Source organism: Cannabis sativa, chromosome 8 (genome assembly GCF_029168945.1).
Source record: "Cannabis sativa cultivar Pink pepper isolate KNU-18-1 chromosome 8, ASM2916894v1, whole genome shotgun sequence".
NCBI lineage: Eukaryota > Viridiplantae > Streptophyta > Magnoliopsida > Rosales > Cannabaceae > Cannabis > Cannabis sativa.
The window spans coordinates 43,715,408-43,780,447 of NC_083608.1; the positions used below are offsets into that span (position 1 = coordinate 43,715,408).

General features: G+C 33.9%; 6 protein-coding genes across 14 annotated transcripts; 2 read left to right on the plus strand and 4 right to left on the minus strand.

The window, feature by feature from the left end:
• Positions 1–10,921: 10,921 nt before the first annotated feature.
• Positions 10,922–12,516, minus strand: LOC115700509 (E3 ubiquitin ligase BIG BROTHER-related). The gene has a single exon (XM_030628056.2). The coding sequence runs from the start codon at positions 12,319–12,321 to the stop codon at positions 11,095–11,097; it is 1,227 nt and encodes a 408-aa protein (XP_030483916.2). The 5' UTR covers positions 12,322–12,516; the 3' UTR covers positions 10,922–11,094.
• A 903-nt stretch (positions 12,517–13,419) lies between these two features.
• Positions 13,420–17,696, plus strand: LOC115701501 (pentatricopeptide repeat-containing protein At3g02330, mitochondrial). Its single transcript, XM_030629314.2, has 2 exons — positions 13,420–13,674; positions 14,708–17,696. The coding sequence occupies exon 2, from the start codon at positions 14,854–14,856 to the stop codon at positions 17,503–17,505; it is 2,652 nt and encodes an 883-aa protein (XP_030485174.2). The 5' UTR covers positions 13,420–13,674; positions 14,708–14,853; the 3' UTR covers positions 17,506–17,696.
• Positions 17,697–18,118: 422 nt separating this feature from the next.
• LOC115699507 (WPP domain-interacting tail-anchored protein 1) lies at positions 18,119–23,215 on the minus strand. Its single transcript, XM_030626959.2, has 5 exons — positions 22,987–23,215; positions 21,892–22,469; positions 20,152–21,362; positions 19,053–19,226; positions 18,119–18,586 (listed from the first exon to the last, which is right to left on the minus strand). The coding sequence occupies exons 2-5, from the start codon at positions 22,442–22,444 to the stop codon at positions 18,401–18,403; spliced, it is 2,124 nt and encodes a 707-aa protein (XP_030482819.2). The 5' UTR covers positions 22,445–22,469; positions 22,987–23,215; the 3' UTR covers positions 18,119–18,400.
• An 8,528-nt stretch (positions 23,216–31,743) lies between these two features.
• Positions 31,744–35,278, plus strand: LOC115701353 (amino acid transporter AVT6A). Its single transcript, XM_030629130.2, has 6 exons — positions 31,744–32,362; positions 32,682–33,117; positions 33,247–33,399; positions 33,525–33,728; positions 34,094–34,559; positions 34,781–35,278. Exons 2-6 carry the CDS (start codon positions 32,691–32,693, stop codon positions 34,911–34,913), a joined length of 1,383 nt encoding a protein of 460 aa, XP_030484990.1. The 5' UTR covers positions 31,744–32,362; positions 32,682–32,690; the 3' UTR covers positions 34,914–35,278.
• A 175-nt stretch (positions 35,279–35,453) lies between these two features.
• LOC115701351 (pentatricopeptide repeat-containing protein At3g29290) lies at positions 35,454–40,967 on the minus strand. Of its 9 annotated transcripts, none has more exons than XM_061101995.1 (6): positions 39,088–40,967; positions 38,653–38,882; positions 37,860–38,141; positions 37,587–37,700; positions 36,409–37,036; positions 35,454–36,282 (listed from the first exon to the last, which is right to left on the minus strand). In XM_061101995.1, exons 1-3 carry the CDS (start codon positions 40,690–40,692, stop codon positions 38,093–38,095), a joined length of 1,884 nt encoding a protein of 627 aa, XP_060957978.1. In that variant the 5' UTR covers positions 40,693–40,967; the 3' UTR covers positions 35,454–36,282; positions 36,409–37,036; positions 37,587–37,700; positions 37,860–38,092. The 9 variants fall into 9 exon arrangements, with proteins under 9 accessions (XP_060957978.1, XP_060957982.1, XP_060957976.1 ...); XM_061101999.1 differs by having other exon boundaries at positions 37,860–38,180; positions 38,557–38,882; positions 39,088–40,966; XM_061101993.1 differs by having other exon boundaries at positions 36,409–36,886; positions 38,653–38,885; positions 39,088–40,965.
• Positions 40,968–44,805: 3,838 nt separating this feature from the next.
• Positions 44,806–60,657, minus strand: LOC115701350 (uncharacterized). Its single transcript, XM_030629119.2, has 18 exons — positions 60,373–60,657; positions 60,061–60,271; positions 59,084–59,202; positions 57,267–57,312; positions 56,620–56,692; positions 56,463–56,520; positions 56,274–56,369; positions 55,211–55,328; positions 54,872–55,138; positions 53,647–53,748; positions 53,103–53,460; positions 52,906–53,019; positions 51,731–52,362; positions 51,430–51,626; positions 50,682–50,907; positions 50,220–50,339; positions 48,960–49,730; positions 44,806–48,103 (listed from the first exon to the last, which is right to left on the minus strand). The coding sequence occupies exons 2-18, from the start codon at positions 60,154–60,156 to the stop codon at positions 45,041–45,043; spliced, it is 6,456 nt and encodes a 2,151-aa protein (XP_030484979.2). The 5' UTR covers positions 60,157–60,271; positions 60,373–60,657; the 3' UTR covers positions 44,806–45,040.
• Positions 60,658–65,040: the final 4,383 nt, after the last annotated feature.

Consider the following 65,040-nt stretch of genomic DNA (forward strand, 5'->3'; position numbering starts at 1 on the left):
ATAGTGTATTATATATATATATTATATTCTATAAAGTAATATTTTTTAATTTTTTTTTTTTAAAAAAAAAAAGTGGTTAGTTAATTTTATTTTTAAAATATAGTTAAATGATTATTTTTTGTTTCAAAAATTATTATAAGCTTATAATTATATTTATTATATATATAATATTAGTTATTTTATAATTATTATTTTAAAACTAATTAATTTTCAAAAGTTAATGTATAATTATAGGTGGTTATATTTAATTTTATTTTTAGTTGGATTATTTCTCTCTCTCTCAGTTAAAAAACATACACTTTCTCTCTTCTTGCTCCAAAGCTTTTGGCGTTTAAATTTGAGCTTTCATGTCGTTTGTCAATGGCTGTTTGATCTCTCAAAAAAAAAAAAAATTCTTTAACTTCCTTTCTTTAGCTATATTAGTGCCATAATATTGGGTTGTATATGTCATAGAGATATCATGTATCTTTTGTATATATATTGATTGAAAATGAATAAAGCACACTGTAACAATTTCCTTCATGGTATCAGAGCTATCGCAGAGACTGGTGGTAATTGGATATAGATCACCCAAGCTATTACATCTTCGTTGAATGGCTTGACTCTCAATCCCAAAACCAGTCCACTAAAGTTCTCTTTTGCTGAACTCATCAGCAAACCGATTCGATTGCAGTTCTTCCCAGGGTGTTCTGTTACTCACAGAGTCATTGGATCAAAATTGCCTGGAAAAGACCTAATTGTTGGATTCGATCTTTATACAAAGAAGAAGGGTTTGCGTATTCTCCCTAGTGGACTTGGTTACAAACGACATTTTGCTCCATGGGAAACAATACCAAACTATTTCTTAATACCCCATGACCCATTTCATCAGATAAGGAAAGATCTCATCGAAGTCTCATGTGCCAATAATCATGCAGAATTCCTGAAGAAATGTGACCATCCTCTTTGGAAAAATCAACAGTTCTTCATAAGCCTTCCTTTTAAGCTTAATGAAGATATCAACCCTACAAAGGCTAGTCACCCAGGCATGAATCCAGAACACCAACATATGGCGTCCAATGAGTGCAAAGAGCTAGAGCAGCAGGGTTTAATAGAGTCAACTTCCTCTCCATGGGCATGTCATGCATTTTATGTCAATAATCGATCAGAGCAAGCTCGAGGAAAGCAAAGGTTGGTCATAAATTACAAGCCCCTGAATGAGTTCTTAGCAGATGATAAATTCCCAATACCAAATAAGAATTCATTGTTTGCCAGTTTATCCAAAGCCCATATTTTTTCAAAATTTGACCTAAAAGCAGGATTTTGGCAATTAGGCATCAAACCAGATGATCGACCCAAAACAGCCTTTTGCATTCCAAATAATCATTTCCAGTGGACCGTCCTACCCTTCGGGCTCAAAACTGCCCCTTCCCTATTCCAAAAGGCTATGACCAAAATATATGGCCCAATATTGGAAAAGGCTCTCATTTATATTGACGATAGTTTGCTCTTTTCTCCTGATGCAAAAGCCCATCAAGCGTTATTGGCCCAGTTTGCTTCTATCACTAGAGCCCATGGTATCATGTTGTCTGAAAAGAAAATGATTATTGGACAGACGCAAATAGAATTCCTTAGGATGAAATTATCCAAAGGACAATATGAAGCCCAACCACATATAGCCCATGAACTACTCAAATTCCCAGATGAAAATCTCACAAAAGTTTAGGTGCAACAATTCTTGGGCATCATCAATTACTTACGAGACTTTGTTCCCCGACTATCTGTACTGACAAGGCCACTCAGCAATATGCTCAAAAAGAATAGTCCAGAATGGTCACATGACCAAACGGTGGCAGTCAAAAAACTGAAAGAAATCATGCAAAATTTACCACCTCTACAGATTCCTTCTGACGGAAAACGTGTTCTTCAAACAGACGCTAGTGACCGACATTGGGGTGCTGTCCTTCTAGAGCAAGATGAACAAGGAAAAAGACGAATATGTGGATACAAGAGTGGACACTTCAAAGATTCCCAACTCCATTATCATTCAACGCTCAAAGAACTGATTGCAATCAAGATGGGAATAACAAAATTTGAGTTCCACCTCATCGGCCATCATTTTTTAGTGGAAACCGATTTTGCTGCATCAAAGGGAATGATAGGCCTAAAAAAGAATAAGACAACCAATACTCAACTTTTGAGATTGGCAACATGGTTTGATCATTACTCTTTTGAAATAAAACACCTTCCCGGAAAAGAAAATATCTTGGCCGACCTCTTATCTAGACCTAAGTCTATAAATATGGTCTCCTCACACCCACTCAAAACCAGCCCTTTAATCAGCCACAACTCGTCCCATACCATTCCATACATATATATCATGGCATCATCATCATCATCGCAAAAGAATTGCTCATTTCCCCGAGATGCAAAGCTCATCCTTTCTAAATCCAAAAGGTCAGCAAAGGAAAAAGCCTCTCACAGGGCTATTTATACTCACGAACAGATTCTCTCCAAACTGGGACCCTATTTTCAATACGATTTTTTGATTCACCCAAAGTATCCTTTTGCCCATCTCGTCCCCTTTCGGACTGCACTTTTCACTCCAAAGTCCATAGCCCATCTTTTTTTGGTACCTAACATGCCTCTGTACAATGGCTATCGAAGTCCAAACTATGGCTCTTCACACTGCTATACAGTCGTTCCTCGAACAAGAAAAAAATAAACCAGCCTACGAAATCCAAATGGACATTTTGTCTTGGTACGCTCCTCTAGAGGAGTGGCAAAAAATACTCTGGGATGAATGGGAAAAGGTTCGCAACAATCGACACATCTTTGTTTATCCATCAGGACCACATGTAGCCAACATGATGGATTCCTATACGGTCTTCTTTATCAGTCTTAATGCAAAATTGGACGAGAACAAGAAAATAGTTTGCAATCCCACTTTTGAACTATACGGATCCCAGGAAGCACCTTTCAGAGAGCAAGATGCAGAGTACAGAGATCTCCAAAAGATTATCTTTGAGAAAAATCAGACTATTCCACCAGAAATTTGGCCAAGAATAGAAGATGATGCCCCATGGGAAAAGTTCCCCTCAGATTATTCACGACGCATAGCAAGGGCTCTAGAAAAGTTCCAAATCTCCGAGAATAGTCACAATCAGGTCCAAGCCCCTAAAGCAAAAAAGACAAACTCATCACTATTCAAAGAAACAGACACTGTGGGGGTCCTACTCCGTAAGACAAGCATTTTTGAAGATTCACAAGATCCATACATGGACCAAGAAATCAACCAGGATCCCTATCTCTTTCAGTACAATGGATTGGAATGGGAGATCGTCTATTCTGATTATGATGCATGTCCACCAGCTGGAAGTGATGAAGAAGATGAACCATCAGGTTGGCACCCACTTCAAGAAGACCCCAATTATGACTCAGACTACAATGCTGATCACGAGCCAATTATCGATCGCTAATAAGAAGAACGAAAGAATTCCATATCTCCTATTTGTGTAAGATAGCAATAAGTGAAAAAATTCCTTATAGTCATGATGTTTGTAGGAATTTTTCTTATCGTTTGGCATTTTCTATGTTTGTCAGTTAGTCAGTTTGTCCATTTGTTGTCAGACTGTCTTTTTCTCCGCTTGTCATTTTGTTGGTTTGTCCTTTTGTTGTCAGAGTGTCCTTTTGTGTGTTTGTTTGCTTGTAGGAAATTTCTAGGAAGTTTCCTATTTTGTATTGTACTTCATGTAAATGGCTATATATAGAGCCATCCTTTTCATTGTAAGGACATCAGAAAACTTTCTACTAAATAAATTTCTAGTGTTCTTCTCTCAAAATGTTCTTTTAAATTTTCTTTAAGAGATTTCTGAGATAGTGATAGTGTGCATTATGGGTCATACTTAATAGATATTACTGTTATGAGTTAGGTATCACTCAAGTATAAAGATACTAAGCAATCTATCCTTCATAATCGTAAGTCACGCTGCAGAGTCGTAAGTCGTACTGATTCTTGTGAGAACATTCTCAAGTTATCTTTGATCTTGATGATGCTTAGCTTATAAGAGGGACCGACCATACAATAGGACATATAAAAAAAATGTTCAAAACAATATAAATAAAAAAAGTTTCATATCACAGTAAAATAAAATAGTTTGTAGAAAATAATATATTGTGTAAATATCAAAATAAAAAAAAATAATAATAATAAATAAAGACTCTTTAACTTTTAGTCTTATGTTAATTAGGTTGAATAAAACAACTTTTTATGGTACTATAGTATACTATTAATTAACATGAGACAACATAACAAAACTAATTTTTTTTTCTTCATTATAAATTTAAACAAACAAATAAAAAGTGGTTACTGTGCAAGTGATCAAAACAAATAAAAAGTCCAAATCTATCTAATCTGTATAATGAGACTAATTATCTACTGTGCAAGTGATAATTATTTCAAAAGGACCATGATAATTTAAATATTTTTCATTTTGGCACATCATTAAAATACTATAATCATGTGGAAAAGAAAAAGAAGAAATTGTTAAAAAAGAAAAATAATAAGAGACCTTTATTATGATGTAATATGTTTTGATATGTACCCCTACTTCATAGACACTCTTGCTTAAATTGTCTTAATTATTTTCTTTTATTGTATTGGTATTTGGTTCTATGCTTTTTATTAATTAATTTTCATTCAAATTACCAAGTTGTTGCTTATGATCGAATAGAGATTGACCAATATTTCTCATCAGACAACAAACATAATCTTACACCTTACAAAAGAATGTCGGAAGAATCTAAGAGAAAAAAACAAATTAAGATATATTGTTCTTCTTTTACCTTAGATTTTCAATATATTTATGAAATCCTTTAAATGGTTTTGTTTGGAGTCTTTTACAATTTCTATTCTTGGCTCTAAAAGACATCAGAAATCTAATACATATTATATTTACTTTTTTTCAATATATATTTTATAACTTTTTACCTTTAGCTTTTAATTATATGGAGACCTTTAAATGGTTTTGTTGGGAGTATTCTTTTACAATTTCTATTCATGGCCGTAAAATACATCATGAATCTAATACATATATTTATTTACCTTTGTAGTGGAGTGAGACCTTTTCATAACATGAAAAAAAAAAACTTAAAGGTTGGGTAGAAAATTTGTGTTATTGTATTATGTTCGTAATAATACAATTAAGATAATATCAACACGATATGATTATTAAATGTTTCAAAATTATTAATTAAATACTATACGACGCCATGACACAATTAATATTTCACAATGTACAATACAAACACAAACACTTATGAAACCTATGATAATTAATTTGTATTACAAGATCATATCATTAGACAGTTATTAAACATGTCAATATGATTATAACACTAAATAAATATAAATACAACATGATTATTAAACATGTCCAAAAAAACTCAAACACTACATATACGATAATTATTAAACACATATTATCCAAACTCATTTATTTATTTCGTATCATGTTATCGTATTGTGACTATATCTGGAGGTTTGGAGAAGAGTAGCATAAAGTTGAGCACTACAACATCTCATGGAATTAATTATGTATGGCTTATTAAGATTGGATCAAACTATATTAATAGTGGGTAGGTTTATTAATTATTAGCAAAAACAAATGTCAAAGAGTGAAAGAGAGGAATTTCTTTTTCAATTTATTTGAAAAGCATTATCCATTTTTTTTTAAAAAAAAAAAAAAAAGTTAGCACTGCAATTTATATGATCATCACCCAAAATAAAAAGAAAATATTACCATCATTTTCAAACCCAAAATCATTGGTGTAATTATTCACAAGTCCCCACCCCTTACAAAATATCCTCCAAGATCAAAAGGGGTGTTTGAAAGAAAAGAAAAGAGAAAATATATATATATATATATATATATATATATATATTTGCTGAAGTAATAAGGCCACTCCAAAGGGCCACAAACAACCATAATAATATTAAAGTTTCTAGAGGAATTAAGTGCTTTTTCTTCAATATTTGCCTCTGTGGACACCATAACAGCCATATAGAGCTATATAGCTTCAACCCCATTACTGAAATTGACAAATTTGTTTCTTCTCTCTTTTGTTCTCTTCTCTTTTTTTTTTTTAAAGGGTCATTTAAATTCAATAGTTAAAATAAATCAGAAAGTGGAGATTGGACTTCTTTTTTTATTAATTTCTCAATAGAGTAAATTCACTAGTGCTAAGAATCAAACAATATGATGTGAGCACAATACAAAGCTGTAAAAAATTTATAATTATTATTATTAGTATCATTATTATTATTATTTAACACAATATTATTTTATTGCTACAAATACGTGTGTTATATATATAAAATATTCATAACTTTTTTAATAATGTTGTATATAGTCCAACAGAGATTATAATATTCAAGATCTCAATTATAATGTTATGATCCCAACCCAAGCCCCACTTTATCTGTTAAATCTTTCACCAAATCTAAAAGAAAATTGTGAGAGCAAGTGAGATAGATCATTATTAATAATATTTGTTGAATATTGTTGGTACCGTCATATTAATAAAAGCCCACTTATATTAAATGCATAAATATGTATATATATATATATATACACATATTATACTTGAGATATTTGCTAGTGATTGAAATGTGAATTGGTTTTTTTTTTTTTTTTGCTTGAAAGTTGAATGTTTCAATTTTTTATTGAACAAATGTCTAGATATGTATTAATTAGAAGAAATGTGTTTGTTTCAATTTTAAATGGAAATGAAAAAAAAAAAATAAAGTAACATAAATACTAGTAAAATTATTAAGACAAAAAAAAGAAAAGAAAGAAGCTTACAATTCTATCAGTATTTAATTTTCTTTCAACAAGAATGGAATTCATGCCATTGTGTAAGAATCAATAGGGATTGTATTTCATTCGAAAAAAAGGAAAAATATGGGTGGTAACATTCTAAAATAACAAAAATTATCGATCTCAAATTGTATATTTTTTTTTTCTTTTTGTCGCTGTAATGAAAAGATAAAAAATATTATGTAGTAGTCTAAGAAATAAGAAACATTTTAAATTAACAAAAAATAGTTTAATTTACAAACTAATTAAATTGAATTCAAAATATAACATGATTAGATTATTAGTTGAAGAGTATTATTATTAAGCATCACAACTACTTTAAAAATAGATAGCAATATTTTATAAAAATTATTATATTATTTTATAAGAACAATAATAACACCTTAAGTAATGTTGGACATAATTGGTAGCTTTTAACATTTCTTTATTTAAACAGCCTACAATGTACCGAACAATTTGATAATAACATTGACATGTAGTCTATTAGGATTGATGATTAGCCACATTATTATCTAATTAATCATTAATGTAAAGTTTATTTTAATTATTATATACACATGCTCTCCATCCATTATTATCATTTATTATTATTTCAATAAGTATGGAATGGACACGTTTATGTACATATTAATTGTTTAAGTAACTAGCGATCAATTATTTTATATTTTAAATTTTCTACACTTGATTCTCTCTTTTTTTTTTTGGCAATATTTCTTTAATTTTATTTTTATTTATAAATTTGATGTGTTAGTTAAATTTTACCGTTAAATCCCAATTAAATTGTCACCGTGTATAAATGTGTATACGTGGTATGTTTTTATTGAATTTGAAGTTTTAGTGTCACCTGTATACAAGTATAAACAGTGGCAATCACAATTGACAATTTGCAAATAAAAATAAAATTAAGGGGTATTGTCCAAAAAAAAGATAGAGAAAAATAAAAATATAGGACTCGTTTGGTACGCCGTATTGTATTATATTGTGTTGGATTGTATTGTATTGTATTAGTATTATTTAATACAATACTATGTTTGGCATTGACTTGTATTAATAGATTGTGTAAAATTATAATATATGTTCAATACACTCGATCCCAAAACCGATTACGAGTCGAGTCCGAGTCCAAGTCCCAATCCGCGTCCGAATCCAAGTCTCGAGTCCAGGTTTGGGTTTGGGGTTTGAGTCTGGATTTGGGTCTGGGTCCGAGTCCTGCTTAGGGTCCCGAGTCAAGTTCTAGGTCCAGGGTCCGAGGTCTAGGTTCGGGTCCCGAGTCTCGGTCCGGTCTCAGGTTCGGGTTCAGGTCTGGGTCCAGGTCCAGATTTAAGTCCGGGTCTGGGTTTGGGACCAAGTCCCGTGTCCAAGTCCGGGTCCTGGTTCGGGATCGGGTTCGGGGTCTGGGTTCAAGGTGAAGGTCTAGGTTCGAGTCCGGGTTCGGGTCCAGGTCCCGGGTTTGGGTCCAGGTCTGAGTCCCAAGTCCTAGGGTCCCAGTCCAAGTCCCAAGTCCTAGGGTCCCAGTCCCGGGTTCGGGGTCCATGGTCCAAGTCCGGGTTTGGGGTCAAGGTCTAGGTCCGACACCCGAGTCCAGGTCCGGCACTCGGGTCCGGGTCCGGCACACAAGTCCGAGTCCAGAGTTTGAGGTCCGAGGTTTGAGTTCGGGTCCGAGTCTTGGGTCTGGTTCAAAGTTCGAGTCCGTATCCTGGGTTTGGGTCTGGGTTCAGGTCCCGAGTCTGGGTTCGGATCCGAGTCTGGGTCCAGGTCCAGATCTGGGTCCCGAGTCTAGGTCCGATTCCGAGTCTAGGTCCAGTTCCGGGTCCGGGTTTGGGTCTCGGGTTTGGGTCCAGGTCCGGTCCTAGATCCGAGTTTGGGTTTAGGACCAGGTTCAGGTTCCGAGTTCGGGTTCGGGTCCATGTTCAAGACCATGTCCCGAGTCCGGATCGGAGATTGGAATTGACCCTGAATTCTTTGTAAATATTACATAATACAAACTATAATATGGACCATTTGTTATGTATTAAATAATACAACTTATATTGTATAAAAAATTTGGTCGTAATAATTAATACAATAAATTGTTTTATCCAAACATATGACATTTATACAGCGTACCAAACAAACCCATAAAAATTAAAACATAACAGGTTACACGTTCCTAGTGACACGTTCTATACTTGGAAACATCTGAGGTGAGGGTGGACTAGTGTCAATCTCTCTCACTGTCTCAAACATCAAAAGCTGCTCCCAAAACTAACCAAACCAAATATGCTTCCCCAAAATAACCAAACCAATGTGGATATAGCTTTCCTCTGTCGACTTCTAAATGGCCAACTAAATTATAATGCAAAACGAAAAGAGAAGATGACAAATCACAAATCTATAACTAGTGGAGTAAAATAATTATATTAAAGGGAAAATTTCTCTCTCCAAGAGAGGGGAGACAAACTGAATGAGGGGCACCTACAGCTTCCACTTGCTCTGTGTTTTTGAGTTTTGAAATAGCAAAGTTTCGATCTTTGCTAGAGTGATTGATTTTGTATATAGCCAATAGTATATAGTAGCCACAGACATTGGTACTATACTATCTTCTATGATTCTATCCAGCCAAACCAACCAAATCATAAAATATATATATCCCAAATTCACGACTCCAAAACCAACCAAAACACAGAATATTTCCCTAACTTGGGGATGGAAACTTTAATTTCACATTTTTAATCCTCAGTCTCAGGAGAGAGTTATAATCTTCCATAATTAAATGGATTCTCTCATACTTTTAACAAACAACTCTCATTCCTCACTTTTGTTATCAAACACAACCCAAAAGCTAATATGCAGTTATTCAGCAAAAAAAAAAAGAACTAATATGCATTATGCAGTTGTTAGCTCAATATTGGTTTCTTCTTGAGAGCACCACATTATTCATTAACCAAAAAAACTAATTTTGACAATAGCAAGTTTTATCAGCACAAGCTAAGGAATAACTCACAGTTATATAAAGATTATTTTTCAATGATACTTAGATAGCGTTTTGGTTAGAAGGAATGAAAACATAGAAATGAGATATGAAAATGGGAATAGGAATAGGAATAGAATCAAATTTATAACGCATAAAAAAATTATTAATTTTTTTTTCATTTTGTATTGGAATAGTCTTTCTTTTAATTTTAAAATAGAATAATCATTCTACCAAAATCATGTAAAATCATTCTATTGGAATAACATTCCAATACTTTAAAATGCAAGCAAACAAAAATTTCATTACCTCCAACCAAACGCTAACTTATATCGTGCAAATGAGTTTTTTTTTCCTAAATGTGCAAATGAGTTAAAAAATTTATACAAGTCCTTTACCTCTTGCAGTACTCATTTAGTTTTACAGGCACCAAAGCCAAGCATATACTTGAATGGTCTTTAATCGGCCCAATATCTAACCTCTCACCTTAATTTAGCATTCACCCAGAAAACAAAGCACAACTAACCTCTAATTTTTACTATCTTTAAGGAGTCGTAATTTAAACTTTTCTCAAGAGAATAAGGTGGCGTTTGGTTGAGAGGAATAAAAATATGGGAATGAGAATAGGAATGGAATAAAATTTAAAATGCATAAAAACAATTGATAAAAAAATCATTAAATTTTTTCTTTTGTTACATTGGAATGGTCTTTCTTTCTTTTTTTTAAAATAGAATAGTCATTCCACCAAAATAGTGGAAAGAGCATTCCATTAGAATGGCATTCTAATACTTTAAAATGCAAGGAATGAAATGAAAATTGTTTCCATTCCATTTCATTACCTCCAACCAAATGCCACCTAAAAGTCCAATTAGTCAGGGAGAGCAAATGATTGGGTCATCATAGACAGTTACAAACAATGCAGCTTAACGACTTATCAGCAATACAACTCCATAACAGCGTTAAAATTAATTCAATAACTTCTAGTAAATCCTTGAATTACTTATCCTAAGACTAGTATAATAAGTACTAAAAGAAAATTTACTTCAGAATAAGTGAATGACAAACTATTGCTCTTCATTCAAACAAAGGATCACTGGTATCAGCAAGAACTCAATTTGATATCAAAAGCAAATTATTCAAATGACATTGCATGGATTGCACGTAGCAGCCAATATTAAAAACTATACACTATTACAACAATCCATAAAACTCTTTGACATGGTTCATACACAATTTTCACCTACGGGAGCTATATACAAGGAGTGAGTATATACACATGGAAAACATTTAAGCAAATAACTCGAAATTGAATGTGACCTGGGAATCTGTTGGCGAGACACGGCGAGCCCTTTGGCTCTTCCTCAGCTCATAATCTGCATCGTCTGTTGGCAACTCGTACCTACAAACAGGGCATGTATTACGAATGCCCAACCAGGGCACAATGCAATCCCCATGGTAGTAGTGGCAACATGGTAGCCTCTTCACCTTCTCCTCCACTAAAATCTTATCTTTGCAAACAGCACAAACCACATCATTTTTCTGCAACTCCTCCATTGTTAACTCGACAGAAGGAAGATTCTCCACAACGCTTTTTGCAGCTGGAGGACTACCTTTCAAAGCAGTCTCACTTTCAATGAATTGCTCGAAAAGGGTTTCGTACTCACCACCAACAGCATAAATGTAATCATCCTGAACAGAGAAATAGGATTCGGTACCAGAATCTACATTGCGTTCCAAACTCGAATTCATAGCTAGATTATTGATCGCCAACAGAATTTCCCACTCAATGTTTCTTGCTGCCTGTTCTGCAGGCTCGTATTCCTCCATTGTTTGTACCTCTTCTTCAAATTCGTCATCAATCACAATGCTTAGATTTTCTCTCTCATTGACTCTTTCCTCCACTTCTTCCCAATCAAACTCTTCATAGAGAGACCTTTGATCCTCCTGACAAGGGCCATTTAAAGGACTTCGAATATCCCAATCGTTGACTCCATTATTCCTGCCTTCATTATCGTCCAACGAATTGAAACCCAAAACCCCAAAATTACCATCTTCAGAATCCGACTCAGAATCGAATCGAACAACTCTAAGTCCTTCCACGAGCGATTCGACCCTTCGTGGACTTGAACGTTCACCTAATTCAAAGTCAACCCCTACAGAACAACCCCCAATTTCAAACTCGTTCAAAGACAAACCTGAATTTCGATCGCTATAACCATCACGTTGCTCTGAGCTGCCACGCTCGAAGAGATCGGTGACAAAACAGCTGATGTCGCGGTCGGAGTCTGATGCAGAGCCGGAACGGGAGAACCAATCGGAGTCACAGCTTACGGGATTGAAGGCATCAACTAGGGCCACCTGAGAACAAGGGAATGAGGTTGAGGCAAAGGGGTTGCAATTGTGGTTTTCGGAAGCGTCGGTGATGGAGGCGCACCATTGAGAGATGGAATCTAGGTCTTGAGAGTATGGTTCTTCAAGCGGAAACTTGACATCGGGAATATCACCTTGAGCCATGGCTGTGGCGAATGTAAAATACAGAATCTGAAGATTTGGATTTACATGGATTGGAGATCTATGGTGGTTCTATGAATGAACTGAAATTCTTGGATTCTGCTCAGTCAGGTTATGTTTTGTTTTGTGTAAGTTTCCTTGAATCTGAACAAAAAAGTTACGAAAACGACATGTTGCTTTAGCTTACGAAAGTTCATGTCGTTGCAAACAAACGACGATTTACTTTATTTGTCGTTTTCCGTAAATACGACACGTCGTTTATTCGGTTTGCTGCTCCTTGAAAAATAAAAAAAGGATTGGACCTAATTTAGAAAAGTTAATTAGGATTTTTGTCTCTTCAACTTAAACATGTAATAAATCATGTTCCTAAACTTTTTTACTCGTTAAAAATTCTCTATGAATTATTGAAATTGTTGTATTTAAGGACTTTTTTTCAATTTTACTAATGATTATAGGCACTGGCAAACCTAATTAAGGACCAGTGTGGGTTTAAGCCCATGCTGAAAAAGAAATATTTCATTTACTTCTTAACTAAAAAAAAATTTATTATTTTAATTGCCCACAATAAATACGCAACAAAATGGGAGACCAATAGTTGAATGATAGTTTGACAGTATATCTCAAAAAGGATGTATTCAATGCTATTGACAACGAACTTATCATTCATCGTTTCAAAACATGAAAACTCGTCGATGACAACTCTAATAATATTGAGTATGTTATATATTTTGAACATTAGATTGTTTTTTTTAGTACTTGATATTTAATATCTTTTTAGTTGAGAATTGAAATATTTAATTGTGTTTTTCTTTATATTTATTTATTTTTTTTGGAATATTTTTATGTATGAAAAAAATTTACGCCCACTCTCCAATTAAATTTTGGGTCTGCCACTGATTGTATGTGTACTTTTTCGGATTTTAATATCTATCAAATCATGTCTCTCCAACTTTGACATGTGATAAATCATGTCCGTGAATTTTCATCCATATTAGATTTTTCTTACTAAAATTATATAAAAATCTTTAAATCCAACAATTTTAATAGTTTATGAAAAAAAATTACGATGTTCAAAATTTAAGAGGCATAATTTAAAACATGTCAAAATTCGAGAGGCGAAAATTCTCTCATTTAGAAAATTGATTTTAGGAATTAAACAAGTTTTAAAAAACTGTGTTAAAATAAACTTCCCTCCCAGTTCTCTCATCTCTGAGCTCCTTCTCCTCCGATTCTCTCTGCCTTTTATTTGTGTACTTTTTCCACTCTTGTACTTGGAGAGAAGCAAATTTCATCTCTTGCTTGTCTTATGCCCTTGATTTTTCGCCCTTGTCGAAGCTCATCCCTGAAAGAAATCAGGTTGGTCATGGATTTTTATTCCTCTATCAATTTATTCTAACATAAATATATATATATATATGGAAAAATACATACGCCCTCTCTATAATGTGGAAAAGAAAAGTGATCATATTCATATTGTATACATAAAAAGATGTGTGTAAATATGAATGTATGTGAGTGTATTGTATATAATTGGTGTAGGGAATAGGTGGTACTCTATTTTTCATGTCTTGGGGTCTCTTGTTTGGTCCCCTGTTTTTGAGTCAAATGTACTTGTTTTTTAATGCCTTCATTGTGTTTGATAAATTTCCTGAGTGAAGTTGAAGCTAGCTCATCATAATGATCAATGTGTAAAATATTATGTGTGTCAACTAAAAGTGATTTTGTTGATAATTGCTTGAGTGAGTTTGATTAGCTTAGTCAAATTCTTTTCATAAAAAATAATTTTATTTAATGAAATTTACCCAAAAAAAACTATTAAAAATATTTTTTCTTTTATTTTATTTTAAATGAAAAATGTGTGATATATGGTTAAATATAAAGTATATTAATATAATGTAAAATAAAATTATTATTAATCAATTTAAAGTATATTTAAGTAAATTTATCACTTCATTTGGAATTTAATTTTAAATTTAGTGAAAAATACTTTCCCACTTTTTCATAAATTGAAAATCTAAATAATAGATTTAAAAAAAAATCAAATATAATAAATGAAAAATTAAGTTTTTTTATATTTATTTTTTAGATAAAAATAACAAAAACCCCATTTCAATTAAAAGAAAAAAAACTCAATTTTGCAACAACTTGTTTGAATTTTGTTCTTTTACACAGGAAACATTAAAATCTCTCAAAAACCTACAAGAAGTAAACTATAACAAAAACGAAAATAAATAAATAAATGAATCCTAATTAAAACGCATAAATTATTAAATTGTAACAATACAAAACACTTGTACCTAAACAACTACATGTTATATTATGCCAGTTTTTTGTCGTTCAATTTTATTATTACTCCATCACTGAAGATTGAAAACGACATGTTATTAAGGTGAAACGACCTAGGAAGAACTAAATCAATACCGGAAAAGAGAGTTTGCATATACGACAGAGGAGAAGCTCAGAGAATTCTTTCCATTTATTTGAAATTCTGTTGCAACGGTCAAAAAGCCCGCCAACCAATAACTATGAAAGTTGATGGGTCATCTTCACTTAACTCCTCACCATTTAGCAAAACCATTACTGTTGTCTTTCTCATCCAAACTTTTCTCAACTTTGACACCAGACCAGCCTATACCTGCCAAGACTTTCAAAACCTTTTCCCGCATTTACCAACAATGCTCCATTGGAAGAGCCTTGAATCAGGGCAAACAAGCCCACTCTCAGATGATCGTATCTGGGTTCAAGCCCACGGTCTTTGTAGTGAACTGTTTGATTCAGATGTATGTCAAGTGTTGCAATTTGGATTATGCTACCAAGGTGTTTGATGGACTAACTGACAAAGACACAGTGTCTTGGAACACCATGATTTTTGCGTATGCTTGGTGTGGCAAGATGGAGTTTGCGCAGAAATTTTTTGATGTTATGCCGACAAGGGATGTGGTCTCTTGGAATTCTTTGGTTTCAGGGTACTTGCAGAATGGCAACTATATGAAGTCTATTGGTGTTTGCGTGCAAATGAGGAGTTCCGGCATGGCTTTTGACCCTACTTCATTAGCTGTCTTTTCAAAAGCTTGCTCTGCAATAGAAGATTATGATTTGGGAATTCAGATTCATTGTGTTGCAGTGAAGATGGGTTTTGATGTTGATGTTGTGACAGGAAGCTCTTTGTTAGATATGTATGCTAAGTGTAACAAACTAAAGTTTTCTCTTCAGGTTTTTCATGAATTACCTGAAAAAAACTGGGTTTCGTGGAGTGCTGTTATTGCCGGTTGTGTTCAAAATAATCATTTACTCAAGGCCTTAGAAATGTTCAAGAAGATGCAGATTGCTGGAATTGGAGTTAGCCAATCTACCTATGCTAGTGTTTTCAGGTCCTGTGCTGGATTGTCTGCCTACGGTTTTGGGAGTCAGTTGCATGGACATGTAATAAAGGCACGTTTTAGTTCTGATGTGATAGTAGGAACTGCCACTTTGGACATGTATGCAAAATGTGGCAGTATGTCTGATGCTAGGAAACTGTTTAACTCAATGCCGAACCATAATTTGCAATCTTATAATGCCATTATTATAGGATATGCTCGAAGTGGGCAAGGCAATGAGGCTTTGTACTTATTCTTGCTGTTGTTGAAGTCTGGTCTTGGATATGATGAAATATCTTTATCCGGTGCACTTGGTGCTTGTGCGGTGATGAAAGGGCATGTAGAAGGACTTCAACTACATGGGTTGGCAGTTAAGAGTCGTTTAAGGTCCAATATATGTGTTTCAAATGCCATTTTAGACATGTATGGAAAATGTGGATATCTGATTGATGCTTCTTGCATGTTTTCTGAGATGGTTATAAGAGATGCTGTCTCTTGGAATGCAATAATTTCGGCTCATGAACAGAATGATAACAGAGATGAAACCCTTCAAATTTTTGTTTGCATGCTCCGTTCGAGAATGGAACCTGATCAGTTTACATATGGTAGTGTTCTCAAAGCTTGTGCAGCTCAACAAGTTTTAAATCATGGGACAGAGATCCATGGAAGAATTATCAAATCTGGATTGGGATGGGACTCATTTGTAGGAGGTGCCCTTGTTGATATGTACTGTAAGTGTGGAACAATAGAAGAAGCAGAAAAGCTACATCATAGAACTGATGAACAAACTATGGTTTCGTGGAACGCAATTCTTTCCGGATTCTCTCAGCAAAATCAAAATGAAGATGCTCAAAGATTTTTTGTTCTGATGCTGGAGACAGGCATCAAGCCTGATAATTTCACATTTGCAACGATTCTAGATGCTTGTGCTAATTTGGCTACTGTTGGACTAGGGATGCAATTACATGCTCAAATTATCAAGCAAGAATTGCACTCAGATTCATATATTTCCAGCACACTTGTTGATATGTACTCAAAATGTGGAAACATGCAAGATTCTCGGCTGATGTTTGAGAAAGCACGAAAGCGAGATCCTGTGACATGGAATGCCATGATATGTGGCTACGCCCACCATGGTCTAGGAGAAGAAGCCCTTAAAGTTTTTGAGGATATGCAACTTGAGAATGTGAAGCCAAACCGTTCAACTTTTGTCTCTGTTCTTCGCGCTTGTGCACATATTGGAAACGTCGAAAAAGGGCTACATTATTTCCATTCAATGCAAACCGACTATAACTTGGCTCCTCAGTTGGAGCATTACTCGTGCATGGTGGACATAATAGGCAGATCAGGTCAACTTAGAGAAGCGTTGAGGCTTATTGAGGAGATGCCTTTCGAAGCTGATGCTATTATATGGAGAACTTTGCTTAGTATTTGTAAGCTTCATGGAGACATAGAAGTAGCTGAAAAGGCAGCTACCTCTTTATTACAATTGGATTCTCAAGACTCTGCTGCTTATGTTTTGTTATCAAATATTTATGCTGATTCTGGGATGTGGGATGAGATGTCAAAGATGAGGAGAGCTATGAGGTCTCACAGAGTGAAGAAGGAGCCTGGTTGTAGCTGGATTGAGGTCAAAGATGAGGTAAATGCCTTTTTTGTTGGGGACATGGCTCATCCAAGATGCAATGAGATCTATGAGAAGCTTCATTTGCTAGTTAGTGAAATGAAGGTGGCTGGTTATATGCCATTTATTCATTTCGATGAGGAGGTAGCTGAAGAAGAAATACATGAACAAGATGAGCTTGGAAATTTCATGTACAATGCTTAGTTTTGCAACTATTTTTAAAGATATGTTAAGTTTCTCTGAAACATTGAGATTTTTGAGTAAACAAAATTGAACCTTTTGTCCAACTAATCACAGAAGGATTTAAATTATATCTATTTTCTACTCACAATGAAAAGATACATCATCTTATAACTAGAGAAAATATACTAAATGATCCAAATTTAGTATCAGAATATTTTTTGTGATTTTGAACATATGATGTTTTTTTTGTTTTTTTGTTTTTTTTTTTAAATCAGAAATCTGGTGAGCTTGTATGCTCGATTATTCAAAACTTAATTATACCGTACAACAATTTAGTTAGAGTTCTTTTTTTTATTTTACTGTTCTATCACTTCCGAAGTCCCACATATTTTATTTACTATAATTATTTTTAAAATCATCCTTAAAATATGCCTCAAAACATATTAATCCTAACTTCTCACCAAAATATATTAATATAATAATAGATATATTTTAAGTATAAATATTGTGGTATTTTATGTCCAGATGCGAAATTAGTATCAAATTAGAAATAAGCATAGCTCATTATTTCAGACGTAAATAAAAATAATTTTTGTTTACATGCATCATATTTATATAGTTTGATATCAAAAAATAACTTGTGAAAAAGTAAAAGAATAATTTCACAACAAATCATGAACATAAAATGTACCGCTTAGTTTTTTTTTTCTTTTTCTTTTTGCTGTAAAATGTACCACTTAGTTAAAAGTGAGCAATTCCACAACAAATTATTGGCTAAAACAATCTTCTTTACTAAAGCAAAAAGACCTGCCTACCTTCAGGATTAGCACTATTAGCTCAGTTAACTGTTCCTTATCATGAATCATACCTAACTACCACACAATAACTAGCTAACTTCAAAACTTTGGCAGCGCCATCAGAACGGGCAATTTTGTAGTTGGAAACTATAAAAAACAGCCGCCGATATCAGCAGAACAAGCACTGCCAAGAAAACTTGCTTATAGTTTAATATTCCTGCATCTATTCTCCTCACCGTCTCTGGTCCCGGCACACTTCCGACTAATATCTTACCGGAAGAGACACCTTCGGGAGTTTTCTCCATCTGATAAAATGAATATAAAGAAGCAAATGTCAAAACAAGTTTTCAGTGACTGAAAAGCCTTTCTCAATAACAACAACCTAGCATATTTTTTTCAAAAAGTACTTGCTTAAATCCAAATTAGGTAACAAAAAACTAATATTTAGCATAAATTATACAACAAGAATGCATTGAAAAAAATTTACACAACACAACAATGAATTTCTTGTACTACCAATAGAGGTTTTCTTTGGGAAAAAACTGTGAAAAAGTACTGAAGTCAGCATGCAAAAGATTGTCCATCCTAAAAAATAAGACTTAAACATCCACAAGCCTGCCTACAACTATGCAAATAAATATGATCCACTAAAAGAAACTTAAATTTCACAAATGAAATATTCCTGTGAAAATTAAACACTGAGAATAGATTATTATGTCCAACCACCATCAGACTTTTATCAAACAAAACAATGAAGCATGAATCACCTACCTTAGAACTGATAGTAGACACCACAGTATCTTCTTTCTTAACTTCTGAGCAAGTAGCAGTACTCAAATTATCCTTTGGCTGCATAAATTCTTTATCGTGCCTCATAACTGCGTGCTTGTTGCTTTCTTGTAACTTCATCCCCAAAATCTTATTTTCAGTTGCCAATGAAGAAATCTGCATGTAACACAATAAACAACCCACCATGAAACTTTTAGTGCCATGAAGGAAATTTCACATCGCCCCTCTGTTTAGTTTAGATCTTGGATTTTTTTAAGAATTTAATTGCTCTTGTTTGGATTCAAAGAAAAGATTGAGATCAATAATAAATCATAAATATGTTATAATTTACAAAATTTAGAGCAATTATAAATAAATATATTAACAAAGGTCACAAAATAAAGAAAAATATATTCATCATTATTTTTCCTTACTCTTTTTTTCTCACAAAAATTTTCCATGGTAAAATCCATGATCCAAACAAGGCTTACACGACCAAGTACAGACTATTGATGTACAACAACCAGGTATATCCATTCCCATCTCAAGAATATAGAAAGAAAGAAAAAAAGAATAACTAGCACAACTGTGGAAGAAAATGTTAAGTTGTGGAAACAGCCATGATTGATAACTGTAATACATAGTTTATTAAATTGACTACTCCTGTTAATAATTCAAACTGGAGAACAGAATGCAATATGCAACAAAGTATCTAAAATGTTAAGAAGTATAATGAGTCATAAAGAAAAGAAAGTTCATGATGAGACCATCAATAAAAAAAATATGGATGTAACAAATTAAATTAAAAGATGAAATTTTGTGTTTGGTCAGTTGTACTACATTGAAAATTTTCTTTTATCCAAAAGTGAAGAAAATTCATCATATGTGTTTTTTACTTGCCTTATTTTGGCTCGGACGGTAATATGTAAAGTAAATCCAACTCTACAAACCCCAACTTCACACCACATATAGGTTAGAATATCTTCCTCCTATTGAACTATAATTTATTGCTACTTTCTTAATTTACTTTTGCCAGGGTGGGAGTAAGACTATCAGAATAAAAAGGCACTTTAATAAAACCAGATATGTGTTCGGTGAATACCTGCTTATGAAGGCATTCTCGTTCAAAAGCTAGTTGCATCACCAAATTTGTAATGACTTTGGTCTGGAAACTGATGCCCTCTGCAGCAGTCATCTTTGTTTCATCAGTCTGTTGTAAAACCGCTTCCAAGCTTTCCAATCGTCCCCTTAAGAAGTTCAATTCCTCATTTAGCTCTGCATGAGATTCAGATAATATGATGCACTTATCCTCTGCACTATCAGCCCGATTCTCAGATTTCAAAACCTTCAGCTTAAGATCCTCAATCAAATTCTCCATATCAGATATTGTAGAATACAGTAGGCTTTGCTTCTCTTGACTGGCTTCGGCAGATGCGATTGCACATTGTAGCTGGATATCAGACTCTCTTAACTGCCTCTCAAGGGAATCAACCCTGTCAGAAGCGCCAGCACCACTCTTAAGAAGGCCCAGCTCTTCATTAAGTTCCATATTGGTCTCTGTTAATAATTTACACTTGGTTTCAGCATTTTCAGCCCGACTTTCAGCTTTAGATATTCTCTCTTCAGAATCTGCAACAACATTTTCCATTTCATTGATTCTGGAACATAGAGCATTGAGCTCTTCCTGAGTACCATCTGCAGAAGATTTTGCATTCAGCAGCAGAAACTTAGATTCTTTCAGCTCGTTTTCAAGCGAACTGACCTTTTCACCCAAAGTGAAGGCTTCTGAATTGGCAAGAATTAACTTATCTTCAGCTACTCGCAAGTTGGTTTTTAATTCTTTTGTCTGTGCAACAAGCAAGTCATTAAATTTTGCGTTGCTGCTTTCTAGCTTGCTCAAAGAATTTTCTTTAGCCTTCAGCTCTTCCTTGGAACCTTCAAGCTTTGATCTTAGCTGAGTCTCTTGTTGAGATGAACTGTTCAAACTAAGCTGGAGTATCTGCAATCGACCCAACAGCTCTTTCGAAATTCCCATTGAAACCACAGCCGTGTTATCTGCCTCAAACAATCTTTCCCAAACATCTTCTGTTTCATCTCCCATGCAGTATACTTCTCGTTCTGAGGAGACCAGTCTCTGATTTAGCTCTTCTTCAACTTGTCTTAACTCTGTCATTTTCTTTTCAAGATCCATTTCTCTTGCCAGAGATTTCTCCAGCATCCTCAAAATATGTCTTTGTTGTTCAGCAGTTTGCATTTTTATTTCTGCATTTGCATTTAAGAACTGATCCTCCTCTAACATTTTATGGCCAGTCCCTGTCAACGTGTGCATTCGACAGTGAGAACCTAGGATAATTAATAGTTCTACTTGTTTATAAGCACACAACATTAAGTCTCCATCAAAAGAGAGAATTCATTTCTAAATGAAAATTAAAAACAGGAGAATGGGATAGAGCCAGATGCTTTTCAATACTTCTATCAAATTGTTGAGGAATTAAATTGTATGGACCTAAACCAGTATATCAAACAATAGCTCAAACTAATTGAACAAAGGCTCATCCAAAAGGTACATATCCGAGCTAAGATAGGAACTGAAGGTCCCCATCTTGAAATCCTGGGGAAAAGATATCTATGACTGGTCTGTGGCTGTGAACTTGATAATTTCAAGATAGCCCAAACAGAAATCAACTTCGTTTTAATTACCACAATTTTGTCTTAGGTCAAACACAACTAGCTCAGCTAATGATCTTACACAACCATCATATTAAGGAAGTAACAGTGACGATTATATTTCAACCATAATAACTACAAAATCAAATTATTTGATAAGTAATAAGTTGCTCACCATTCTCTTGTCGATCGAAACATGATAAAGCCCTCTGCAAGTACTTCGAGTGTGTCTGAAGTTCAGAAAACTGGTCTAATGACTGTTTAAAAGATTGTTCACAATCATGTAATTTTTCTTCCAATCCTCTAGAAGCTTCTCCCACATACGAACATGATGATAGTAACTCTCGAGCATTAACAACTCCCGATTGAAGTACAGCAATGAATCCATCCAATTCTCTCACCTCTGATTCCAAAACTCCAGATAAGAAATCAAATTCCAAAGCTTTCTCTAAAGAATCATCTGATAAATGATCTTTCTCCGAAGCCAAAGCTTCAAAGTCATTTTCCCTAGTTGACACATGCATCATAAGAACAGTTGTGTTGGCTATCTTCTCACAAGTGCATGCTAGATCAAGTTCCAGCTGTGTTAGAAACTCCCCAGCATTTCCTAACTCCCCATTCACTAAAATTCTATCAGCAAAGTCAACTTTACCCATCTCTGCTTCTAGGTCAACAGTATAGCCATGATCAGCAGAAACACTAGGTACATAAACATCATTAGAATCCATCTCAAATGCTCAGTTATTGTCCAACCTGGAATTCAAAAACAAAACAGAATCAATCCAATTCAATTTTAGATAACAACCGCAAACACAAATGGCAAAACTATAGAATTTCTGATTTTCATGTTTAAGACTTCACTCCCATAATATACATATAAACATATATATAAAAGAAAACAATATAACATATAACATAAAAAATAAAAACATTATTTCTTCACAAGGGATCAAGCACAGGCCCCCACCATGCTGATCCAATAGTGATGTATGTATATCAACCTATATTACACCATTGGAGAACAAAGACATACAAGAAACAGTCATTAGCCCGTATTATGTCTCATCCAAATATAAAAAGGCTAATTTATCGATCACCCAGTTGAAAACATATCCATAAAACCAATTTAAAAATCTTGAATACCCATTTAAGCATTTTACAACATACGACAACAAACCAACAAAACATTGGAAAACAGACTAAAAACCACGGTAGTTTTAGGCCTAAATCTTATTGGGTAATGGAGGAAAAAGAAAATGAAAGATTATACCTGTTTATGTTTTGTCCTGAGAAGCTTCTTGGGTTTTAATGTAAGTTTCAAAACGATGAAAAATCCATGGAAAACAACTATGATCGTTTACAGGCGAAAGGGAATGTGTATAAAAAACTTGGACAAACTAAGGTTAGATTCCTCCGAAAAATAAAGGTGTAATTATTAATTAATGTAAGAGAATTTGTTCATCTAAGATTAGTGCGTGTTTAGTTAACGTAAGCAGCGGTGCGCATAATACGTGGTGGCCTGTCTCTACGGCGCTTGGTTGGCTGTTGGATCGAGTATTGGGTTTGGGTTATAATGTATTTGGGCTTTTATTTTGGGCCGATGTGTCAAATGTATTGGCCTTTTATCTTGGTGTATGTTGAGAAATTACACTCCATACTTTTTTATATAAAAGGAAATTATACTCTATACTTTTTTTATAATGTTCTCTTTTATTTTTATCCTCTTTTTTAAAGTTTAGCATTTTTACCTATTTTTTTAAATATTGTACCAATTTTACTACTGTCACTTCTAGATACTCTCCATGTGACTCTCTTATGTCAGGGTATTTTAGGTATAATACATATAAAAAAGGGTATGTTTCAATTAAATATAAAATTAAACATAAATTTGATTAATTATTTAATAAAAGTGGTATTTTTCAACTTACCTCACCTCCGCATATGTTGTTGGTTGAGATGAAATTAGTTGACTGCCAAAATATGTAAAACTTTCCAGACTATTATAATTGGAGTTACAAATTTGTAGTCTTATAAGTAGGAATGCACAATTTCCCCATGGGGATGGGGCCCCGCGGGGACCCGCCCCTAATGGGGTGGGGATTCCCCGTCTAAATGGGGAACGGGGCGGGGACAGGGATTAAATTTTGTCCCCGAATATTAAACGGGGCGGGGACGGGGATGACACTCCCCGCCCCGACGGGGACCCGTTTAATTTATTAATTATTTTTTATTAATATTTTATATTTTATATATGCCTTTTGTATTTTTTTTTTTTAGTATATTAATATTATTTTTATAATTTTGAAGTTATATTTTTGTATAATAATTACTATTTTGAATAGTAAATAATATGTAATATTTTATTTTTTATGTAATTTAATAATTTTATACAATTAAATTTTTAAAATAAACTTATTTTTACAATAGGGGATTCCCCGCCCCGTCCCCGATGGGGAATAAGCGGGGATGGGGCGGGGATGGGGATTAAAATCCTTAACGGGGATGGGGACGGGGAGAGCACTCCCCGCTAATTCCCCGCCCTGTGTGCATCCCTACTTATAAGATGGTACATTCATATGAATTTGAAATTTTTTGATATTTATTAATTATTTTTAATAATTAATATATTTATTATAATATATTATCCTTTTGTTTTTAGGACAAAGATGCAGTTTGTTTATATAAAAATAAAAATATAAAATATATAATAAACCAATATAAAATACTTTTTAAAACAAAATAAAAAAAGTAAAGATTTAAATATTTATTATTTTTATTATGATCTATTTACTTTAAATATTTTTTATTTTTTGTAAAACTTCTCTATATTTTTATAAATTTACGGTTTGGGTTGCTCCGGAAGTTTGTTTCTATGTGGGATGCTATGTAGATTTTAGTTGCGATTTAGGTTGCTCTGTTAGTTGCTATGTGGTTTCTATGTAGAATTTCGTAAAATTATATAAAAAAAAATTGTTTTGAAGTGTAAAAATAAAAATAAAAAATAAAAAAACCCCAAATAAATAAGTAAATATATTTTTAGTTAAATAAACTTATTATAAAGTATTTTAATCAACACACTTTTTCTAAAAGTTGGGTTGTATCAATTTTAGCTTTTAGTTGTCTATAATTTTTATAGGGAAATTTACATGGTATACTAATTTTTGCTATTTTTTTACAAAAATACTGCCAGGCGGTATTTTTTATTTTATACTGTATTTTTTTATAAGTTTCATACTGCAGTATACTATGTTAAGTTTTCACTAATGTTCTACTGGTATTTTATAGTTATTCTACTGTTGTTTTGAGTTGTTCTGTTTTGTATTCTACTAGTGTTTTATAAAAAAACACAGTATTTTTAAAATCATTTCCGTGTGACAGTATTTTTGTAAAAGTTAACCTAAATTCTAATATTTTTGTAAGTTTCCTATTTTTTTAATAAACTCAGGCCGGTCCTGAAATTTAGCGAGTCATAGAAAAAAAAATATTTTTGAGTTCTTATTTGAAAAAAAAAAATGTGGTATTTTTTAAAATTAATAAAAAAAATGTGTAATTTTAAAAATGAACAATTTTTTTTAAATCCCTAAACTATGTAGACTCTAAGCACAAACATTGTCCCTTTATACCCAAAACAGAACCTGAATAAGCTATCTCTTTTTTATCATTTTAATTTTTCCAAAAAAAAAAAAAAATTGTTCAAGAAATAAAAAAGAGAAACAATCCTCGAATCAAAACAAAACATCTAATCTCCGCATCCTAGTTAATGTATTGATACAAATAGGGACATGAATTTTGATTGCATTGCCATTTAGCCCTTCATTCAAAATATTTATGACAAAATTACCCTTTGCTAACTCTCTATTATCACTTCACAAATCACATCATCCTTTCACATTATGCATTTTTATTGGACAAATAACATGTGGTTTAGATTCTTCATATATGATGTCACTTAATTGTTTACAATATATTTCATTTGTCACTTAGCCTTTATGTTATGTATGAATAAATTATTAATTAAAATAATATTATTTGTATATAAATATTCAACAAACAAAACAAGCTGACTAGCTAAGAGCATTAAACCAATAACTTACTTTGCGTAGATCCCTTGAGTTGTGCTCTAATAATTCTAATCTAAAACATAAAAATAAAAACAAAAAATTACTCTATAATAATCTTGATTGGTAATTTTACATAACACGTGGTGCATTCATAGCCTCATATTTATAATTTTCATATCAAATTCTTTGTTTTTATTACTTACTTTGATTCTAATCATCATTTCAGTCTTGCCCGGCAGATGCTTAGATGGAATCAATTCATTTCTATTACAATATAAGATACTTTAATTTCATCCTAAATCCTAATCACCTCCAATAATATATATATATATATAAATATATATTTATATAAATATTTATATAAGCAAGCTTGCGTGCCATTGAAAAGGAAAGCCACTTTTGTCTTTTTTTCTTAGATGTGTCATATATTTTTTGTTCTAAAATTAGAGAGCAATCTTTGCTTCTTTTCTTGTAGGAAAAAAAATAAAAATTATTCAATGCTTCAATTCAAATAATGACCACTATTTTGACCTTTTCATCAAATAGAAGGTTTGGCCTCAAACCAAAATGTTACATAATATTGAACAATCACTAGTACACCCTCTAAATAAATGTTTTGGTACACTTTATATGTATTTACAATAACTTTTTAATTTAATTATTTTTTTTTTCATGATGTGTAAATTATAATTATTTATAAGTACTTACAAATTTTCTAAAAATTATGAATAATCTACCGCATCAAAAATAAGATTCAAATAGTTATTTTTTACATGTATAAAAAAAATTACTCGTGCATTAAAATATTTGAATATTATTTTCAACGCTATTCAAAATTTTAAAAATTTATTAATAACTTTAAATAACTAAAAGGTATACGATTATAAAAAAATGAACTAAATTTTTTTCCTAAAATATCAAATTAAATAAACGTCAATTAACTATAAACTTACCCTAGATTATTATATTTACAAAGCATTGATATTGGTAAGTTTTTTTTTTCTTTTTTATTTAGGGTGTCTACACATTTGGTATCCTGTGTTTTATCTAAATACAAGTTTAGTACCATCTATTTTTAATAATGCTTATTTGGTACCCTCTATTTTAAAATCATACTTATTTGGTACCTTAAATTCAAATTTTTTTGATAAAATTTAATCAATACTATCAATAGTCTAAAATTTTATGAATTCTAAATTCAAATTTATTTATTTGATTACATATAATTAAGAATTGTTTGGTTAAATTGATAAAACTGTATTGATTAATTTTATTTAAAGGTACCAAATATGTACAATTTAGAAATATGAGGTACCAATTAAGTATTATTGAAAACATAAGGTATTAAATATATTTTTCATAAAAACACAAGATACTAAATGAGTATATTCCCTTTTATTTATTTACAAAAGGTTATTTCCGTTTGGGTTTATATATAATCATGTGTTATAAAATTGACCAAAACACTTGCTAATTTATATGTCCAACTAATCACAAATTGTTGCTTTTAGATATGAGCAGACAATATCATTCAAATAAACACACAAAATAAATAAATTATTTAATTATATTATGAAGATTAGTTCCTAACCCGAATTATATTGTATTAATTAACACTTTCCTCAATATTATTATCTAGTTTTTGTTTTTGGTCCCACCTTAAACCCCAAGAACTTGAAAATGTAGGATTTTTATTTTTAAAATAAGAAACATAATTTGTAATAGGGTGCAATTCAATTACATCATATAATATTAGCTAAGGCGCCGGTGGTGGCCACCCCTTCCCATATTTTTTTATTAAATATTTCAAAATTATATGCAAGAAAAATAATTAAAAATAAAATAAATAAATTTTTATTTTTTTTATATGTATTAGCTCTTTATAAATATTTTGGCTGGTCTGGTCAGTGTATATATTTATATAATTTATTGATATTATGATGATATGTAGTATAGTAGTAGTAGTAGTAGTAGTAGTAGTAGGGGCTGCTAATTTGTGTACACATCAACAATGGCTGTCATCTTGTTATTATCTGCTGTTGAAGCTTTCAACTTGTATTGATCTTTTGTTTATTTATTTATTTTTGGATTTAGGATGTCACAGCCAATTTATTTGAAATTTCTCTTCTGGGTAGATAAGGTACTTCCGTACACCATACAATTAGAAGAAAAAATATATATGTATATATTTTAAATAATAATTATGTTGGTATTATAACTTTAGGGTATGGTTTAGAATTTAAAATGAAATAATAAAAAAAATAGATAAAAATGACTTTATTTAAAAGGTTATTTTTAAAAATATGGGAAAAATTATTAAAATAATGATAAATATGATATAAAAAGTAAATGCCACTCAATATGACATTATTTAACCAATCAAACTAGAAATGGTTTTTTTTAGAAAAAAAACCATATAAAACATTAAAAAGAAATTTGAATTTAAAATTCATAAAAAATAAAAACTTAATTAAATTACAATAAAAAATATTAAAATTCCCTTCATATTTATTTTTTTAAGAAAAATAAAATAAATAAAACTATAGTGTTTGCCGAAGTTGTCACTCATGCTGGAAAAGTCACCGGAGTTTACTGTCAACACCGGAAGTCGTCGGAGTAGCCACTGGTGCTGGAAAAGTCACCGGAGTTGCTGCAGGCGCCGAAAAAGTCGTCAGAATTAGCATTGTCGCTGAAAAAATCACCAAGAAACTGGTTTCTTGATGAAGAAACCATCCAGAAACCGGTTTCTTGGTGATTTTTCCGGTAATTTTACCGATGACAATGCCAAGTCCAACGACTCTTCTGGAGTTTGATATCGGTGCCGAAAAAATTGCCGGAGTAGTTCCTGGTGTTGGAAGAATCGCTTGAGTTATTGCCGACATAAAAAAATCATCAAAATTGGCATTGTCGCCAGCAAAATCATGAGAAAAATCACCAATAAAGTGGTTTTTTCATCAAGAAACTGGTTTCTTCACCAAGAAAGTGGTTTCTTCATCAAGGAACTAATTTTGTTACACAACAATAATAAAGATTATGAAAACAAAACAAAAATGATATACACTAAAAATAATTGAAACCAGTTTCATCAATCAACCAAATAGAGAAAAAAATACAAAAAAAATTACCAAGAAACCGAAAAAAAAAACCAGTTTCTTGGTGATTTTTCCGATAATTTTTCCGGTGAGAATGCCAATTCTGACGAATTTCCCAGAGTTTATTGTCGGTACTGAAAAAGTCACCGGAGTAGCTGCCGGTGTATTAGTCGTCAGAGTTGCTACCAACGCTAGAAAATTCGTCAGAATTGTCATTGTTGTCAGAAAAATTACCGAAAAATTACTAAAAAACTGGTTTCTTCATCAAGAAACCAGAAACCAGTTTCTTGGTAATTTTTCCGGCGACTATGCCAATTCTGATGACTTTTCTGAAGTTTACTGTCGGTGCCTGAAAAGTCGTCGGAGTAGCTGCTAGCGTCAGAAAAGTCGTCAGAATTGGCATTGTCAACGGAAAAATCACCAAGAAACCGGTTTCTTAGACTTCAAGAAACCGGTTTCTTGGTGGTTTTTCAGTAATTTTTCCGGCGACAATGCCAATTCCAACGAATTTTTCGGCGCCGGCAGCAACTCCGACGACTTTTCCGGCGCCGGGCGCTACTCCGACGAATTTTCCGGCACCAGCAGCAAACTCCGGTGATTTTTCCGGCATCAATGACAAATAAAACTTCCTAAACAAATAAAAACATTAAATATGGGATTTAGAAACCTAATTACATATATATGGCATATCAAATACCATAAGAAAACCTAAAAATAAAAAAAATACCATATAAATTGGCCAAACTTAAATGTGTCATATTTATCATAAGAACTTTTAAAATCCCATACTAAGTGTAATTTCCTCTTATTTAAACTCTTGTGGCTGAAATACTTATGTGACCCATAAATTTCAATTTTACCATTTTAATTAAACTTATCTTTCTTTTTAAAAAATATAACTTTATAAATGTCAATTTTATCTATTTAATAATTATAATTAATTATCAAATAAAATTTTCATTTAACTTATTTATTACGTAGATTTTTCATAGTCTCTTAATTAATAAACAAGCCATAAAACCTATTTTTCTTCTTAAAATTGCCCTTCCTTAGTAAAACTTATAAATAAGACATAGTCATTATTTAGAATCCTAGCTGATTAAATAAACAATTAAATGTGTTTACAAGATAATATTATCTCAAGCAGTGTGGGGATCATGGGCCCATATAATCAAACTCCCAACAAATAGTTTTATAATTTACTGAGTAAAACTCGGGGAGTCTTTCATATCGGTATTCAACCCTTAATTCATCTCTAGTTTTTGGTAAGTGAATCATTTGTCCTTGGGGAAGTGGTTTAAGAGCAGAGAGTTTGACTCAGACACGCAAAAAAGGACTCCAACCTTCATTAGTAGAATCTTCAAAGACTTCTATGAATTTGCCAATTGTGTTACCAAGGGCCTCGACCAAGGCGGACTTGCTTAAGAAAGGCAAGCGGTAAATTTAGACCCAAAATGGGGTGTAGATCATATGCTTCTTTGTGACGATTTGCAAAACATCTAGCGCGTAAAAAATGATAAGATGATTTTGAAAGTGTCATGGTTCTTTGGTAAGAACTCGACGTTTATCACCCTCACAACCAAAAACAATGTAGAACAAATTAACCTTATAATTAGTGATTGTAACGGGAAAAAGTGCCCCTTCCAATGACCCGACATTTGTTCATAAAAAATAGGCTTGTAAACTAGTCTTTCGGAAAGGACAGGCCAACATAACATGGGCAGATTGTGGAAATGGCGAAGGATTAGGGAAATTAGGAAGTGCGATTATTGTACTCTCCTCGTCAATGAGGGAAAGGGTAGAATTCAAAGTATTCATGAGTGGTTATATTACAAACTTGGCAAAGAAAAAGCAAGAGGGATAGAAGAGAAAACAAACGCTGGGTTGTGGTGGAGAAAAAACAGGGCAAGAAGGCTTGAGGAACATATGGGCGGGAACAGTTATTAAAGGAAAAAATTTGAAAAATTGAAGAATAGAGGCGAAAGAGAAAATGAAGATTGCTGGAAAAAGAAGTTAAAACGAAAAAATAGTTAAAATGAAAAAAAAAAAAAAACGGCCACATACCCTACACGGGCACTCTATTTTTTTAACTTTAAAATATAAATTATGCATTTATCTTTATAAATGTATATAAATATGTGCGAATTTGATTGAGTACTAAATCAATATTTGATCTGCATAAGTGGGAATTTTAGATTTCTCAATTCAATTCAATCCACACAAGTACGGATATATGCACTTTACGGATTGGATTGGATCGTACAAATTTAATTGAATTGGATATTTTATGAACATAATTAATTAATTTAATAAATTGGGTATTTTAATAATAATCCAAATTTCCCTTTAATAAATATATATCTAGAAATAATTAATTAATTAATAAAGAAAGTATAACAACAAAGATAACAAACAAAATAAATATTTTTACAAAAATTCATATAAATATATAATATTTTAAGATAAATTTATTAAAATTTAATATAATATCATAAGATTTTTTTTATTGGTGATTTGTGAATGGGGAAATTGATTAAATGTAAATGAAGTATTTATATTATGTATTATAATTTTTTTCTGAGTGTAGTATAATGATATTTTACAATTAATTAATAATTTATAATTTAAAGGTCTCGAATTGGAACCTATAACTTATCTCTTTTCCAATCCCAATCTCACCATTAAACTAGCCTTACTGCTATTATATTTGGAAAGCTCTGATCAGCTATTATGGCCAAACTTGCCTGCTTTTTATTTGATTGAAATAAAACCTTGGACAATATTCATGAATAACGTGTCCATATATAAACAAATATATATATAAATATATATATATATATATATAAATAGGTAAGGTAGGTCTCACATTTTGCTACCCACACCACAGCTGTCTTTAATTTATATTTTCAATTTTTAAATTGTTATTTATTTATTTCAGCAAATGATTTTCCTATATTTTCTCAAATTTTGACCATAGCGCAGTAAATTACAGTTACTTTCTATTGGGTGAAAATGGTAAATGATAGTTTATTTTATTCACATCGATTTTAGTTAAAATATTATAAATAAAACACTAATAAGACAATTGACAACGTCCGTGGTATTGAATATTGATTCTATTTAAATTAATTAATTAATTACTAATATTTTATTGAAATTTGCTCCTCTGGTTTTCTTGTCTACAATCCCATAAATAATTGAGTAACCAAAAAAAAAATCATTTTATTAAAGAAAAAGAAAAAAGCCCCACCTTTAATGCGTGTATCAACTTCTCTTTGATGATTAGTCTATAAAAATCAAAGCTTGACCTCAACACAAGTAATTTTTCTGCTGTTCAAGAACTGGGTCACGCTTTTATCCTCAAAATCAAGCTTCATTTCTCTTACCTTATTCTATCTCGGTATTAAAGGTTGTTCTTTCTCCTGGGTCGTGTTCCAATTCGTTTGGATTGGATTATTATAATTGGGTTTCTTTTTTCTGGTTCAGTTATCAGGTAATTTGCTACTTTTTTTCTTTTGGAAAATTAACCCTCTTTGATTGTTATTAAGAATTGGGTTTGTTTAGATTTCGTTGTTGATGGTTTGTGGATTAAATTCTTCTTGGCTTGATTATTGTAAAGCTTACAATTTTATTTCATGTCTTATATTTTTTCAATGGTCGGGGGATGAAAGCTTTAGAATTCATCAAAATTTAACTTTAATTTGAAATAGCCATTTGTTTTTTAGAGATCTAATTTATGTTTTGTGCAAACAGTTTAAGCGAATTTTCATTCTGATGTTCAAAAGTTTTTTTTTGGGGGGGAATTCTTATAGGTGTAAAAGATGACGATTGGCAATATTGAACCAAAGAGGGAAAAGAGGTCACGAAAGAGTAAGCCAGTGATTGATGAAAAGGCCCCTTTGTTACCCAAAAGACATGAGGGAGAAGGTGGATTTGATGAGTTCAATGGGGCTTCATTCTCTGGAGCCGTTTTCAATTTATCCACCACAATTATTGGTGCAGGAATCATGGCTTTGCCTGCTACCATGAAAGTATTGGGTCTTATTCTTGGGGTTTCTCTCATCATATTTATGGCATTTTTGACTGAGGCTTCAATTGAAATGATGCTTCGATTCAGCAAAGCTGGGAAGTCAGTATCTTATGGAGGTCTTATGAAAGATGCCTTTGGAAAATACGGAAAGGTGTTGGTGCAAGTATGTGTTATAATAAACAACGTTGGCATGCTTACTGTGTACATGATTATTATGGGTAAGAAAGATTGTTTGGTATTTTATTATCTATCTGCTACTCTTTTGTTGTTCACATATTATATTAAGGAAGATTATTGTGAATGGAATCCTCAAAGTAGTCTAACCATGTTGGATTGTTTATCTGAAGGTGATGTACTTTCTGGAACTACTTCAAGTGGTGTTCACCACCCTGGTGTCCTCGAAAGCTGGTTTGGAGTACACTGGTGGAATGGGCGATTTTTTGTTCTACTTGTCACAACGCTTGCTATATTTTCTCCGTTGGCATCCTTTAAGCGAATCGGTTAGTCTTAATTCTTGACCGGGAAGAACCTTTTGATCAGATTATTTACTTGTCTTTGATGTCCCACGTTCATAGAGTTGCTGGTTTCTCAGAATAAATATATTGTTTCTTTTTTATGGTTGCAGATTCTTTGAGTTTCACATCTGCATTATCAGTTGGACTTGCAGTTGCATTTCTTGTTATTACTATTGGAATTTCAATTTTTAAGTTGGCTACCGGAGGAGTTAAAATGCCTCGAATGCTGCCTGATGTCACTGATTTGACATCAGTTTTCAAGCTATTCACAGCTGTCCCTGTTCTGGTGGTTGCATATATATGCCATTACAATGGTATGAACTCTTTTACATTTTGCTTATAGTTTGCAATCTGTCCCTGTATATTTTTTAGGTTGAGGAATATAAAATAAATAAACTGTATACTTCCTAGTTTGAGTTACAATCATTATCCTTGAAAAGCTTAAAGATCCTTTGGAGACAACCCTTTCACCCCAAATAAGAATAATAGGATCATTATGGCCTTTCTAGAGAAGTTTCAGCCAAACTTGATCGTGCATTAGCCATTCATGCAGCTGGATCCATCATATCAAACCAGCGTGAAGCTAATGTTTGATATTAGCATGTGGTCGCCAGTTGGAAGTTTTTAACCAATGTGAGAAGCAATGTAAAACTAATTTTCCTTTGAATCTCATTTCCAGTTCACAGCATAGACAATGAACTTGAAGATTCTAGACAGATGCAACCAGTTGTTCGATCTGCACTTGGTTTGTGCACCACTGTGTATGTGATGACGAGTGTTTTTGGCTTCCTTCTATTTGGTGATGACACTCTTGATGATGTGCTTGCCAACTTCGACACCAGTCTTGGCATGCCATACGGTTCCATTCTTAATGATGCTGTTCGTGTTAGCTACGCTGCCCATCTAATGCTTGTATTTCCAATTGTCTTTTACCCACTGCGGCTCAACTTGGATGGCCTCCTTTTCCCCTCATCAAGGCCTTTGGTGCAGGATAACAAGAGATTCACACTGGTCACTACTGTGCTCATTGCTCTTATTTTCATGGCTGCAAACTTTATACCTAGCATCTGGGATGCTTTCCAATTCAGTGGAGCAACTGCTGCTGTCTGCCTTGGATTCATCTTTCCAGCTGCTGTTACTCTCAGGTTAGTATTCTACTTAATGTCCAGCTCCTCCTTATTGTCGATGATTTAGGGAACAGAATCTAGAAGAGAATCCCCTTATGCCTGTGACTGTGAATGTGTTAAAATAAAAAACACCCTCCTATCATAACCAACTGACGATCGCTAGGTGCTTATTTCTCGTGAAAGTGAACGTTTTTAAGGCTCTTCTCTCTTGTAACTTCTGTTATTCTTTGGCGATTCAGGGATCGTTACAACATAGCAACTAAGAAGGACAAGGCGTTGTCTGTATTTATGATTGTCCTTGCGGTGTTCTCGAACCTGATGGCCATTTACAGTGATGCCTATTCCTTGTTCAAAAGAAGTTCACCTCGATAGTGATTGATTGCTAGTCTCACTCCCTCTCAAATGAAACCTGCGGGGAAATGTTGTGGAGCTTTCAATGAAGACATTTGTTGTCTAAATCAAGTTGAGTTGGACTAGAAAATTGAAGTTTTCTAAGAAGGTTGAATGAGTCGAAATAAAGATAGACTATACTATGTTGTACAATGTAAAAAGGTGTTATTTTTGTGGCAGAAGTGTAAGAAAAGGTGTGTGCACAATGCAGTGCAAATTTGTCTTACCATTTTTCAATGTTTTTAAATTATGATTGCACTGTACTCGAAATACAATGGATTTTATTGCGTGAACAATTTCATATAAGGTGAAATACAAATATGTAATATGTAATCTTAGATTTGTCACATTTTTTCTTTTTCTAGTTACCCTTTTGTACATCTGGCAAAATTTGCTTCTATTTTATCCATTTTTTTGGTCAGATCTTCTATCCTTAATTGAAGTTCAAAAAGACGTTTCAGGATATTTAATAATGTGGGATGTTTTATATTTTTGAATACCACACCCACACATATTGATTAATGAACAACAAATGGCAAGGAATTTCATAGTTAATAGAAGCTCATAGATTACAAAAGTCTAATGAAAATAAGAGATACAAGATATACAAATTCAACCTGGTTTTACCCCAAGAACACACATTTGCCAAAACTGGGTTATATTTGATCCACCAACATAAATCATTAGAAGTTGGCAATGCAGGTTTTATGGGTGACCAATATTAGTAACAAAAGGTACCAGCCTTGGGTATTCCCTTCTTCTCCCTAAAGCACAGGTATCAAGCACACGCCGGAGGGTAAGACGAATGTTCTGCAGAGCCACTTCTCGGGCGGGTATTCAAGATTCATTTGATCCGAGGGGTGCAGGTGTTACAGCTGTCCCAAACGCTTTTAATTTTGTTTTTTCAACAAAACGCTCAGCATTGGACTAAACATGCCTAGGATGAAACCAAACACCTTTATAATAACCATGCTCTGCACTTTTAGTGCAGTTTTATACTAATCATCCCAGAAGTTTCAATTGTTAGGAATAAGGAAGCTATGGCAAGCTAAAAAAATCTCTGACAGAAAGCCACTGTTTTTCAGCATCCCCAGATATGAAGAGCAAAGATAACAAGCCAAGCTTGTGTGCAAACTTTATAAATATATACTTACTTTGCCTCCTGAACAGAACTTGGGCAAAGCTCTGCAGCATATTTGACAAGCTCACAAAGACAACGAACCCACCTATTCTTAGCAGGGCTCTCAAATATTATAGACTGAAATGTCGCATCAGGAGGGATTGCATCAGATCCTCATCTTAAATCAAATGGACACCCAGAATCCCAATAACAGCTCTGAACAATGTCATCCTGTAAATCAGAGATTCAAGTTTACATTTAACCAGAAAAACTACAAGGACAAAATGTTGGTTTCATTTACAAATCAATACAAAGTTTTTGCTTGAAAGAACATGTAAAGATGAACAATGTCCCTACCCCATGCTCCTCAAGGACATATTTTATAAAGATTGGTCTGGCTCCATATTTTAAAGTATAGTCTGCCAGCCCACGAGATGAAAGTTCACGCACATCATTCCTTAAAGCACGAACACATCGTAGTAGTTCCAAATTCCAATGCCGAATCTCTAATTTGACTTTCCACAGAACCAAGGAAGATGGGACCAACAGCATCTATCTCAGATGCACGAAATTCAATAGGTTCCCCCGATCGATGGAAAGAAGATCTTTTGAATCCCTTGTTAACCTGTCCCACGCACTTTGCATTTTGAGTGTCATAGTCTAACATATCATCAATTACACGGGCTCTCCAAAAACGCATTAGTTCCAACAACCGCCCAAGTGACATTTGAATTAGATGAGGGAACTCATCAGGTAGCCGCAGAATAAAGTTCGCCATCCCTCTCTGCAAATCGACGGTGAGGAAGATATCTTAAAATCCAGGTAAGTACTTGCACTGCTTCCTCACGAACAATGGGATCGATACTTATGCCATGTTGAGGAATTATTTCTGCAATTTTATCACTTCGGCCAACCTCTTCAATAAGATATGATATGCACTTTAGCGCAGACTGGAAGAGATGAGATTATATTTTTGTAACAGCATCTGGAAAAGCATATAATTGATCTTAGTCTAGCTCAGTATGCCTTCTCACAGTAAGAGTCAAAACAAATAAATAAATTAACAAATCTAAAAAGCATATAATTGATTTTAGCCTATCTCAGTATGCCTTCTCACAGCAGCTTAAAAGGCAAAACAAATAAAAATAAATTAACAGCTTCATGATGTATGTGTGTCATTATTCTACAAGTTTTCAACAACCCAAGCCTCCCATTAGAAAATAAGAAAGCAATTACTGAGAAAACAAAAAGTGGGTTGGTGGAAGAACAAAACAAAGCAGAAGTATTGCTATTTTATTTTAGATTCAAAATTAATGTCAACTGATTGAAGTATACAACAACTAAACTTTGCAGCGATAAGCTTAAAAGGACATCCATTCTTAATGGTCGTAAAGAATAATGGTGAACCAATAGCAGCCAGTTTGCTGGACAGCATCTACATAGGTTAAATCATGCAATAAATATTAATATCTAAATTGTAAAACTAAACTTTCCTTAAAATTTCTATACTTGCCCTACATTAGCAGAGAAATTACCTATAGCAGTCTTTGAAGAAGTTAGAAGTGCCTGACTATAGGATTTATGGCAAGACCGCGAAATTGACTCAATGGCGGCCTTCACCTTTGGAATATAGTGACCAATATCGTGACCTGCTTAAACAATAGAGATAAGACGAAGACAACAAAACAATAAATGACAAGCAACTAGAATTAATGACAGAATATGTTAATGCCTTTAAATATTTCCAAGCCAATATATTGGCTTCATGGTGACATGACAATTGCAAGCAAAGCACGAAGACCAATAACCTTTGCTTCACTAAGACTATCTTGCTTAAGCGGTTCTAAAATCATATGATTGATGGCATAATCAAGATTGTATTCTGCTATGGTCACACAGAACTCCACAAGTTTATCATGTTGGACATCCTGGGTAAGCATTCCTTTTCGCAGAACAGTCAATAGTTTGGGAGTTACACTGTCTAAGTGGTCCCATATACGATTCGAAGCCTGATTTGTGGCATGGACACTCAGGTAAAACCTCAAAACTCGATGAAGACAGTCCAATGCCATAAAGCGGTGGGTCTTGTCCTGTATGATTAAACCACATCATGTCATACAACTTAGCACCTGAAATGGAAATCCATAAGGGTATATCACCAAGACAGAGAAGAAGAGTTACCAAGGGATAATCAACCTAATAAAAAGAACAATCCAAATGAGCACATAAGAAAATACATGACGCCAGAGAAGGGGTGTGAGAGTTAAGCACATTATTATTTAATAGAACTATCATTAAAACTAATATTCAAAATATACACATATAGATTAAAACTAGTGTGTGTACTCATCATTAGGTACCTATGTTTTATCAAAATACAAATTTGGTAACATTGTTGTCAGTAATGTGTACCCTGTATTTGTATATATATTAAGTAACCAAAACTCAAATTTGATAAATATAATTTTATCAATATGATCAAATTATCTTTAATTATATGCGTACTCGATTCAAATCCCAACGACGAGATTATATGATGCAGTTGAAACTGAGACTCCATTAATTTGCTTTCTCTGCTTTGTGATGTTTGGTTACACTCACAATGACATCAAAGAAAATTTCGCCTTCTTTCGGTGAGGAAAAGCTCGTCTAGATTTGTATCTAACTGAGCTTTTTTTCCTCAAATTTTGAAGCATCAAATTCCTTGTTTTCCCATCTGGTTGAAGGTTGCAGCTGCGCATATTTGCATAAAGCTTTTTCGCTAAATTGATCTCGCCTCTTAAACACATTCCTTGAATGGCTGCATTGTAGAGGGATGCGTTTGGTGCAGCCTGCTGCAAAGACAAGAAAATATTTGAAAGGGGTCAACATTTTGAGTCATTGAGAGTCTAAATCATGCTCAAGCTCAACAGGTTGATTTATGCTTAGTAGCTTATGTCTGAAATCTGGTTACAATTTAACTAAGCAAAACGATAGGCTTAAATTTGATTGGAAAACTGCAAAACAAATAGACAACAAAAACTCTTTTATACTTACTTTCAGGATATCCTCTACCTCATCCCAGAGAGAACCCCAAATGCAAACTCTAACTATGGAAAGTTGAGTTAATGTGTCTGGGATGCACTTCTGGTGAACCATGTGATCGTACACTTGCACTGCAATATCAGCCTTCCTTGCTGTCTCACAAGCACTAATAACAAGATTATATGATGCAGTTGAAACTGAGACTCCATTAGTTTCCATTTGCCACAAAAGCTGCAAAGCTCTCTCCCATAAACCAAGCTTCGAGCAAGACATCAAAGCCACATCATACAAATGCGAATTCAACTGAGAATCTTTCTCTTGCTTGATGTTCTCGAAGAGCTGAAGAGCATCATCATGTCGATTCACCCTGTAGAGTGCACTAAGTAATGCATTCCATGTATATGCATCCGGTGAATGGCCTAAAGATTTCATAATATCATACACCCCAAATGCTAGTTTGACCTCCCCAGCTTTCCCAAGTGAATTAATGAGTGCATTGCATGAAATGGGATTTGGCTTGACATTTCTCTTCAACATGTTTTGGAAAACATTCAATGCAAAATCCCATTTTCCTTCTTTTGCACAAGCACCAATTATAGCTTGCATTGTGTCACTACCTGGTTCAAATTTTCTTTGAAGCATCTCACAGTAAGCATCAAAGGCTAGTTCATTCTGATTACATCGAACAAAAATGGTAACTAAGAGACTGTAAGTTACCCTTGTTTCACTATGATGATTTTCTTTCATACTTCTCCATAATCTCAGTGTTTCAAACCAGTTGTTCACTCTACCACAAACTGATATCATTGTATTGTAAACAATTGTATCAAAACTATTCATAGCTTGGCAATCTCCTTCTATTTCACTAAACATTTGAAGGGCAGCATCAGATCCTCTAGCACCAGCAACAGCTTTTAGTATCAAGCTATAAGTATGTCCTGTGGTCATATTCTTTGTCTTCATGAACTCAAACACTCTAAGGCCATCATCTAGTAACCCATTCCTCAAGAGACAAGATAAAACTGAATTGCAGGCATGTAAGTTCGGACACAGGCTCGATAATTCCATGGACCTGAGCAATTCCAATGCACTTCTGATCTTGTTGGTCCTACTAAGCACCAAAATTCGCTTTGACAAAGTTTCTTCATCAGTTTCCTCCAAAAAATGAACTCTTTTTACATTCAACATAACCTTTCCTTCAGAAACTGACCTGGGCTCCTTTAAATCACCAGGTTCTGAATCTAAATCTTTGAAAGTCCCTAACTTTCCCCAAGGAGGTAATTTCTGTTCAACTTCAAATCCCAATTTCTCACTTGGGTTCAATTCATCACTGTCCTCTTCTTCACTCTCAATAGTAGAAACTCTATTCCGAACAAGAAGTGAATTATTCACCCTTATGCACCCGGTTATGAAACTTGTCCTAGGAATCTTGGACTTGGGTACCCACATAGAAACCATGTAAACCTCACAAGGGGGATACTTTTGGCTAAAATTCAGAGCTGAATGAGGATGTAAAGAATGGTGAAAATGCTGGAAACCACGCATACAACTAAGTGGAGTATATAATTGGTGGAAGCAAGTAAGGCCATTCCCTGAAGCCATAATTTGTCCCCCCATAACTATAAATCAATAAAATGTTCACAAGCGTAAGGTGTTTGAGAAAAGAGCAACCTTGAGGAAGGTTTGAGAAGATGATTTGGTAGGAGTTAGGAGGGAGAAGTGGTGTGGAGTGGACTGCGGTGGAAAAGGGGGAGAGTGTGAAGATTACCCTGAATTCTTGTTCATTCCTCGGATTGATCCAACATTGATTTCGTACTTAATAATAATAATAAGCAAATTATGTCATAAAACCTCAACCACATTCTCAGGGATTTAACACCTCCACCGCCGTTGAATTTAGGAAGGAAGTTTATTTTTGTTATTTAATATTATTAGCCTTTCAATTACATTTTTCCATTAGTTTAGTCCCACGTTTATTACATTAATATTAAGAATTTGAATAAATTAAGAGTTAAGATTTCTAATTAAGTGCATGTTTGACATTATAATTAAAAAAACTGTTTTTTATTTTTAAAAACAGAAAACAATTTGGCTTGTTTGGTCTTATTTTTTAAAAACAGTTTTTAGAAAATAAAGTTACAAAAAACAAGAATTTTGAAAACAACAAAATGTTATTTTCTGTTTTAAAAATCAATTCACTTTTGGTCAATATTGTTTTTAAAAATCACTAACCAAACGTGACTTGTATTTTAAAAACTTCAAAAACTATTTTTTGTTCTCATTTCTAAAAATAATTTTTTAAAAACAAAAAACAGAAAATAATACCAAACATGCTCTAAATAACTCCAGATTTCTCTCTACAAGTATTTTGTGATGCTGATTGAGCCTCAAATCCATATGATAGGAGGTTTACTATGTTAGAATTTATTTTATTACTATCTTAATTTATAGGGTAAATACCATTTTAGACCCTGTGTTTTGCAAAAGTTACAGATTGGACCCTGTGTTTTGTTAAATGACAAAATGAACCCTGTATTTTCTAAAATAGTAAAAATAGGACCCTGAACTTAATTTTTGACAACTTTTTTTTTAATACAACCAACTTGAAGACAATGCTTAATACGAATAGATACAAAAAATGTAAACAGTTTTGTCATAGCACTTTTAGATCGGTTTATAATTAAACTTTATTTTGACAAAAAAATCAATTCAGGGTCCTATTTGTACTATTTTAGAAAATACAGGGTCCATTTTGTCATTTAACAAAACACAGGGTCCAATTGGTAACTTTTGCAAAACAGAGGGTCCAAAATGGTATTTACCCTAATTTATATTTGATTATAAATTTATAATCTAACATCTTAAATTTGAATAATTCTAAAAAAATAAATAAACATGTAAAAGTACTAATAACTAAACCTTATTAAAATCACAGCTAATTTAGGATGAAATTGAAATTATTTACAATTGCTTTTATCTATTTATTGTCAACTTCAATTTGTTATTCTCGTTCTTTCTATTCTCTTTCAATTGTCTAATATCATTCGAAATCGATTGTTTAGATAAAATTAAGTTTTAATATTCATTATAATTAATTACTTTAATTACTTTTAATTTCTATAGGACAATATTAATCTTTTGACCACTATTATTACTTGTCAATTTGTGCACCTACAAACATATGTATACATAAAATTCGTATGCAAGCTCAATAAAGCTTTGTATGGCTTGAAGCAAGCTCTAAGGCTTGGTTTGAGAAGTTATCAACAATCTTGTCGCACCGTGGCTTTCACTTCTCCAAAGATATCAATCCTCACTTTTCAGGGTTACTTCATCGAGTTGCATCTTAGATGACATTCTAATCATGGGAAGTGATGACACACTTGTGAATTAGCTCATTGCAGAACTCAATTTTACTTTGCTCTAAGGGATCTTGGTTTAGTAGATTACTTAGGTATTCAAGTTATAAGGACCCCAGATGGAATTTTACTTTCACAAACATGGTACCTTCAAGATCTTCTCTACAAAGCTGATATGCAGAATGTTAACACACAAAATACACCAATGAATAGTGGTCTCAAACTCTCCACTTGACAGTGAACATTTCAAAGATGTTACTCTCTATAGATCAATTGTTGGAATCTTACAATATGCCACTATCACAAAACCTTAGCTTGAATTTTGTGTTAACAAAGTGTACTTTTGGTAAATTTTTATAGGTTCGCCGTGAAACATAAGTTAAAAATAAATTTTAAAATATAATGTACTTTTGTAGTTTATAAAAAATAAATATTATTATTTAAGTATTTTCAATTGTTCTTTTTCTTATTAAAATTATAATACCACATATTCATAAATCAACAATAAAATATACTATAAATGCTAAAATATAAAAATGTGAGGGGCTAAATTTTCTCTAACTATTATATGTATCTGCTAGTATTTATCTTTTTTTTTTTCTTATTATTAATGTATATGAATATAATAAATTAAAGTATTAAAATCTATATATCTATATAAAAAAGAAAAAATATTAATGTAATTATTTTTCTCAAAGTATTAAAATTAAAAAAAAAAATCATTTGAATTTAACACAAAAACATAAATTACAATAAGTAAAATAAATAATAAAAATGTTAATATTTAAGTGGAAACTTAATGTTGCTAAAGAAATAAAAGTTTAGGGATTAATTTACCAAAATATAAAGTTTCGAGACCAACTTGCCAAAACTTATATAGTTTGGAGACTAATTTGTCAAAAAATAAAGTTTGAGGACCAACTTGCCAAAATACGTATAGTTTAGAAACTTGCGGTACAAATAAACCATATAAATATTATATTTGTTTCATTTGACTTTCACACACATCGAAATAGGGAGAGAGACTTTATAAGGCCTCGTAATAATAACAAATAAATTACCTTCTTCTCTTTTTTTTTTTTGGAAGAATGTTTTTTTTTTACGTAGTGATTAGAATCACTCATGAATTTACGATGCAGATATTTGCAAACCGTGCAGGAACCTCTTCTAACAAGGATAGTTCATCGTCTAACTGAAGGACATGCTTGTCAAACCATGAACTGCTAAAGTAAGCGAGCAACATGAGACAAACTGCTCCCGAAAATTTAAACAATAAAGCTATAACGTCCTTAAACAACACACCAAAATAGTTAGAGCTTCAACTTGTAACATCGAAAACTACACACCAACTCATTTACATATCAAAATGCTCCACAAACTATCTACTAAACAAAAAAAATAAAGAAAAGTGGATTAACCCCTAACGATGATATTAAAAACTAATAAAAGAAAATCTCAATAGTAGAAAGATGATAACTCTCAAATAAATTATATTTAAAAACTTATCAGTAAAGTCTTTATAACAATAGGCCTTCCACAAAATTAAACTACAAAATAACAATAAAACTATATTGCCACACAATTTAATGAAAAAAATATGTAATGTGAATAAAGATTATAAAACAATTCATATAATAATATCAAAATTTGAAACACTTATCTGTCAAATCTCAAAAGTCATTTGCAGAAATTATGAATACTAAATATGAAACTTCTCTTACTCATTGATCATACTACAGATCTACCTTAAACAATTAGGGACAAGCCATAAAGATGGCACAAAAGTCATAAAAGGCATCCAAACTATAAAAAATAGTGCAAAAATAAAGCTAATAAAGTACTAACAAAAATATAAAAAACAAAATAAATATTTGAAGTAAACATAAATAATCTCAAAATTTATGTCTTTTAACTATTTAAATTACAAAAATTTAAAATATAATTTTTAAAAACTCTACAATGCACCCCCTAATACTTTTTTCTATAACTATTTACTATTTAAGTTTTTCTTTACCCACAAAGTGTTATTTGGGCGTTATTGTGCTGTATCTTTCTTTTTTCTTCCATTTTTCTTCAATTTTCAATAATCACCATTTTCCTCACCAAACTCATATTTCTTGCCATTTTTCATTGTTCTCTAGTAGTCCTTTTATACTACCCATCCCATCGATTCACTTGAATATTCCATGAACTTCTCCTCATTTATGGGGAAAACTTTATTTTTGTACTGACAGTTCAGAAAGTACAAGTTCTATCAATCCCTTGGAAGCTGCTTGTGATCTGATGACACTAACATAGCCTCTGGGTCCATTTCAATTGGATGAAAACAACCTGAGATGGAGCTATATACAACATATGGGGATGTCAGATATTGATTAAATGAACAATTCCATAGTTAATAGAAGCTCATAAATTACAAAAGTCTAATAAAAATAAGAGATACAAGATATGCTGCTGCAACTGTACAATAAATTACTCTATTAGCTACACACTACAATATATATACAAATTCAACCTCAAAACTTTTTTACCCAACAACACACGTGCCAAAACTGGGTTATATTTAATCCACCAACATAAATAATTAGAAGTTGGCATTGCAGGTTTTATGGGTGACCAATATTAGTAACGAAAGGTACCAGCCTTCGGTATTCCCTTCTCCTCCCTAAAGCACAGGTATCAAGCACACGCCCGAGGATAAGACGAGTGTTCTGCAGAGCCACTTCTCTGGGCGGTATTCCAGATTCATTTGATCCGAGGGGTGCAGGTGTTGAAGCTGTCCCAAACCCTGATCCCATGCTATAATGCAGGGGACCACTGCGAGCCTTGAATGAGGCCTGAGGAGCAAGCATCTTTTCCTCAACTCCGCTGATTCCATTCTCGTATGATCCAGGCTGTTCGTGAGGGTGGGAACCTGTTAATGAACAACTCTGCAGAAGTGCTTCCAACACACTTAGTGCCTCCCAACACAAAGTGCTCTCCACCAACTGAGACACAATTGCATACATATGTGGACTTTGGGCAGCATCCATGGGAGTGTGCTGAAGTAATGCCTTCAGCATCAGCAGTATCACTCGTTGATACTCAACAGGCCCTTTTTCTAATAGTCTTAATAAGTGCCCAAAAGCCAATGCTGAGTGCTTTGGGAACCATTCATTACATAAGAGAGGTGAGACGCAAGAAAGTAGGTTATCAACAGTTTTGATCTCCCCTCGAGAGTATGACATAAATACAGCAGCTAATTCATCCAAAGATTTTGCCCGACACCAGACTGAAATGTTCGCTGCAACAGAGCAAGCTTTGTGGTACTGCTGTTGAAGAGGTGAAGTAGGCCCCAAGTCCTTGCTCAGTTGCAAACACAACCAGGGAAGCAAGCCTGAAATATGCATCAAGAGTCTTGTCTCAGTGTCCCCAAATATTGAGTCACATGAGTGCACTGTGATCCGTGAGAGCACCTCAATAGAAACACCATGACTAACGGTAGACATGAGTCCTTTAAGCACAAGAGGCTGTACTCCTTCAAATGTTGGCAAAGGTCCACCAGTAGTTGGAAGCTCATAATTATTCCTAGATTCTGTCCGCTGGAAGTCCCCAATTTCACTACCAGTATCCAACTCATCTCTAGGCATGCTTGAAAGAAGCACATTTTCAGTTGTTCTATCCCGGAATGATAAACGATCAATTACACGGGAGAAGAGCTCAAGCACATGGCAGTAAATGTGAACAAAATCTGTGTGCATCATGGCCACACAACCCCAAAAAAGCTGGGGGTAAAGTATCACTTTCTCTGGTTCCATATTCTCCACCATCACTTGCAATGTCATCAAGATTTCCATTATAAATCCCAACACAGGAGGTACTGGATTTCCTAAGCATCTATGAAGGCACCGGAGAAGCAATACAGATGTATCACTAGTTACACTAGGCCGCAATGCACGGTAGATCTGATGAGATCGACAAGCAAGGTGTCTGGAAGTACACTCCATGGCCCACTTCAAAGCCTCAGCTCCCCAAGTTTCACGGAGATCTCCTTGGAAGAATATAGCATCCACCATGCTCTGAACTAATGCAGACAAAAGTGCTGCACTTGGAAGCTCAGTTCTTACAACTGTAGGGTCCTCATTCTCCCACATCATACTTCCTCGCTTCGATTGCACATACTTGATCAAGCTAACAACCTGCTGTTTGTTCTCTCCATCACTATTTTCCACCTCATACAGCTCCAAATGCCGGCCTGCAAGAGAGTATAACAAATTAACGAGCAAATGCTGACAGTGCTCTAGCACAATGTCTTCCGAACTGTCCATTGAGACAAATGTCACATGAAAAAGAAGGGGCAAGTGCTCTCGAAAATCCTCATCATTTTCATATGCAATTTCTGCAAGTAGAATCAGTGCTATATCCGCATGAGTTAATGAGTGTTGCTGATGACCCTGCAATGCAGACTGAAGTTCTTTAGCATTAACTCCATGCATAGCAACACCAGAGTGCAGCCCCTCTTCGCCAGAGTTTGGAGTGTCAATAAGGTAGTCTCCACTGTCCCTTGAAACATGGCGGCTCCGCAAACTTCCTGTTGAGCTTCTTACACCCATTAATGGCCCTGACATGTTTACAAGTGATGGAAGTAGCTGCCCTGACCGTGCTGTATTTACAGGTACAATATTCAACTCCGGAGGCATTGGACTTAATGGGCCTGACACACTTCGTCCTGTTACACCTGCTGTTCTCCAGCTGAGGCTCCCACTGGCATTTCTCAGCGGACCATCAAGGGAACCCCGAACGAGTAATGGTGACATGTGTGGCTGACTGTCCACAGCAGAGGCAATTTGGGCTACTGGGGGTCCCTGTGAGAATTCTAAGACAAAGTTTCCATTGGCATCACCCTTATTTGCAGCTGGAACAACTGGCTCTATGCTATCCTCCAGCATCCTCTGAGCCAATTGATAAACAAGGTGATCTATTGTACGCTGAGGGCATATCCGTGCTAAATACAAACTTACTCTCTTTGCAACTGAAAAATATGTAGCAAATGCACCACTTATTTCAGCAGATGCATTTGAATCACAATCTTCAATCCCTTTTGTGATCAAGAAATCTAAAACAGGACTTATATTTCTGGGTTTGCTAGCAATTGTGCTCCAAAGTTTCTCAATTTCATCAGGGAACTGGTCTCCATGCCGCCATGTTACATAGTAAAGGCTTTTCAATAATCTTTCGCTCCAACCTGAGTCCTTAAGTTTCCAGAAATTCAGATTCTCGATCCATGGAGCCATGCATGTTAAGACCTGATGTTGGGCAATAATGTCAACTGCGTCAAGTTGTCTTTGCATGATCTCTTCACACAGGAGCTGGCTTAATTCAGGATGATCTTTGGCAAGTTTACATGAGAGCTTGTATTGGAATTGCTGGTAGGAATCAGGAAGGTTACCAACAACAGCAGCCCGATAGCTTCCTGAGCCCTCAATGCCATCCTCTGCCCACTCACGAACTGAAAGAGTCTCCAACATCTGAAGAGCATCATCACGAATTTGTCTTGATGGATCTACAACCTTGTAGAGAATCAGGCTTAAGAGTCTCTGGATTTCACATTTGGGTATCTCTTGTCGCATGTAGACCTCAGCAAGCACACTGAAATAACCATCCGCTATAGCAGCATCGGAGTAGTAACACTGTTCGAATATAAAAATCAATTAGTCACAAACAAGGAAAATAACCAAGCATTTTGTATTATTGTAATTGTCTCAAAAAGAACAGACCAGCACTTCCTACAAACTTATGTTAGCTATGAGACACTAGCAAAGGCCAGAACTTTTTAATATATTTTATTTGATTTTATACAACAGCCAGAGATTATAAGGCAACCAAACAAATGATTTAAACCGGAATATTTAGAGAAAGATACACAATTTTAAAGTTTCAAAACAATTCAACCCAAAGCATCACATAATGCACTTTCATTTTAAAATCCCAGGGCAATTATTTGGAATAAAATAAAAACAACCACAGCAATTCTGTTTGAAGCATCCCAAGAGAAGGCCTGATAAAGTTCTGACAAGGACGAAATTTACTGATTGATTGTATTCTCCTAAGATTAACATTAAATAAAAATGAATCTAATTTTATTTTGTCTACTGCAAGACTGCTTTGCAGTTAAGACTGTTGCAATCAGGCGAAGGTAACTCTTTATTTGTCTCCGTTAAATATAACCATACGGTCACATGAAAACCCTGTCCATCACATCAGACCAGGAGTTGGCCGTGAGATGATTTTCCTCAATATTACACCAACACATGTTTAATCAATCAAAGAAGCTCTTATGCTAGCCCTCAATTATTCTCCAGAGCTTACCAGATTAAGCCCTAAAATTTACTAGCTGATCCTAGTTGTGGATTTTGTTAATTAATCATCCCACCGAAGAGGAGGCACTGCCTCACTGCATTCTCTCCTGGGTTTGACCGCAGACAGCACCCAAAGTTTCAGCCAAACAGGAGAGAAGAAGAAAAATGGTTAAAGTTGAATGTTTACCTGATCAATACACGCAGGAAACAGGTCCAAATTTGTAAGTAGAAGATTTTTTAAAGCCAGTTTTGCTAGAGATACACGATGATGGCCACCCCTATGCCTATCACGACCAGAAGTTCCACGAGCACCTTCAGCTGTGTGCTTCGAATAAGATGGAGTTCTTGGATCTGGTGAGTAACCATATGGAGCCCTGGGTGCAGGCTCAATGAACAAACTGTTGATCCATGATATGACCCGGCCACTCATTTTCCTTGCATTATCATCAAAGCAAGGCCCATACAAGAGTGAAGCCATAGCATTCATAGAGGCCCACTGAATTGCCTCAACTTGTTCATTTAGTTCTTTATCGAATGATAATTTATCTACAGAATCTTTAGACCTGGCATGTTGGGAAGATTTGTAACGATCTACTTCTCGTCGATAATCACTAACACTATCCTGACTCCATGAACTGCTTGTATCATCTGACCAGGAGAGGAGAAGATCAAACAATCTCTTTCTAGTTCTAACATCAAATTTCTCTGTTTTTGCTTCAACAAATTCTGGGGCTAGTGATCTTAGGACAGATGCAAGTGCATAACGGAGAGGCTGCATTTCTTGAAAGCTCTCAGCAGATGCTGTTAGTATAAGCCTGGTTGTCTCATCAATGAATTTCAAATAATGTAGACGGAAAATTGGCTTACGGGCCAACATGCCAGGCCAGATATTCTCAGCAACAGCTCGATAGATATTTGCAATGTGAATACGGAGCTCCTCACGGCGTCCTTTCTGACTCTGCATCCACAAGTTAAAAGAATTGTAATATTGACCGTGACCAAAATAGAGGAAATGAAGAAAGCCAAAAAGCAAAGAGAATATTAGTGTTATTAGTACGACATTCCAATGAAACAAGTTGATGTAACCTCTGAAATAATGAAAAGGAGAAAAGCTTCACGTGTTGCAAACAGTATTTTACTTTTAGGGGATTTTCAAGTGTCTAAACAGTTTCCACACCTCGTTCAAATGCTTGCTGCCTTACAAGCCATTCATGTACGCAACTTCTTTCCCCATGTATTAAATAAAGGAAAGGAAAAAAAAAATGGCATTTGATATTCTCTAAGATCATTAATGTTTACAATGGAAGATGATTGCATAGTGAATTCTATGTTAACCAGAAAATTGACATTAGTTTTTTGTTCCATAAACAACATATATAGCATACCAAATAACCTTGTCAATTCATCAAGAAATAAGACATTTTACACACATAATACTAAAGTATACCTTCCACTTTGGCTTCCCTTCTGTCTCTGAAGAAACTTCATCAATAAAAGTTGCAAGCTCGCCAAACATGATTTCACATGATTCTAAATGTGAGTGGCCCAGAGCCATAGTTGCTGCATGCTAAAATTAAATGGAATACCCATAAGATGACAAAACATAATCAAATCCAGTCAACCAAGTGTCTGATTGTAACATTAAAGTGAGCATATTTGATAAATACAGGCTATAGCCATTAAATAATAATAATGTTAATTCACATAACTTTCCCTAGCAAGGAAAGGAACATTAAATACTCTTGACCAGCAGAACCACTACTACTGAGTGCTCAAAAATTATAAGAAACTCAATGGTTTGTATAATATATGCTTCGAAATAAAATAATGTCAAATTAATCAACCATCTGAACACAATGTACATGAGATTATACTGAGAATTATATGTATCCATTTAACAAACACTTACTACTTGGGCTTCTGATCCAGATTTCAGTGAGGGGAAAATAAGATGGTAAAGTTCTTTGGTTGCAGCTGCACCACCAGCTTCTTTACCAGCAGCTGACGGACACGAACATACAAACATGGCATATAGGAGCCACTGGTCTAGTTTGTTGTCTGATTCCTGTGATTGATGGGCCCTCCCACCCAACTCAACAGGTGTAATATAAGCTAGGCGTTGCATAACCTCCATCCTGCAAATAAAATTTCTGTTACAAAAACTAGTTCTGAATGATTTCAACCATGCTAGAAAAGGAAGTGAAGAAATGAGAATGCAAAGACCGTAAATGTACATTATTTCAGCATAACTGACAAATTTCCCAAGCATTTCTTATGGAATGAAAAGTCCTAAATTATGTAATTATTTCTCGAAATATATTAAATGCCAACACCTTTTCTTGTTTCAAAGTTGGTATGCTATAAAGCACTTTTGATTTTTCTTTTCAACAAAACACTCAGCATTGGACCAAACATGCATAGGATGAAACCAAACACCTTTACAATAACCATGCTCTGCACTTTTAGTGCCATTTTATACTAATCATCCCAAAAGCTTCAAATGTTAGGAATAAGGAACCTATGGCAAGCTGAAAAAAAATTGTGACAGAAAGCCACTAAACATGAAAATATAGACAATATATTATAACATCTGCAGATATGAAGAGCAAAGATAACAAGCCAAGATTGTGTGCAAACTTTATAAAATATATACTTACTTCGCCTCCTGAACAGAACTTGGGCAAAGCTCTGCAGCATATTTGACAACCTCACTAAGACAACGAGCCCACCTATTCTTATCAGGGCTCTCAAATATTATAGACTGAAGTGCTGCATCAGGAGGGATTGCATCAGATTCTCGTCTTAAATCAAATGGACGCCCAGAATCCCAATAACAGCTCTGAACAATGTCATCCTGTAAATAACCAGAAATATTACAAGGACAAAATGTTGGTTTCATTTACAAATCAATACAAAGTTTTTGCTTGAAAGAACATGTAAAGATGAATAATGTCCCACCCCATGCTCCTCAAGGACATCAACTATAAAGATTGGCTCAGCTTCATATTTTGAAGTATAGTCTGCTAGCTCACGAGATGAAAGTTCACGCACATCATTCCTTAAAGCACGAACACATCGTAGTAGTTCTAATGCCGTATGTCTAATTTGACTATCCACAGAACTAAGGAAGATGAGACCAACAGCATCTATCTCAGATGCACGAAATTCAATAGGTTCTCCTGATCGATGAAAAGAAGATCTTTTGAATCCCTCATTAAGCTGTCCCACACGCTTTGCATCTTGAGTGTCATAGTCTAACTTATCATCAATTAGACAGGCTCTCCAAAAACGCATTAGTTCCAACAATCGCCCCAATGACGTTTGAATTAGAAGAGGGAATTCATCAGGTAGCCGCAGAATAAAGTTTGCCATCCCTCTCATAACTGCAAATCGACGGTGAGGAAGATATCTTACAATCCGGTTAAGTACTTGCACTGCTTCCTCACGAACACCAGGATCAATACTTATGCCATGTTGAGGAATTATTTCTGCAATTTTATCACTTCGGCCAACCTCTTCAATAAGATATGGTATGCATTTAAGCACAGACCGAAAGAGATATCCTTGAGATTTTTCTTTTGTAACAGCATCTGGAAAAGCATATAATTGATTTTAGTCTAGCTCAGTATGCCTTCTCACAGTAAGAGTCAAAACAAATAAATAAATTAACAAATCTAAAAAGCATATAATTGATTTTAGCCTATCTCAGTATGCCTTCTCACAGCAGCATAAAAGGCAAAAAGAATAAAAATAAATTAACAACTTCATGATGTATGTGTGTCATTATTCTACAAGTTTTCAACAACCCAAGCTTCCAATTAGAAAATAAGAAAGCAATTACTGAGAAAACAAAAAGTGGGGTGGTGGAAGAGCAAAACAAAGCAGAAGTATTGCTTTTTTATTTTAGATTCAAAATTAATGTCAATTGATTGAAAGTATACAACAACTAAACATTGCAGCAGATAAGCTTAAAAGGACATCCATTCTTAATGGTCGTAAAGAATAATGGTGAACCAGTAGCAGCCAGTTTGCTGGACAGAGTTTAAATCATGCAATAAATATTAATATCTAAATTGTAAAACTAAGCTTTCCTTACAATTTCTATTCTTGCCCTACATTAGCAGAGAAATTACCTATCGCAGTCTTTGAAGAAGTTAGAAGTGCCTGACTATAGGATTTATGGCAAGACCGCAAAATTGACTCAATGGCAGCCTTCACCTTTGGAATATAGTGACCAATATCGTGACCTGCTTAAACAATAGACATAAGACGAAGACAACAAAACAATAAATCGCAAGCAACTAGAATTGATGATAAAATATGCTAATACCTTTAAAAATCTCCAAGCCAACATATTGGCTTGAAGGTGACATGACAATTGCAAGCAAAGCACGAAGACCAATAACCTTCGCTTCACTAAGACTATCTTGCTTAAGCAGTTCTAAAATCATATGATTCATGGCAAAATCAAGATTGTGTTCTGCTATGGTCACACAAAACTCCACAAGTTTATCATGTTGGACATCCTGGGTAAGCATCCCTTTTCGCAGAACAGTCAATAGTTGGGCAGTTACACTGTCTAAGTGGTCCCATATACGATTCGAAGCCTGATTTGCGGCATGGACACTCAGGTAAAACCTCAAAACTCGATGAAGACAGTCCAATGCCATAAAGCGGTGGGTCTTGTCCTGAATGATTAAACCACATCATGTCATACAACTTAGCACCTGAAATGGAAAGCCATAAGGGTATGGCTCCTATGGTAACTATAATAAACCCCCATAATAATACATTGTATGATAAACCTGAAAAAGAAAACCACTTAATCATTGAATGTTTTCTCCTCCTTACTAAACTACAGTAACTTAACTTACTCTAAGAAGCTTGTAGAGTTGATCCATGTGTGGATTCAAATTGTTGTGGAATATTTGAGGATCGCCAAGACACAAAAGAAGAGTTACCAAGGGATAACCAACCTAATAAAAAGAATAATCCAAATGAGCACATAAGAAAATACATGGCAAGCCAGAGATGGGGTGTGAGAGTTAAGACACATTATTATTTAAGACAAATATAGATTAAAAGTAATATCCAAAATATACACACATACATATATAGATTAAAACTAGTGTGTGTACTCATTAGGTACCCTATGTTTTATCAAAATACAAATTTTGTAACATTGTTGTCAATAATGTTTTTCTGGTACCCTGTATTGTATACATATTTAGTAGCCTGGACTCAAATTTGATAATTAAAATTTTATCAATATGATCAAATTGTCTTTAATTATATGAGTAGTCCATTCAAATTTAAGTATTTAAGTATTTAATTACATATAACTGAGAATAGTTTGGTCAAATTGATCAAATTTGAGTTCGGATTCCAAATATGTACAATTTTAAAATCCAGAATACCATATGAGCATTATTGATAACAAAAAATACCAAAACTGGCTTTTTTTTTCTTTCGAAAAAAGAGAAAGAGACCACTTGTCTTAGACTGGCCTCCCCCCGAAATATATTGCAAGCCTCACTTAAGGCGGAGGAAAACCATGGTAAACAAACAGTAAACAAAAATAAAAACGAAAAACAACTGTAGAAAAAATTGTGACAGCAATCACAAAAAACCTAGGATTATTATAGCAGCACACCCCAATCCCTGCTTAAGTCTAAAAAGGAAAGATCCTCGAAATGTTTAGTTCTGAAGATCCAAGTACCAAAACTGGCTTTTTGATTAAAGGTACCAAATGTGTTGATATGAATAAATAAATTAAAAAATGGAAACAATTTTAGCTACTCTCAATTTGTAAAGGAAAAAACAAAACAAAATAGCATAAAACCTTCTACAGGAAAGCAATTTTAACACCAAATTCAATAGAAATGTAACACCTGCTAACAAAAAATATAATTGGAATGGTTTAGGTCTAAAACATATGACCTCTGTCACTTTTTCAAAAAAAAAAAGTACAGACAAATGTAAGAACCATCATCCACATTAATATATCTTTTGTTTCATAAGAGAATAAAAACATCAGTAAAATTATACAGAAGGAAAAGTTTCTTCCCATAAATAAAAAAAGATGATTGATGAACTTACAGCAATATGCTTGCTCTGTTTATCCATCCAATGCATGAGCTGTGCTCTTATTCTTCCAACAGCTTCGTACCAAAAGGTAAGAGCAGGCTCTACACCCAAAGGTGGCCATTGGCTTTTTCCCCCTTCTGCCAAAGGTGCTAAGATGTTTGAAAGCATATTGCACAGTGCATGGTAAAGCTCAGTTTTTCGTTTATGCGGAGCTCGGTTGAGAGGGTTTGCTTTCGCAACGAAGGAAGCAGATGCATTCAATCCACCCTCAGTTTTCACCTGACAATTAAAGTTCTTTTAAGATGAATTGCTGCCATTTTTCTCTAGGAGAAAGAAGACATTTATACATACCCCTAACTTTAAGTAGCGCATTCCATTTATGATACTAAGTGTTTCGCTTCGGGCAACACTAGTGTCTATTCGACGAGTATTGAGTTCCATAAAAAACCTCTCCGTCACAGAACTAAACCTGTGAAAAAACAATGCAAAGTATATATGTTACGTGTTTAGACTAGAGCTGCAATAGAAATAGGACTACATCACATTTTAGTCACAGCTTATACCGTGGTCCAATCAACTAAGAGCATATAGATCAAGACTTTAACATGTTTAGAGGTGTTTATGACAATTATGCAACCAGCAAAACAAATTTGTCAAATGTCAAGCAACTAATGGGTCATAGCCACATTCAACATACAGTTTAAGGCTGATCATTTTATACTTTTCACAACCCTGCCACCCCCATCCCCCAAAACAGACAGAAACCTAGTTTTTAAACCTAATTATTAGCCAATTCATTTTGAATCAAATTATAATGCCGCTATTTTGTAGGTGAAAACAAACACAAACACAAAAGAGCTAAAGGGAGGTAGAGTTCAACTTTTGCAAGAAAAAAGTCTCATAAAAAATATTGAGGATGGTGTCCCAAATTTTTGTTTCTTTTTTTCAAAATCCAACCTTACCAGCATTTCAAATCCTCACATAGTGAATCACCATACATAAGCCTTTTATGAGCCCTTTCAAACTATTTTAATTTTTCGGTGAATATATTTCAAATTCATCGCCCCATATGAATTAAAATCATGTTTTTTTTTCTTTTCAATAAACGGATGTATTCAACAGCACCCAAACAAAAACTAAGAAATTGTTTACTATCAACAGTAGTAACAACATTTGGGTCATTGCATTGCCTATAAGTGTTAACTACGCAGGATTTACATTACAAAAGAATTTGTAGAAACTGACAACCTTTGGTCACTTTTGCATTTCCTTACAAAAATTGAAATACTTTGGGGTACTTGTTTGTTATTTCCAAAAACTGAGACATCACTATGCAAAAACTACAAAATTGATAAATTTTTTGCATTCACCCTACCCTAGTTATGTTCCATTAAAATCAACAATATTCAGTTACCTGATGCGTGACAAGGCACCTAACAGTTGAGCAACCAAATCTAGGAGAAGCCCTCGGAGATCAACCAGTGATGGATATTCAACCTGGCTAACAAGCCTGCATTAGAGAATATGTTCAGTCCTTAAGGCATAATGTTTACCAAAATACAATAGAAGCTCACACACCACTGTAGCAGGCTAGCAGCCTAACCTGTCAGCATTGATTAGCCAGTCGAAAACAAAATTTTCAAGCCCTGACCAAAGCTTCTCTGCAGAGAAGATGATTGTAATAATTATTATTTATAATATATATATATATATATTTAAAAAAATGAATTAAATCCAACAAGAAAATTCAGAGAACTAACCAGTAAGTCCCTCTTGTGGACAGCACTCCACAAACCGAATACATGCTGAACAAAAGATACACTCCACTGCAAGCTGAAATTTATACAAACATGTTAGCAAAAATAGCTTGCCATTCTGCACTACAGAGTTAACGTATACACGAAAAAGAAGGCAGTTATTCTGGGGTAAAGCTTAACGCTCACCATACAAATAGTTATTTTTAGCATGAAAATAATAGTGAATGTTGAAAAAAAATATTCCATACTGCAAATAATTACGATATGATGTAAACATCACCACCAGAAAAAGGAAAATAAAGAAAAGGACAATGACAGTTACTTAAAAGTTCATGAAAAAGGATATTTAATGGTTTGGCCATGATATTACATGTCTATAAATTGAGCCCAGAAACACTACACTCCTTCACCTCAAGTGGCTTTAAAGGTCTGAATTATCAAGTTTTAAAATGCAAACATATCAAAAAAAACCCTCCTAGGTAATTATTAACTGTGCAAATAAAATGTGACAAACTTGACATTATGGAGTGTAGTAAACAACATGTATCTGGCAGAAACTAACAGATAAGGGGAAAAAAGTTTCCGTGTATTTTTTAACAGCTTATATAATTATTTATCTAAAGAAAAGAAAAAAGTTTCTCGCTACAGACCTTCCGTTGAAATGTAGAAGCATCATTTGCACCTTTTGGTGATTCACTGCAACAAAAGAAAATGGAAATTCTATATTAAAAATGAAAACAAACCAAATTATTTGATGTTTTTAATACGATGTAGAAATGTCCGGAAGCATTGAAAATAAACATCTTAACTATTAAAATACTGTACGCAAATAGAAACCTAGGTGAAAGAGTAAAGAAAAATTCTAAAATAATATCAGCAGAAGATTACTAGAAACATCTCAAAATATAATTTACCTAACATATGCCGTTAGTATTGGAACCTATTTTTTTTTTTTAATTTATTTTTTGTTTGACTTGATAATTTGATACAAGCAGGAAAACAGTAAGAAAGCTACTCAACAAAATAAGTTTATCATATTGTATGCCCCAAAACAGCAGCAACTTGCTGGTGTATAGTATAGAAGGCAGATGTGCTTCACTCTGGCTAGAAGTAGACTTCAGCTTTGTTTTGTGCAACTAGGCCGGAGAGGAATAGCAGAAATTCTGAAGATACTTCATCTACAGAAAATTTGCTTTGCATGAAAACAAAATTCTGAGTTGCTATTTGGGTTTACACAGCTAAATGCTTTAGAGGAGTTTTGTTTTCAGATCTAGTTAGGAGGTGGAGTATATTTTGTAATCCCGGTTCCTTCTTTATTTACTTTTGTTTTGTAATCCCGGTTCCTTGTATTTATTTTTCTTTATATTAGTAGTTTCATCTCTTTTCAAAAAGAAAAAGGAAGAAAAAAATGAAAAGTACATGCAAACAGATGTGTTTTCACTATGTGAACTCAGTTACTAGCTCAAAACGCATATCTGGCAGACTGCAACAAATAATTATGCTTACTACATCTTTGTCCCCTCGGTGGTGTGTGTGTTGCAAGGAGAATCGGGAAAACATTAACCATCTGTTTATGGAGTGCAGATTCGTCCAGAATCTTTGGTATAGAGTGTTGAACAAATTTGGCATCCCATGGTGTATGCCTTGGTCTTATACTCAATTATTTGACTGCAAACCAAAGGGGGCTAAAAGAGTGCCAACCATGTGGATGGCAGCATCACTTACTGTTTTTTGGGGAGTCTGGCTTGACAGAAATAGCAGAATTTTTTAAGGCAAGGAAAATTCTGAAGACAACCTTTAGGAAAGGATTAAACTTTGGGTGGCAACTTAGGTGAAATCAAAAGGTTTTGAAGGATTACCATTTTTGGATTTAAGTAGAAACTGGGAGAACTTTATGTATTTATTGTAAAAATTATCCTTCTTGTCTATGATGTAAAAGTTTTCTCCCTATCTTGTGATTGTCTTGTTATATAATTGTTTTCTCGTTTTGTCTAGTTTATTTGTACTTGTTGGTGATGTAACCACGGTTTTCCTCCGCCACAAGTGAGAACTCTCAATAAATTTGGGAGGAGGTCAGTATGGATGTGTGACCTTTGTCTCTTTTTTGAAAAGAGAAAGAGGTCACTTGTCTTAGATTGACCCCTCCCCCGTTTTGTATAGAAAACCCTCACTTGTGGCGGAGAAAAACCGTGGTTACAAAAGTTTTAGCACAAAACACACTAAAACATATCGTATCCAAAACAACATACAAGTATATAAAATACTCATTTTTCCAAAAAAATTACAACAAAGTTCTCCATTCTCTACTTAAGTCTAAGAATGAGAAGTGCTCAAAATACTGTATATACATTTATGTAACCCTCCTTTGTCTCTTTTTTTATGAAAAAATAAATACACATGTTTACTTCATCTTTTATTTTTAAATTTATGTTATCATGAACCTCATAGGAAAAATAGAACTACACACCTTTCTCTCCATCTTAATAGAGCTTCTAAAAGGGGAACTGGAGTATGTCTTGCAACCATAGCTAAGGAATCCAATACTTGCTCATAAGCTGGATCCGACGGTCGAAGGTACTGTCCATCCTGTATATATTCCGAGTATTAAAGTATATAATTATTATTTAGCATACATAACAAACTACATTCCCCAGTAGAAAATCCCAAACACAATTGAAATTGTATAACGTACTCTAACAAAACCAATTTCACACAAATACTAGGCATTTGGATTTAAGAAAGTGCCAGTCATGTCGTAATAATATCAGTAGAAAAAATCACTAGAGTGCCATACAATTATGGAAGATGGACTTTGAAGGAAAGGGACCTCTTGTCTTAGACAGATCCCTCCCCGTAAAAGATTGAGAACCCTCACTTGTGGCGGAGGAAAGCCTTGGTTACAAAGGACAGAGACAAATAAGACCTATAATCAGTGCTGAACAAAATATGTTAGACAAAGAAAATACTACCCCTGCATCAGTGATTTCCATTCTCTACATAAATCTAAAAAGGACAAATCCTCAAAATGCTTGGTTTTAAATACCAGAACTTAACTTTCTCCCACACATCCACTTCTGAACTTTCAATCAACCCCTTCAAAGACTCCGGCATTTCTCTCCAACCACACAGACACTTAAAACTCTACTAAACACGTTTTGTCAATAAATTTATTGCACAAGAACCAAAACTTGTTCTCAGTTTCTTCGCACAACATCTAGAATTTACCATATTACATCAACATAATCAACAATAAATAATAAACGAATCACAGAAGAGAAACAACAACCAAAACATTTCACCACAACAGTAAAGCTATAAACAAAATGGCGTGATGATGCAATTAGCCAGTCAAACTATAACGCTACAGCCACAAAAACAAAGCTAACAAACAGACCAACAAATCAACAGAACTTTTCCGGGAAAAATAAAATAAAAAATCTAGACCTGTGCTTGAGCCGTCTCAATACGACGTCGTGCGAGGGGAAGGAAGCGCTGGAGGAGGGCATCAACGATGAGCTTAGCAGCACTTCCTGCTTTCATTTTGTTTTTTGGACTTTAATCGAATCCCCTTTTCTCCTAATTTACCTCCGTGAGATTCCCCTCTTCAGCTTCGAGCCCTCGGCTCGCATTCGGTTGAAGCCCCAATTGACAAACCCTAGAAAAATGCAGAGAAAATTGAATCAGTTGAAAGTGATGGTCCCCAGTGGTAGGGAAGGGAGAATTGCGAAGCTGGGCTTGAGGAGAAGAGAGAGTCACCTATGAATTTTGGGAGCCGAATGCTCTAAGCTCTGGTTTTTGGAGAACCAGATCGTGCAACTAAATTAATAACGGCTTTTTTATTTATTTTATTTTATTTTATTTTATTTTATCTTAGAAACATTATTATTTATTTAAATTAAAATAAAAATAAAATTTTGTATGAACTGTGTGACTTTTTTTATTTTTTTTTTCTTTAGATGAGAAGAATGGCCCGACAATTCTCAAGAATTTGTCATTAACAGCTAATAATAACAATAAAAATAAAGTGGGAAATGTCTAAGTAAGATAAGCACAAGGAATATTTTGATGAATATATAAAACATTGTTTGAAGTTAATGGCGATGGTAATGCCTGTACTTTTTTTCAAAAAGAAAAATTGTACGTACATGTTATCAATTTTTATTTTTATAATTTCTACCAAAAAAAAAAGAAAAATATTTTTATAAATTTAATTTTGTTACTACAACAACAAAAAGGAAATCTTATAATTCTAAAGAATTCCTCCATTACCCTTTAAAAAAAAGAATTTCTTGATAAGTGTTAATGATTTTGATAAGCACCTTTTAATTTAATATCTATTAAGCTATTAAATTAAGAATATAATCACCTAATAACTAGATAATTTTATACAACAAAACTAAAGGTAAATAAAAATTATCTTGTCTAAGTGACATGGTGTGAAAGTTTTTTTGTTTGTTTTTTTGTAATTGAAATTTTTGAAAGTTTTTTTAAGTTTTTTCTTTCTTTTTTATTTTCTTGGTTGTTCCTTCTTATGGATACTTCTAAGAATCCTACTAGTGTTGTTAGTGATTGATGTACAAATATTTCATTGAAATATGAGGAAGAGTCAACGGTCAGGATAAGTCATTGATCCAGGATGAAGAGATTGACACTCGTTAGAGTATAGTGGGGCAATTTTTGACAAATACTGCAATTGATTTTATGGCAAAGCAAAACTTGATAGTTGTGTTTTGGAAGCTTGGGATGGATATGTATGTAAAGAATCTAGGAAGCAATTGTTATATCTTTCAATTTTATTAAGAAATAGATATTAAGAGGGTGATAAATAGGAGTCCTTAGACTTTGAAAAATGCTCTCCATCTATTTTTGAAAGGCTGAAGCCAGGTGATGTTCTGAAGGGGGTCCGACTGCATCATTTAGAAATATAGGTGCAATTACACGATATCCTTTCAGAGTTCAAAACTGGACGAGTGGTTAGTGATGCTGAAAATTATATTAGGCAATTTGTAAGCTTGATGAGAATAATTTAGTGGGGTGTGGAGAGACTATTTGTGTGTCCAAGTTCAGATTTGATATTGAGAAACCATTGAAACAAAGAATGAAACTGTAACAAATTGGAGCATATTGGATTTGGATCAATTTTCAATATGAATTTGTTCCTACTTTTAGTTTTATCTTTGGAATTATTAACCACACTAAATAGTTTGCTCCTCTTTGTTTATTTAGCCTATTACTTCGATCGTTAAGCTGTATAGATTTTTATGAAGGCGACCCCTAAGAGAAAAAAGTATGACATGGGTGCCAAATGACTACGTTCTAGTTCGTCGAGCTCAAGTATGTACGGTGGTCCGACAGAAGAGAGTGGCTTGCTGAGAAAATAATTCTTAGGGGATTGACAGATTACATGTTGCAATTAACCCACAATCTGAGGGTCATGGATGAAATCTTGGCCACCAACAATATCAGAGAATTGATATGGAAATTATGGGAAGTTATGTGGGAGATATGAATGGGAATAATGTTGGGAAAAGGGTGGGAGCGAATTTAAATGTAAAAGATGAGGGGGTGGTTTTTATGAACTCTATAAAAAACACGAAAGGAAATTAATATTGGCATGTTAGGCCTTAAGAGTCTATTGACTTGGATATGGGTCGTTCAGATGGTACACTTTCAAAAAACATCACATTGGTGGGCTCGAAAGATTAGGCTTATCAATTATTATGAGCACATTAAGTTGGAATTGCCATGGGCTTAGGAACCCATGGACTATTCAATTCCATAGAGATATTGTGTATCAAAACAAGCTTAATCTTATTTTCTTATGTGAAACTCTTTGTACTAAACCTATATTGGAGAAGTTATCTAGATAGTTGGGTTATGAGGGTCTCTTTTCGGTGGATGCTCAAGGAAGGGGTGGTGGTATTTCAATGCTATGGAAGGATAAGGATGGAGCTGAAATTCAAGGGTTTTCTCAAAATCATATTGATATGACAGTTCAAACGGAGAATTTACAAGAGTGGTGATAGACATGTTTGTATGGAGAACCAATTCACTCTCTTATGAGGAATACTTGAAATTTTATGCGACAATTGAAGGATGAATTTGATCTTCCTTGGTGTATCATTGGAGATTTAATTAATAATATTGGTCAAGTTGATAAAAGGAGTGGGAACCCTTATTTTAATTGGTTGCTTAAAGAATTTTAGAAAGCTTTTGGCTGATTGTGATCTTGTGGATTTGGAACTTTTAGGTCATCAGTATACTTGGGAAAAAACTAGAGGTATGGATGGGTGGAATGAAGTTAGATTGGATCGGGATCTTGCTAATTCTCATTGGATGAGTATGTTTATTAACGCTTGTTTGTCTAATATGATTTATTCTACTTCTGACCATAGCCCAATTTTTCTTAATCATTGTTTTCGCACACAACCTGTTTTTAAGAAAGCTCTCCGCTTCGAAAATGTGTGGCTTCGTGAAGCCTCGTGTTATTGTATTGTGAAAGAGTGGTGGGAAAATTGTGGTTCTGCTATGGTTCAAGATAAGATTGCAGCTGTTCTAGATCTTCTTAGTGATTAGGGAAATGATATTATTGTTGGAACTTATTTTACAAGGATCTTATTTTTTATCACGTATGTTGATTATAAATTAATAGTCCAACAAACTAGAACATACTTTTCTAAAACAGAATATAAACACCTTAAGTTTGGGTATACTTACAGTGTTATCTCATCGAATAATTGACTATTTCCGTTCAGTACTCTAACCTTTGAATCCTTTCAATAGTAGAATATCGCCAAGTAATGAATCTGAATCTTCTTTTCTTAGAATATGTGACATGTATTCTACATAGTCTTCCACAATGTCTTGGGTATCACACATGACTAGTGTAGGCAATTTCTCAATCACTAAGAATAAGATGATGGCAAAAAAAAAATAATGAGGAAGAGAGAAGGAAATTTTTTAATTCCCATAGCAAATAGGCTATTAAAAAATTGCATAGAAAGAGAAGAAAAGAAAACCAATTGTGTGTTGTATATTGTTTTTATCCGTGATTCTGGACGAATGACACGTGGCATAAAATGAGAAGCAAAACCTCAAATGGTCACTAATCAAGTCCTCTTAATTGGACTAGGTCACGAAGAAGCCTTGTGGATCCGGGAACAGATCAAGCCCAAGGGCTACACGGGGATTTGTCATGCAACATATTGCCATTTGGGTTCTGGAGGCGTCATCATATCTCTGGAACCCTGGAGAAGACCAAGCTCGACATATGTCCACACGACACCTGGAAGGCGTTCGAAGAGTTTAACATGGATACCAATCGCACAAAAGATGTAACACCTTAGTCTATAGGGACGCCACGTGTGCGATTTTATAAACTAGTTTAGTAATAATAGATTAATTAATTATTAAAATTTGTAATAATATCAATAACTTCATTAAAATAAAATCCTAATAACGGACATTATAACTACACTAAAACTTTGTTCCGAGAATTCTTGTATAAAAGTTTTATCAAAAAGGACTATATACAATAACAAATTAAAATACACAACAGATATAGCTCAAAACAACTCTTTGCAACTCGGCACACAGGCCGGTAGGATCTATTTGTACATTCGCCAGAGAAGACCGTGAAAAACCTAAATAGGATTGCCGACAAGTGAAAAACCTAACAATAGTTTCAGTTTAGAGTCATGACTTATCAAAGTTGTCTCACAGGAACAACTCGGATACCGCTCCCCTATATTCATATATCATATTGCCTAATTAGGCAAGCCCGTGCCATAATCTGGCATCCATATATTGCACCACCTAATCAGGTGGCCCGTGTATTACATTGTCAATACCTAATCAGACAATATATATCGCATCACCTAATCAGGTGAGCCCGTGTATCACATTGTCATTGCCTAATCAGATAATCGACCATCAAGAAACCTATCATGCCATGTGGTACATTATACTTTTCTTACCTCAAGTCTCCGTTCAGGTATGTCAGTCGACCTGCTTGGAAAACGATCAACAATCCCGAGCCCTATGTCATAACAACAAAAAGGATAATTAACCAAGTAATCTAACCTTATTCCAAGTCCAAAAATTCATTCTAAGGATCCCCTATAGGTCTTTAGGGTATTCTCACCTCAAATTGTGGGAAAATACAAAAAACGGACTTCAAAAACACCAACAGAAATGGTCTGCCGTTTGTGAAACGGTTAATCATTTTCCTTGGGGTTTCCTAGCAAGAAACGGTTAACTATTTACTCCAAATGGTGAACCGTTTTCTATAGGAAATGTAAATCTCGAGTTTTGCACTCTTCGAAACACCACCGAAACCTATCCAAATCATTCCAAACTTTACAAGATACATGTATACCATATATAAAACAGTCTCAATGTAATAGAAATTAAAAACGAGCCCTT

Excerpts from the sequence above, each read along its gene's own strand:
- LOC115700509 (XM_030628056.2), bottom strand. The coding sequence starts at position 12,321 with ATGGCTCAAGGTGATATTCCCGATGTCAAGTTTCCGCTTGAAGAACCA.
- LOC115701501 (XM_030629314.2), top strand. The coding sequence starts at position 14,854 with ATGGGTCATCTTCACTTAACTCCTCACCATTTAGCAAAACCATTACTG.
- LOC115699507 (XM_030626959.2), bottom strand. The coding sequence starts at position 22,444 with ATGGATTCTAATGATGTTTATGTACCTAGTGTTTCTGCTGATCATGGC. Across the intron at positions 21,363-21,891 it reads TTTCGATCGACAAGAGAATG|GGACTGGCCATAAAATGTTA; the intron begins GTGAGCAACTTA and ends ACACGTTGACAG. Across the intron at positions 19,227-20,151 it reads GAGAATGCCTTCATAAGCAG|ATTTCTTCATTGGCAACTGA; the intron begins GTATTCACCGAA and ends TGTTACATGCAG.
- LOC115701353 (XM_030629130.2), top strand. The coding sequence starts at position 32,691 with ATGACGATTGGCAATATTGAACCAAAGAGGGAAAAGAGGTCACGAAAG. Across the intron at positions 33,400-33,524 it reads GGCATCCTTTAAGCGAATCG|ATTCTTTGAGTTTCACATCT; the intron begins GTTAGTCTTAAT and ends TTATGGTTGCAG. Across the intron at positions 33,729-34,093 it reads ATATATATGCCATTACAATG|TTCACAGCATAGACAATGAA; the intron begins GTATGAACTCTT and ends TCTCATTTCCAG.
- LOC115701351 (XM_061101994.1), bottom strand. The coding sequence starts at position 40,692 with ATGGGGGGACAAATTATGGCTTCAGGGAATGGCCTTACTTGCTTCCAC. Across the intron at positions 38,886-39,087 it reads AGGTAGAGGATATCCTGAAA|CAGGCTGCACCAAACGCATC; the intron begins GTAAGTATAAAA and ends TTGTCTTTGCAG. Across the intron at positions 38,142-38,652 it reads AAATTTTCTTTGATGTCATT|GACAAGACCCACCGCTTTAT; the intron begins GTGAGTGTAACC and ends TTAATCATACAG.
- LOC115701350 (XM_030629119.2), bottom strand. The coding sequence starts at position 60,156 with ATGAAAGCAGGAAGTGCTGCTAAGCTCATCGTTGATGCCCTCCTCCAG. Across the intron at positions 55,139-55,210 it reads TGCGCTACTTAAAGTTAGGG|GTGAAAACTGAGGGTGGATT; the intron begins GTATGTATAAAT and ends TTTAATTGTCAG. Across the intron at positions 50,340-50,681 it reads CTGGATCAGAAGCCCAAGTA|CATGCAGCAACTATGGCTCT; the intron begins GTAAGTGTTTGT and ends ATTTAATTTTAG.